A 72,089-nucleotide genomic window follows, 5' to 3' on the forward strand; every position below is an offset into this window, starting at 1 on the left:
CAAATAGGGAAAGAGGAAGTGAAACTATCCCTCCTTGCAGATGACATGATTCTGTATTTAAAGAATCCTATAGACTCTACTCCCAAGCTCCTTGAGCTGATTCAAAATTTTGGCAAGGTAGCAGGCTATAAAATTAAGCCTCAAAAATCAACTGCCTTCCTCTATGCAAACAGTGAGAGGAATGAGGCAACAAACAGGAAAGCAACTCCTTTTGCAATAGCCTCAAAGAAAATAAAGTACCTAGGAATTAGCTTAACTAAGAATGTAAAGGACTTTTTTGATGAAAACTTTAAAACCCTGAAAAAGGAAATTAAGGCAGAACTGAGAAAATGCAAAAAACTCCCATGCTCCTGGATTGGAAGAATCAATATCGTGAAAATGACAATCTTACCAAGGGCTATCTACAAATTCAACGCAATACCCATCAATATCCCAATGTCATTCTTTAAAGAAATAGAAGAGGCAATCCAAAATTTCATATGGAATAATAAAAGACCCCATATAGCAAAAACACTTCTTAGCAGAAAGAACAGCACAGGAGGAATTTCAATACCAAACTTTAGACTCTATTACTAGAGCTATAATAATCAAAACAGGTTGGTACTGGCACAAGAACAGGCCTGAGGACCAATGAATAGAACTGAGGACCCAGATATTAAACCACGGACCTATGGCCACCTAATCTTTGACAAAGTAGCCGAAAATAGAATGGATGCAAGACAGCCTCTTCAACAAGTGGTGCTGGCAGAACTGTTTAAGCACCTGCAGAAAACTAAAGTTGGATCCTTCTTTGTCACCCTGCACTAGAATTAACTCCAAATGGATCAAAGACCTGGAGGTAAAAGCTGACACAGTGAAAACTTTACAAGAAGGAATAGGAGACACACTAGGCCTCCTTGGCATAGGTCAAAACTTTCTCAATACGGACCAAGAAACACAACAAATCAGGGAAAGGCTGGATAAATGGGACTGCATTAAACTGCAGAGCTTCTGTATGGCAAAGGACATGGCTAGCAAATTAACTGGAAAGCTTATTAGAGTGGGAGAAGATCTTCACTAACCATTCAACAAAGGCCTCATATCTAAAATTTATCAACAGTTCAAAAATTTAAATCACTCCAAAACTCATCTCCAAAGAAACAACCATCCCATCAAAAGATGGGCCAAAGACTTAAAGACAGTCTTCTCTGAAGAAGAAATAAGAATGGCCTATAGACACATGAAGAAATGCTCAACATCTCTGGTCATAAAAGAAATGCAAATCAAACCAACTCTAAGATTCCACCTCACTCCAGTTAGAATGGCCAGGATCAGGAAAACTAATAACAACAGATGCTGGAGGGGATGTGGCCAGGAGGGATCACTACTGCACTGTTGGTGGGAGTGCAAACTCATCCAACCACTATGGAAAGCAGTATGGCAGTTCCTCAAAAGACTAAACATAGAGCTCCCCTATGATCCAGCAATTCCACTCCTTACACAGATAAATAATTTGAAATTTCTGGCTAGCCAGGCTTCAAAAACAGATCAGAAAAGCTTGAAAAGTAAGTTGTTCCAGTAACATTGGGGTATCTATTCACTGGCAAATTATAAAATTTGGGGGAATAAAATAGATACCTCATATTAAGATGTGTTCATCACCATGTAATACAAATCAGTATAAGCAGTTTAACTGAGTTTGTATCATTCTTTGTTGCTGTAACCTTGTGATATAATTGGACCTTAAGCTTATCCACAATGGAGACCATATCTCCTTCAGTGTGCCTCTGACCTACTAAAGAGATCTATTTCCTGAACTTATAAATAGTACAAAACATACAGGAGGATTCACCATGGTCCTCATAAAATAAAGATTTTGTTTTGGGGCAACTGAAACACAGCATGCCCAGGGTAGCAGAGCTGTAACTTCAGAAGCATCCACTCTCAAAAATTCTCAGTGGCAAAGGCAAACTTTGACATCTTCCCTCTGTTTTTTTTCAGAATCATTTTTGTATCTCCAACACATACAGTGTAATTCTTTTCTAGTACTCAATAGTTACTGAATTCTAAATAAAACCCTTCGTGCAGTGGAATGGAATAAAAACAGTACCTCCCTTAGGCTACCATGCCGATTTGAGTTTCATTGCGATCATGATTAACTCACATAGACATTCTCGATTCAATTAAATACATGGCAATACTATTATCAGCCAACCCTGGAAACATGTAAGGAAGCTTTTATCAGTAATTCTATTCTTGATCCTGATAGACAGACAACAGACTTCAAGTCAGGATTTCCTCTTCACTTTTCCTATCGCTCCTCTCTGCTTCTTTTCAGTCACATGGATAGGACAGTGGGGACATGAGACACACAGTGATTTATAAATACAAGAAAATGATGACTGAGTTGCTCACTGTGGTTTTCAAATTTTTCTTGCCTATGTTACATCGTGCTTTCCAATTGTATTCCATGGCTGTGTTCATCCATGCTCGAGCCACACCTGATTCTTTCTGCTCCTCTTAAATACTCATCAACAGATTCATTTACTACCTGGTGTTCTATATCTCATGGAATCTGCTAACCTTTTCTCTGCTAGAACTTCCACTCTCTATTTATATCAGCTTGTAGGTGAGATATATATTCCTAAAAATATCCTTGGCTCCTGTTAACTCCATAGTTTCTTCATTTTATTTTGTATCTTATAAGGTATTGTTGTGTTGTGTGCACTACAGAATAAGCTAGGTGACAGAGTTGAGCAAAGATCAGAAAATATCTAGATATAGTCCCTGCCCTAGGTTCCATGAAAATCTCATTCTAACACTCCATCCTTGCTTCAAACCATACCACTCCACCCATCCTGGTGATCCAGCACAATCTAAGAAAACCACATACACGCGGCAAAGAAAGCCAGATATGTTCTGGTCATGTCCTGACTGTGAATGGACAGGATTTTCAGGACTAGTCAATGAGAGTAGCATCATATATTGAAACTTAAGAAGGGAGGAATAAATGGAGAGTTTGGGGAATAGATTGGAGAGGTCAGAGACACATGCAAAACAAAAAGCTATTATTTTGAACAAAAATCATAGTGGCTGGGCACTAGTGTCTTACGCCTATAATCCAGACTGCTCACGAGACTGAGATTTGAGGATGGCAGTTTGAAGCCAGCAAGAACATCTGTGAGACTCTTAGCTACCGTTAACCACCAAAACCTGGAAGTGGAGCTGTGGTTCAAAGTCATAGAGTGCTAGAAAAAAAAAAAAAACAACTAAGGGACAGCACCCAATTCCTGAGTTCGAGCCCACAACTGACCAAAAAAAAAATCATGGAAGATGTGACAGGGAAAATTGCTTGATACAAGGGTGAGCAAAAAAAAAAACTGGATAAAAAAATAAAAAATTTGGGTATCTCATATTGTTACAGTACCTCACTTTGTTATCTGATATATTGAATTTATTTGTATTTGATTATTTGAAATTTGATAGGGAAGGGGGGAAAACCAAGATGGGGGGGGCGGTGGGAGGGAGGGTAAAGGGTACCAAGACATGTGAAAGGGTATCAATGTATTTGAATTAATGCACCTTCTATATGGCAAATACCATGTAACCCTTTTATTAATTACAATAAAAAATATTAAAAATAAAAAATATTTTCTTCTAGTACATCTATAGTTTTGTTTCTCTATTCTCCATTCCTTACACTTCTTTTTTTTTAACCTCAGCCCCCAAAAGTGGCTGTAGTAAATAAGGGTGATAACAACCAAAAACAGTATCATCAATATCCAGACACTGTGATCAGCATCAATGCAAACTGACTGCACAAGACGAATGTATGTTACTCATATCCTAACCCCAAATAAAAGTGTGGTCGTTATTGAATACTACACCTCTGCACTTTCGTTGTGCCCATTTGTAGATGAGAATCAGGCCTGAGACATCAATGAAGGTAGAATATTGGCATCTTTGCATCATTGGGGAGGAATACAGAAGCACCTGGCAGTGAATGTCCCAAAATCCATTCCTACATTGGAAGGGGGAGAAAGGTAATAGTTTACTTGTGCTTAAAACTTACCTTCTGTCAGGACTGCTTACAGTTTTATTTTCTGTGTGAAGCAAGTAGGATGCCTCCTGGAAACTGAAGCCAAGCAGCCCTTTGTTGAAAAAAGGCTCTGGGAGACACATTGCATCGCTTGCAGCACAGATGTGAAGGACATGAGACTAAAAGTTGCAAACTCTATAAAGAAACTTTTGAAATAATGTACATGAAGAATGTGCCCTCTCCAAATCAAGGATCTTTTGGACCTGGCTATTCAAGTGTTTGAAAACTGACATCAGATTTCTTAATGTCTGTCAGAAGAAGACACTAATTTCCTTAAATGAACTATTGTTATTTTTTTTTAAATCAGAAACTTTTCATTTCAGATTTTAAAAAAGGGTAAACTTGTTTTTATTGCATTTGCTGTTGTTGTTTCTATAAATGACTATTGTAATGCCAATATGACACAGCTTGTGAATGTCTAGTGTGCTGCTGTTCTGTGTACATAAACAGTTATCAAAGTGGGGTACATAAAGAGGCTTCCAAGCATTACTTTTAACCTCCCTCTCAACAAGGTATACCTCAGTTCCACGGTTGCTAAATTATAAAATTGAAAACACTACAAATTTTGAATAAATTAATCCATGTTTTATAACAAAAAAAACTTACCTTCTGTCTTCTAAGTAAAGAGATGAAATCCATTAAAGAATTCATGGTTTTCCTTGTTTGAAAGTCCTTTGAAGATTTTTTGGGGGGATACTAGGGCTTGAACCCAGGGTTCAGATTTTGCTCACATCCAATTCTGGAAGATGAATTTTTAAGTAATCCTACAATCTATAAATATTAACCTAAGATTTCCACTCTTTCTTTCATGGAACTTCTGGAGAGAGGTGAAATATTCCATAGACTGACGGCCCCTCCTAGAAATAGTAAGTTAGACTCTAACCAAAGGTCTGAAATTCTGGCAGAAGGCTTCTTTCTTCTGTTTCTAGAATCTTCTGACAAGACAAAAATATATAGCCTCTTCTGTAGTGAGAAACATCTCCAAATTTATCACTATTTCTCCCCCAAATAATCTCTGACAGAACATATAGACTAAATACTCATGATTTTTCTTCTGTCATATATGTATAGGTCTTGCATATAATATCACAAATACTCCGAAGAAAAGGTCCAAGTCACTTCCTACTTCAACCTAAAGGATTTTCTGAGTGAGCTACTTAACACTGTGATTCCCAAACCACAGTAAACACAGCGGAATTAATCCCAGAGAAGGTGTGTACAGGAAGAATGATATGTGAAAATCACTGTAGAGATTGCAGCAATGCAAGTCAAGACTGTAAGTTAACCATAAAAGATGCAACAAGAGAGCTAAGTCCTGCCCCTCAGAGCCCAGTTTCCATCTGTCCTGGAGGACAGCTGCCTTTTGTGTTATAGGGTGTCCCATTCAAGCATGCTTCTTCAAAGTTACTTTGAGTTGTACATGGATAACTTACCCACAGCCAGGTAATTCATCCCAAATGGAAGAATTCAGTTCTGCTTTTATTAGTTGGGTTTCTGTAACTTTAGTTACCTTTCTTCCCTAGTTTCTACTTTCTGGAAAATTTCTAATTTCTGGGACAATAATTTAATAACTCATAATTGTTCATGTTTATGAGAGATCATAATCAAATATTAGTGGTATAAGATAATGTATAAAATTATGACATTTTCACATGGGTATAATATGTTTTGGGACATATTCACTCTCTACTATCCTTTTATTGCTCTGTTGTCCCTCCTCCTTCTCTCTCTCTCTCTTTCTCTCTCTCTCTCTCTCTCTCTCTCTCTCTCTCTCTCTCTCTCTCTCTCTCTCTCTCTCTCTCTCTTTCTCTCTCAAATGCCATGGAACTTGGCCTCAAGCCCTAGGTTTGGCCTCTGAGCTTTTTTTTTCCAATTGTATTTTATTGCAGAATTGATGTAAAGAGGGCTCACAGCTATATTCATCAAGTAGTGGGAACATTACTTCTTGAACAAGAATACCCCTTTCTATGTTTTTCTCTGTTTCCCTCCTCCACCTCTCCTTGTTTTTCCCCTTTCCTTCCCTATTTCAAATAAAATAATAAACATATATACAGTATACCAGGTACCAAAGTCAGATACAATAACCACTCGAACAAAAGCTTCAGTATCGAAATTTTGGAGTCTATGACCTTTCCTGCCCAGGGTAACTTCAAACTATGATCCTCAGATCTCGACCTCCTGAATAGCTAGGGTTATAAACATGAGCCACCAGCACCCAGCTAGCCTCTCTCTCCTATTTTCATGTGTTCTTTGTGTTATCTAGCTTCGTGTGAGAGAAAGTACAACAATTATCTGAGTCTGGTTTATTTTATTTAAACTGGCTATCTTTAGTTAGATCCATTATCCAGCAAATGACATAATTTCCTTATGTCTAATACTCCATTTTGTGTATTTGCAATATTTTCTTTATCCATTCATTTATGAGCCAAGGTTTACTCTTAGTATACATTATAGTATCACTAATTGCAATGCAAATTACTGATGAAAATGTTTTCACTACAGTAACAAGAAGCCAATCCAGTTTTGCCACACTAATCAAAATGGACCTACAATACTGAATGGGGGGAGAGGTAGAACAACCACTGTTGCTAGATGAATTTTGAAAAACTAAGTACATTAAATTTGTGGGAATGAAATATATTGAGGGGACCAACAGTGTGACCTAATGGTAGAATGTTTGCCCTGCATGCAAAAGGCCCCAGGTTCAATTTCTTTGTACCATATACACAGAAAAAGCTGTAAATGTTGCAATAGCTCAAGTGGTAGAGTTCTAGCATTGAGAAAGCTCAAGGACAGTGCCCAGGCCCTGAGTTCAAGCCCCATGATGGGAAAAAGAGGAAAAAAGAAAAGAAAGGGAATATATTGATTAAATATATTTCAGGAATTCTTTCATTCCTCTACTGAATAGTTTAACATTTTTTTCTCCCTACTTATTACAGAGTCTAGAGTGGACTTTGAATTTGAATGCATAACAGAAGAGGTATGTATCAGCATTCGACATTACAATTGGCTAGAGTTGTACTCTGTTATATTATTGCAAATATTAGATTCAAAGATTCACTTCATAAAGTATTTAAACCAATTACACTTTTTCTCAGATAGTTCTTAGGAAGAAATAATTACTTAATAAGAAAAATTCTCACAACAATGGAAAGTGTATCAAAAACCAACTCCTTATATAAGAGAGACAAGTGAAGAAGCAGAGAAAAGCAGTGGGGAACATTTCTTAGCCGATTTTTTGGTCTAATGAAATCTATATATTACGTCCAATAATGTTCTAGACTATAATCTTAATCACTGTGGTCTTCCCCAAAAAGATAAGGAAATTTATTTATCACTTTTCATGTCTACACTGAGGAACAAAACTAAGAACATGTTTTGTTTTATTTTGAGGTAGCATGCACTATTAATTAATGGATAAAATTATTATTTAGTATTTTTCCCATACTACATAATTCATTAGTATTTTATTCGTGTTCACATGATAAAAGGATTGAAGTGTTTATCTAAATAAATATATTGGAGCCATAGGGCTATCTGGAACAAACCTTAGACATCCACATTTGTACTTTATAAGTGGTATGACAAAGAAATTGAAAGATTTTTGTGCAAATAAATTTATTCTTGTTAATGACTAAGATCCAAAATTTATCATGTCCCAGTTTTGTTTATTTGTTTTGGTCAGTGTGTTTACTTGCAGATTTATAGGCACATTCTAGTTGCCACAAATGAGAAAAAAATATATCCTGTAACCCCTCTTTATGTCAACGGTGAAAAAGTAAATAAATTTAATCTTGGAGACATGAGACTGTCTAGAACTAACAGGCCTTAAATAATGATCAATATATTAATTATTATTTCAAGAGAAATAATTTACTAAGTCCAAGGCAAGAAAAATGAAAATAATCACCAAGGAAATTGCAGTGTACACTCCTTTTAAAATCTTGGCCTAAATGTCCAGTGTCTCTGGCTGTGATTTCTCTGTAAGGTGGGAATTCACATTCAGGTTGGTGTTGCTAAGGAAGTTGCATTTCTGGAGGTTCCTCTGATTGTGTTCAGATGACAAATATTCACTGCCACCTCCCTTATCAGATCTGCTCTACTTTTTTTTCCCTTAGCAAACTGGTATGAATAATGTGATTAACTCACATGACAGCCACACATTCATAGGCAAGACTGGGATGTGAGATTGTACTTCCTGAGGAATTCAAGTAGAGACTCTTGAGCTCCTTAGTTTCATTAGAAGAAACTCTGTACCCGATGATCCTAAACTCACATAGCATCATAGAGTCATGTGCTAAGGGATCACTCAAAGTTGAGCTTCTGTGAATGATTTCTTCCTGTTCTTATTCCTGGTGATTTTCCATCAGCACAGAGAATATTTTTGCATTCTACCCCAGGTTAAATGTTTGACATTTCTGATCCTAATATCAAAAATAGACTTGCTTCCCCTCACAAAGGCTTTGGAAATTATGAGGCGAATGGCAAGTAATTATATACCCTCTCTTTTCATTCTTTCTTGAGTCACAAGAGAAGATTTTTTTTTGGTCAGACATGAGTAATGTACTCTGAGCCTGGGTGCTGTCCTTGAGCTTTTTAGCTCAAGGATAGCACTCTACCACTTGAGCCACAGTGCCACTTTTAATTGGAGATAATAATCTCACAGATTTTCAGGCCCAGGCTGGCTTTGAACCATAATCTTCAGATCTCAGCCTCCTGAGTAGAGAGGATGATAGGCGTGAGCCACCAGTGACTGGCTAGAGAAGAAACTGAATTAAGTTGTCTTTAATTTACAAGAAGTGTACCTAGTTGGCTAAGAACCGAGACCTGATGTGAAAATGGACGCAACATTGCTAACCCTCGAATGAAGGTTGTTCTACAGATGCACAAGAGTGTATTCTGAAAACCCAGAATGGGGAACGGGAAAATATTTTGCCATCTTCAAATCTAGGTTTTGTCATTTAAAAATAATGACTATCTTTCATCATTCACTACTACCAATCTCATCCAAATTTTCCTCATGGCATTTTTCATTTCCTTATTTCTGAAAGTGTAAATCACAGGATTGAGCATGGGAGTCAAGATGGTGTAAAGAATGGCCACCATTTTGTCAAAGGAGAAAGCAGATGGAGGCCTTGCATATATAAATATGCATGGGACAAAGAACAAAACCACCACAGCAATGTGCGATCCACAGGTAGATAGAGCTTTCCGTCGCCCTTCAGTGCTGTGAGCTCTCAGAGAAAACAAGATAAAACCATAGGAGACGAGCAACAAGGAGAAGATAATAATACAGATAGATCCACTGTTGGCCACCACCAGAAGTCCAAAGATGTGAGTATCCGTACAGGCAAGATTCAGCAAGGGGTACAAGTCACACATAAAATGATCAATGACATTGGGGCCACAGAAGGGCAGCTGGAGAGTAAAGAGAATTTGTATGATGGAATGCAAGAAGCCCCCTGTCCAGGCTACCCCTACCAGAGTGCCACAGAGCCTCCAGCTCATGATTGCAGAGTAGTGCAAGGGCTTGCAAATGGCCACGTAACGGTCGTAGGCCATGGCAGTGAGGACAATCACTTCCGCTGCAGCGAGGAAGTGTTCAGCAAAGATTTGCACCATGCAGCCTTCGAAGGAGATGGTTTTCCTCTGGTACAGGGAGTCAGCAATCATCTTGGGCGTGATGACAGAGGAGAAGCAGGCATCCAGGAAGGACAGGAAGGTCAGGAAGAAGTACATGGGGGAGGCCAGCAGCGCCGGGCTGCAGAGGACCGTGCACACAATCAGCATGTTGCCCCCAACTGTTGCAACGTAGACAAATAAAAATGCAACAAATACTACTTTCTGAACTTGAGGATTCTGTGAAAGACCCAAAAGGATGAACTCAGTCACCATGCTCTGATTCTGCATATTCCCCAAGGACAAAGCAAAGATAAATCATTGATTGTGTGTCAATCTAAAAATGTGCCTGCTCAGTTTATAAGATTTTAGGCATTGTAAGTTGGTGCAGTCTCATCTGATTTATGTGGCCTTGAAAATATAAAAGTAGAAATATATTTAGGGTGGTACTTAGATATTAGGTAGAATGATTTGACTATTAATTGTCTAACACAACAAAGTAGCTATATTTTCAGTATGGAGCAGGACAGCATAAACGTGCAGTACAAGGGAAAATGTTGTCTTTTATTTCAAGCGTCTATTGTGGTCTTTGATTGTCAAAGTGGTTCCAGAGACCAACTGTTGAAAAGTGTTCTGAAGTTATGTCGAGACAAACACTATTGTCTCTTAGGGGATCTGATATCAGCATGGAATGGCAGAGGAATGATATCTGCTATGATACCAGGAGGCAGTCAGAGAGCGCCTCTTCAGCAGCAGTAGAAGAATTTAGGCATGGTTCAAACGGGATGTGACAATTCTGTCCTTTAAGTTCCATAAAAGTTTGTCACAAAATGGGCTATCAATGAACTCATTCTCTTTAAAGCAGAAGTGTCACCTGGGAAAGAGTTCCACCTTGTACTTATTGTGTAAGTACTTACCACATTTGATGAGTTCAGTTAATTCATTTGGTCCACTTGCTTTCCACACAGTGAGCTTACTTGTAGATTTATGGGCACATTCTAGCTACCACAAATAGGGGAAACCATGCAGCCTGTTTCTCTGGAAATGAATGTTTTTACCATGACAAATGTAGATACATGGTTGTGGTCTCCCTCATCCTGTCACTTATTTGCAAATGTAAATTAGTTTGCTTGATGGACTGCAGTGCATAAATGGCACATTTTAATGCTTAACACTTTTAAATGTCTTTAGCAATCCCTAAAGAATCTACTCTGTGTCTTGAATCATTTGTTTTTGCTTTCACATCTCCTCTCCAGTATTATGCATTAATGAGGTGTTGTGAAAAGAAAAATTTGTACATTCTTTATCAACATCTATGCTACAGTAGTTATAGTAGTAGTGGTACTTATTAAACTTAGTCTAAAATGTCAAGATGAGAAATTGAATATAAATGGCAAAGAAGAAATGAGGCTCTATTGGTGACTGCACAGAAAAGTCCTCACTTGCTGCATTTATATTTGGTTTCTCTTTGAAGGTAAAAAGTTCAGAATGGCTTTCATTTCATTACACTTGAAGAGACAGGTGACTTTAGAGTAAAAGAGCAAGAAAGAAGAAAGGGTGAGAAGGAGGAAAGAAGGAAGGGAGGGAGGGAGAAGAGGGGAGGGAGAAGAAGGGAGGAAGGGAGGGAGGGAGGGAGGGAGGGAGGGAGGAAGGAAGGAAGGAAGGAAGGAAGGAAGGAAGGAAGGAAGGGAGAAAAAAAGGAGATGGGAAGAGGGAGGGAGGAAAGAAAGAGAAGAGGAAGAGAGGAAAGAGAAAGGGAGCAAGAGAAAGAAAGAATAAGGAAGGAAGGAGGGAAGGAAGGAAGGAAGGAAGGAAGGAAGGAAGGAAGGAAGGAAGGAAAAAGGAAAGAAAAGGGAAAGGAAGGGAGGAGTGGGAGGGAGAGAGGGAGGGCAGAAGGAAAGAAGGAAGAAAAGAGGGAGAGAGGAAGGGATGGAGGGAGGGAGGGAGGGAGGAAGGAAAGGAAGGAAGGAAGGAGGGAGGGAGGGAGGGAGAAAAAAAGGAGATGGGAAGAGGGAGGGAGGAAAGAAAGAGAAAAGGAAGAGAGGAAAGAGAAAGAAAGGGAGCAAGAGAAAGAAAGAATAAGGAAGGAAGGAAGGAAGGAAGGAAGGAAGGAAGGAAGGAAGGAAGGAAGGAAGGAAGGAAGGAAAAAAGAAAGAAAGGGGAAAGGAAGGGAGGAGTGGGAGGGAGAAAGGGAGGGCAGAAGGAAAGAAGGAAGGAAAGAGGGAGAGAGGACGGGAGGGAGGGAGGGAGGAAGGAAAGGAAGGAAGGAAGGAAGGAAGGAAGGAAGGAAGGAAGGAAGGAAGAAGGAAGGAAGGAAGGGAGAGGAAAACAGACTTGTGAAATAACTTATTTTGCTATCTATTGAGGACAATTTGTCAGATACTATTTTTCTGAAACCCAAATATGTCATTTTATTCATTTCTATAGCCATTGATCTTAGTAATACAATGTTCAATGAAGATGAGAAACTCAAGGCCAGAATTTACGGAACTAACTCAAATATACCAAAATATTAAGTAAAAGAGCAAATATACTCAGAAATTAAGTAAAGACCCAAATGTTTCATTAAAACAGAAGCCTGGCCATAACACACACACACACACACACACACACACACACACACACACACACACACATTTAAATCACTTTATGACAACTTAAAATCATACCTGAAAATGCCAAAAAAGTTTGAAGTGTACATCTCACCATGTACCATTTCTGCAAACAATTTAAGAATGACCATCTTTTATGCTCTATGGAGAAAAGTACAATCAATGATGAACAAACTATGCTGTTCAATTTCAACTCTTCCTATTGTTTCTGAGAAGCAAAGAGCCTATTTGTCCATCAAATTGAAGAATATGTTCTCTGCTTCTCCAGTATTTGCATCGACAAGATAAAAGAAAAATGAAGAAACAAAATTTCCTCCTTGATTTCGAACTGCTATTAAAAGTTTTCCCACAGAGGTCATGAATCCGTTAAATTGATTCTCAAACTCCCCATAGAGTTTGGAAATTTTCCATCTGTATGACTTTTTAAGACACAATAATTGTCTCAGTGCTTTCATTTGTTGCAATGATTACAAAATATTGGCAATTGTGACAAATAAGTTATGTGTTTTTTTTCTTCTACCCTATCATGTTCAATATTAGAACATGGCATTGTGAAAGTACATGGCACTTTTAAATATCTTTGATAATCCTTAAGTGAATCATTCCATAGCTCAGGATCCACCTGCATTCACTCCACTTTCAGAGAGTCTCAGGGCCCAAAGGAAATCATGCTGAGTGGAGGATGATGGAAGATAAAAATCTTTTTACTGTAATAATTAAACTACTATTATATTTCCATTTTCTCTTAATGTTAAGAGAGTAATTATATTTTCTTAACACACTCCTTTCATCTGATACAAACAAATCAATAATTTCTTTTTTGTGTACAGAGATTCCCACTTTAGTGTTAAAACATGAACAATGGAGAGTATAGTATTCATGATTTATGATTATAGTTTATGATTTTAAATCTTCTAAAAATTAACTGTTCATAATGTGCTGTGTTGCTCTAGATTGAACCCTACTAAACTGAAAGAACAGTGGAAGAAGAAAGCATATATAAATATAAGTAAAACTTGGTGTTTCATTGATAATAACATATTTGTGTTTGTTTCATGGTCATAACAATTGAATCTGTGACAATGTAAGAGTGAAATTAAGGGAAAATTAAGCAAATTTTACTGGAGGTTGAACATATGCAAATAAGTGTATGCTCCCTTATTTCTGATAGTTTAATGGATGTTTCACTCTGTTGATTGCTTATTTTGCTGTGCTGAAGCTTTCTCATGCAGTGCAATCCCAGTTGCATAAGTAGTACAATGCTAATTGTATTCACAAATTACAATTTGTAAAACAGATCTCTAAGCTACTGTGGTTCTATTCAGAAAGTCTTTTTGTATGCCTCTATACAGATAGATATATAGATGGACAGACAGTCAGACAGACAAAAATATATTAATATATGCATGTTTAAAATATATAACTCATATATGTTTGATACATATCCATTATGTGTGTATTCCCTATATTTTAATTCAGTATTTTCAAATGTACAGATTTTCTGTGCACATCTTTATGCATTTTTAATATACTTTTATATCATTGAGGGCTTAGAATCTAGTTTTAATCTCCTACTTGTGAATATCTATAACATTAAATTAGTAACCATTTTCCTACTGATATCCTATGAAACACTTCAATATTTTACTGTAGAGGCCAAATGTCATTTTGAGTTTAAGAAACTTTATGAGAATAAGATATAAGCTACATTTAAATTTGAATGCTTTATTTAGTGATAATTTGTCCAAAGATAATTATTTTACTTGTGTACAAGAAACTAAAAACCTCCATTAAATTTAAACTATAATTCTCTTTTGAAACATGCTTTTACTTCTCTGATACCTCTAGTTTTTATTTCACCTGTCGGGATAAAAGAATTCAATTCACTACATCTGCAGTTGAACTTGATTTTGCTGATAGTGTGTATCTTGACAATCCATCATGGTAAGAGTTGAAACAAAATATACTCATTGATGAATCCTTTATACAATCCTCGATACCTCTGCTCCAAAAGATGATTGCAAGGAAGTGATCATCTGACATATGGTGACGTCTAGTACACTTTTATCTCTCAAGTAATATAAGTGATTCCAATTCTATACCAAGTGGCAATGGACCCACTTCAAGTGATGAAGACACAAGATATAGAAATACCTGTAGACGCTGAAGATTCTACATTCTTCTGGGGTTTGTCATCATTGAAGACACTGAGCTAACCATCATGAATCAAAATTTATTTCCCCTGGAAAACAACTTAAGCTTCTGCCTCAATGCCTTAAATATTTTGTCTTTTCTCCCCAAGGTTTTTCAAAGCACGAAGTTCATCATAAACAATTCAACAAGAAATATCTTTCCCACTCTTTTTGTTCCTTTGTTTGCCTGGTAGATGTTCAGTACATCTAAAAATTCAATTCCCTTCAATTGCAGACATCAAGTTACAGATACTTCTGTAAAAGTAATAGCATCATTTTCCCACCTCAAAAAATGATGCATGTCTCTAGAAGTGCATTCTTTCCTCTGATAACAACCATCTCATGAAGTTGTTATCTAAGACACTTAATTTTTTAGTCCTTTATTTCATAGTTGAAAGATTCTATCTTTTATCAGAGACAGCTATCAACCTCTTCCATACTTTCCTCATGGCATTTTTTACTTCCTTATTCCTAAAAGTATAAATCATTGGGTTGAGCAAAGGAGTCAGCATGGTATAGAATATTGCCACCATTTTGTCAGAGGAGAAGGCGGTTGGAGGCCTGGCATAGGTAAAGATACATGGGACAAAGAACAAAACCACCACAGCAATGTGTGATCCACAGGTAGATAGAGCTTTCCGCCGCCCTTCAACACTGTGAGCTTTCAGAGAAAACAAGATAAAACCATAGGAGACGAGCAACAAGGAGAAGATTAAAATGCAGATAAAACCGCTGTTGGCCACCACCAGAAGTCCAAAGATGTGAGTATCCGTACAGGCAAGATTCAGCAAGGGGTATAAGTCGCATATGAAATGATCAATGACATTGGGGCCACAGAAGGGCAGCTGGAGAGTAAAGAGAATTTGTATGATGGAATGCAAGAAGCCCCCTGTCCAGGCTACTCCTACCAGAGTGCCACAGAGCCTCCAGTTCATGATGGCAGAGTAGTGCAAGGGCTTGCAAATGGCCACGTAACGGTCGTAGGCCATGGCGGTGAGGACAATCACCTCTGCACCACCGAAGAAGTGTTCTGCAAAAAGCTGCATCATGCAGCCTTTGAAGGAGATGGTTCTCCTCTCCTGGAGCGAGTCTGCAATCATCTTTGGGGTCATGGCGGAAGAGAAGCAGGCATCCAGGAAGGACAGGAATGCCAAGAAGAAGTACATGGGGGAGCCCCGCAGGGCCGGGCTGCAGAGGACTGTCCACACAATCAGCATGTTACCCCCGAGGGTTGCAATGTAGACAGACAAAAACACCATGAAGAGTAGCTTTTGAACTTTGGGGTTCTGCGAAAGCCCAAGAAAGATGAATTCTGTGACAATGCTTTGGTTTTGCATGATTTCCAGGAAACGTGGTGTAAAAGGGTGATGGTGTAGTGTTTGCAACTCTGATAAAGATACACTTCCAGTTCATAATGGTATAATCGTCAGCCGTACAGGGCACTCTGGTGCAGAACTATGTGGAATGCTTTTCTTATCAGGAATTTAATGTGAAATATTAGATTAGGAATTATTAATAAGGTAGCTAAACTAAACACCTGGTTGGAATGGAGGTGAAAATGAATTAGTGAATGCTTTTGTGAGATGATTTATATTTGGGGGTCTGACAGAGATGATGAATAAAATTGATTTCAAATGTATACAAATTTACTTTTGACATTCTGAAGTGAATTGCTGAGAAGCATTCTGAAGCATCAGCCACATTATGAGAAACTGAAGGCTGCAATTATATAAGTTGTGTCTGCCATTATGAAGGAGCAGGCCCAGTGTCCTTAGCAAGCCAGCTTTGATCTGGAGTACATCATATCTACACACAAAAAAAGAAGTTAGACATGGTTTTATAAGGAAAAATTACACAAAATATTCTTTGAAAAGCTAAATTGATACTTTTCGGTAGTCAGTTCGTTCTTTATAAAGGAAAAAGACCTACATGCATAATTCTAGTTACAGGCTTAACACAGATATGAACTAAATATTAAGTTTATTTTGTAATTTACCAGTTCAAGATTAGGACCAGAGTACATCAAAGTACAAATGCCTACATCCACAAGTAGTCATAATAACTAACTGTAATAATGCATGGAAAGAATCAGAGCAAGTGATGAAGAATCAGAATGCTACAGGAAAATAATCACAAATGTAAATTGGAAACAACCATGTGTGTGGACTACTAAAAGAAAAAATTGATGCATATGAACCAGAATATTAGCTTTATCAATCTTTTACCCGTTATTTAGATGACTTAGTTTGGGTAAGTATAATTCCTCAAGGCATATACTGTTTACATTTGTATTACTTTCTTATAAAGCAGGTATGTTCATGGACAGCTTATCTCCCAAAATTATACTGAAGGTCAAAATATAAAAATATGGCTTATGATAATGTGCCACTGCCAATTTCAGTTATGATAGGCACATGTAAAAACCAGATTTTTCCATGGTAGACATGGCTCAAGTGGTCCTTCTATCCTCTTCTGTTCACCTTAGTGAAATATATCTACTAAGTAGTATGTGTGTGTGAGTGTGTGTGCATGTGTGTGCATGTGTGTAAAATCAATAGTGGTGTTACTGTGAGAAATAAACTCTTAGGAATTTCAGATTACAGTTAACTGAAAAAATAAAGTGATGATGAAACAAATAAATGGAATTTGTACATTCCTTTCTATCTTACTTCTTTGTATTCTTGTCGTTTCTAATCCAGGCTCTCTGATGGGCTAAAAAAGTGCTCTATCATCAATATATTCCCAGCCCTTTCCTCTGCTTACTTTAAATCAAGCATTGCCACTGTGTTCCATTTGTACATGGTAGTTGTAGTATAAACACCATAGTCATATGCCAACTATCACCATAATAACAATACTATAAGACAAATTCTATAACAATATGAGAATAACCAAGGGACAACAAAAAAGATGAGAAATAACATAGTACATTAAGAACAACATTCACTCATTATATAGCTCTTGTTTCCATATCCTGGAAGTCCTTTCATTTAGCATATCTTACCATGTAATCTGGTTACCTGTATTTGTTTGTTTGAAATAGGAAAGAGAATGGGGGAAAACAAGATGAGGGGAGGGGTGAGGGAGGAAAATGGGGACAAAAACATTACGTGGGCAAATCAATGTGTGTGAAGTAATGCTCCTTCTATCTGACGAATATAACTGTAACCCCTCTACTAAGTACATTTTAAAAAGGACAAATTCTAGCCTCCAGGAGAAAACAAAGAACTAAAGTCATCAAAGTAAAAGGAGGGCTACTAGCCATGAGTTCCCCATAAGAACGTCTCTATGTAGAGTTCTTAGGAGATGGCACTAATGCCATGGCGTAAAACATACGGCCGCTCTCAGAGGCACGGGAGATGAGTAGATGCATAGTTGCTACACTGACACAGACCAGTTCAAGTCCAGCCCAGGCATAAAACTCCACAAGACACATTTCCAAAAGAACCAGAAAAAAATTTGACTGGAAACATGTCACAGTGGTAAAGAATTAGGCAAGCAAGCCTGAGGTCCTCTTTTCAAATAGTGGCCTGGTTGAAAATAACAGTAGATAATGAAATATAACATCGTAATATGAGTATTTAGAAGATGAAGCACTTGTATAATAAGTAAAACAAATAACACCAAGGATAAACTCGAACAACCTTGATGCATTGAATTGATAATTAATACAATTTGCAAATTGATAATTAATACAATTTGATAGTGATTTAATTTGCAATACCTCTCTGGCTGGTATGGGAAGAATATTTAAAACTGAACAGATACTTAAACACACAACAAAATTCAGAGACAGAATGTGACGTCACAAGGCTAGAATCAGCAGGTAACATAAAAGTCTTAAATACTGAAATTATTCTAAGTTTTCATCAATGGTTATCTCATGCTCTGGGCTTCCCCTTCCTCTGTTAATTTTACTTTTTTTCTGGTAATCCTGGGGCTGGGACACAGGACCTGAGCACTTTCCTTGAGTGTTCTCAAGGCAGTACTCTACCACTTGAGCCAGGGCACCACTTTTTCTGTGTATGTGGAACTGAGGAATTGAACCAGGGTCTTCGTGCTTGCTAGCCAAGCACTCTACCACTAGGCCCAACTCCCAGCCCTGTGAATTTTACTTTGACATATATTTTAAGTTCACATTCTCATATAAGTGGCAGCATATTTTGTGCACATCTCACCCAGAACATCACATGAACTTTCTTCTTTTCTTAACCAGGCTCTCTCATATGCTGAAGCTGCACCGAGGCTACTCAGGTCCTCTCAATGGAATCTGTTGGCTACGGCCCATCACTTGGACCTGGGAAGGTTCCTTCCCTGGGCCCCAGGATCCACTTTTCTTACAATTTCCATCTCATTATTTCTAGTAGCAAAACTGATTATGGAAAAATGATAGTATTTGTTTCCATTGTTTTTTGAAATATACATCGATATGTATATATGTGTCTATATATCCATATATATAAACACATCAGACCAAAGCTGAAACAGTGATTCAATGCTTTAACAGTGCTTTTCAACTGTTTTCAAGCAAGTTAATTTCATCTCTTCATTTTTGCACCCATATTTAGACCTCAGTGTCACATTTGCCTGCATTTCATTAAATTATATTATGACCAATTAAAAGCTAAATTCATATCTTAATTTTAATTACCTGCTCTGGTAAGTTCTTTAAATACATCCACTCTACTTTTGGGTTGTTTTTCTTTTTATATTTTTGCACCAAAAATTATTTTATCGACTCTATTTTTGATACAGGATTATTATTTGTTAATAGAAGATTTATGCCAAACCCATCTAGATGGGCATATTCCTTTTGGTAACTATTTGAGAACTATGCATTTTTTGCATCTGGGTTCCATTTCCCTCCTTGAATGATGCTCCATTAGTTTCCATATGTTTTCTTTTTTGTTGTTGTTGTTTGTCTTTTATTGTTTTCGTGTCTTAGCTTGTCATAAGGGAAGGAGATTCAATACCACGATTGCAGCATTAAAATATTCCAGGGCTTCCCTTTTTGCCGATTGTGCTAAACAACAATGAGGCAAGTATGTAACGCTATTTATAACATCCATCAAAGCTAGTTAAGTTCAGCAAACAGCTATAGTTGAAGTCTCTGCTGCATGACTGCGGTCACTCTCTTACCTTTCACATGCTTCCCTGGGCCACTTGTTACTTTGTATTTGTAGAAATGGAAAATGCTACAGTGTGCCACTTGAATTTGCTTGTAACACTAACATTCTTTACACAGCCTATGAAAGTTCCACTGTTAGTCTAAACTGTCAAGAGGAAGATAGAAAATGAGGGCTGGGAGTTTGGCCTAGTGGTGGAGTGCTTGCCTAGCATGCACAAAGACCCAGGTTTGTTTCCTCAGTACCACATATGTAGAAAAAAGCCAGAAGTGGTGCTGAGGCTCAAGTGGTAGAGCTCTAGCTTTGAGAAAGTTCAAGGACAGGGCTCAGGCCCTGAGCTCAAGTCCAGGACTGACAAACAATAAAAAAAAGAAGAAGATAGAACATGAATATGAAAATGTTTACAACTGACATGGAAGAATAGTGGGACCACATTATTGACTTTCTAAGTCATTTACATTTAAGTTGCAGGTAACAGCCAGGAGTACATTTAACTTCATTAAACTTAAAGGAATTGAACTCCTACTTACCCGACCACCTCGCTGATTCATTATTTGAAATGGTATCTCTGGATTCTTTACACTTACTATATATCAGCTGTTGTGCTGTGCATTCCACTTATATAATTTTATTCATTTCTTTCCTTCCTTCGTAAAACAATCTCTACAAATCTTGATTCTGATGGAAAAATTCTAGGTCTTGCTAAAAACCTTGAACATTGGTAAAACAATTTCCATTAAATTCGAAGAGTCTGAAGGCTGGACGATTATACGATGAGCTCTAGTGCATGGAGTTTTTGAAAGGCTCATGTGTAATATTACACAGAGCAGTTTGCCTGCCATACCCACACTTTTCAGCACTGAGTCACATTTTATCAGTGTGTAGGAAAATGCACATTTATGGAACCCAGCATGTATCAGTTCCTTAAAATACATCATGAAGGTCATCACCTACTTTCTGTGGAGAAAGTCCATTCAGTGCTACCTGCATTGCTAATGATGTTCCCATGTCTTCCTCCTCACCTCAAATAAGAAGAACCAGCATCCCTACTAGCGTGTGCACTGGATCTCAGAAACGTAAACAGAAGAAGCCAGAAGTTTCTTTTCTTGACTTCCAACTAGAATTTAAAGAGGTTTCCCGGAGAGATCATAAACCAGTTAGCCACGCCCACTCCAGGACTTGAACATCAGTGTGATTTCTAAGACAAATTATGTGTGGATTTTCCCTTACTCAAGTATCTACAAACTTGGGTGTCCCTAAACAATTAAAGGTTTTATTCTTTTCCTTTTTAAACTTTTCTTACATTTTGATTTAGAGATTATCTCATTTTTTATCATGTTCAGGAATAGGGTGCTCTGGACACTAGATGGGACAATCGCTTCTCTTTGCAGGATTCAAAACAAAAGACTAAGTTTAAACAGGAGTTCTGGAATGAGGTGGCATCATTAAATAAGGAAAACTATATTGTTTGGGAGAAACATGGTGCCATACACATACATGTAGAAGCACTTACATATTGATCAGAACTGTAATGTGTCTTGTACTGTGTGAACAAACAGGTGGGATACAATGTTTAAAGATTTAACCAGTCTTTATACTGTCTAGTAATCTAGGGTCATCTTACAATACTCTCCTCATCACAGATGGCCAGAATAGCTCTTATCTATGTAAGCCCTGGACCTATATTTGACACTCAAATTCATCAAGCAAACTACAAATATTTAAAGCTAGGCATCTCATGGTCCTTCTACTTCTTTAGTTTTGTAATTTAATTAATATTTCTAATGATCTGCATCCAATTTTATACAGCCAGCCCTAAATTATCATACTGTGAAGATCATTTTCTTCATCTTTAACTGAGGCAGGATTTTTTTAAAAAAAATGAAATGAACCCACGTACTTGATTCTAGAATGGAGTATGACAAAGCAAAGATTGTATTCTCTTATTAATCCAGCCATGTGTCAACAGGTCTGATGGGGCTCCAGAAGGCTTTGAGAAGTCCATGTAGGATTCCATTTTTCATCCTGTTCTAATGGAATTAAGTAAGTGTCCATGCTCTTTGCAAACTTGGAACACGAATCATATTCTCTACCCAGGGCTTCATTCACCCTTTCTATCTTGTCTTGCCCTGTATCCTCTTTCACCAAGCCCATGTACTGACAGTGTGCACCTTGTTTACTTCAGATTTTCTGCACAGATCTGTCTCCACTTTCCTTGAGTCTTCTTCCTCTTGACTTGCTAATGGACGGTTCTGTCCCATCACTGAGACAGGTCAGTTTGCAAATTCTCCCAAAGAAACCCAGCCTTCTGCCTAACTTGAGTTTCCTAGTCTACCATGCACTACTCCACTGCAGCTTTCTAAGAACCAGCTACCACTGTATGAGTTTCTAGTTCTTATTTAGTAAGTTGTCTCCTGCAGAAAAATACGGAAACAAGAGCTTTATCTTGTGTGATTGTTGTTCTTAATGTACTGTGTGTTTCTCTTCTCTCCTCTCTCTCTCTCTGTCTCTCTCTGTGTGTCTCTGTCTCTGTCTGTCTCTGTCTCTCTCTCTGTCTCTCTGTCTCTGTCTGTCTCTCTGTCTCCCTCTGTCTGTCTCTCTGTCTCTGTCTCTCTCTGTCTGTCTGTCTCTGTCTCTGTCTGTCTCTCTGTCTCTGTCTCTCTGTCTCTCTCTCTCTCTCTGTCTCTCTCTCTCTCTCTCTCTCTCTCTCTCTCTCTCTCTCTCTCTCTCTCTCTCTCTCTCTCTCTCTCTCTCTCTCTCTCTTCTTTCTTTTTGCCAGCCCTGGGCTTGAGCTCAGGGCCTGAGCCTTGTCCTTGGACTTTCTCAGGGCTAGAGCTCCACCACTTGAGCCTCAGCACCACTTTCAGCTTTTTCTGTGTATGTGGTACCCAGGAATCAAACTCAGGGCTTTGTGAATGCTAGGCAAGCACTCTACCACTAGGCAAAACTCCCGGCCCCTTTTCTCTTTTACTTTTTGTCCTTTGGTTAATATATTATTACTGTATCTGACTTTGTTACCTGGTATATTATATATATATATGTTTATTTGAAATAGGAAAGGGAAGGGGGGGAACCAGATGATTGGGAGGGGGTAGGGGGAAGGAAATAAGGGAGAAAAACATGAGAAGGGGTATCAATGTGTAAGAAGTAATGCACCTACTACCTGGCGAATGTAACTATAACCCCTCTATACATTACCATGACAATAAAAAAGGAAAAAAGAAAAACATAAGCCCCAAAGCATAAGGAAGACATCATGTTTCATTCATCACTGTGAACCCAGCCCCCAGAGCGGCATTGGAGATGTCTTATAAAAACAGCAGACCTCTTCAACTGAATATGAACCTTGTTCTTATTAAACGTATCTTGATTCCAAAATACCCTGATTCTACCACAAGTGGTTCTTAGTTTGCATTTCTTTTTTATGAATTATTTATTGTAATTAATAGAAGGGTTACATTATATTCACCAGAGAGAGGGTGCATAACTTCACAAACATTGATACCCTTTTTCATTACATGGTCCCCATTTCCCACCCACCCTCCCCCCGCTTATCTTGATTTCCCCCCTTCCCTATCCAATTTCAAATAACCAATTAAGCACATATAAAATATATCAGATAACAAGGTGAAAAATTGTAACAATATGAGATAACCAGGGGATGGCAAAAAAGATGAACGGTAACATAGTACATTAAGGACAACAGTCACTCATTATATGGCTTTTGTTTCCTTCTCCTAGAGGTCCTTACATTTAGTATCATACTATTTGGTTTAATGTCTAGATTTTGTTCTATTGTAAATCTCTGCTAGGAGAGCCCAAGGTTTCTACTGATTATAACAAATGACTATTGGGCCTATGTTCCTTTGAGTCTGGCTTAGTACACTTAACATGATTTTTTCTAAGTCTTTCCATTTCCTTACAAATGGGGCCATGTCGTTCTTTCTGACAGCAGCATAGAATTCCATTGTGTATAAATACCACATCTTGTTGATCCACTCATCAACTGAGGGACATCTGGGTTGGTTCCATATCTTTGCTATGGTAAATAGCACTTAGTTTGCATTTCTAAAAATGAAAAGACGTCTTTGAGAATTCTGGTACAGAGGTAACCTCCCTGAACACCAAGAAATAGAAACAAGGTTTGTTTTTTTTAATTATACTGTTTGCAGTTCTACTCCCCTCCCCTTTTTGTGTATTCCCTTTTGTCTGTCCTGGATTTGTATTTCTGTACCCTTGTCTTGTATACATATTTATCTGATTTGGAGAGGGAAGGGGAAGCACGGAAATGACAGGCCAAAGGGTGAGCGCATTCCGTAGTGACACTCACTAGACACTATGCTGAAAGCCAGCCACACAACCTAGGGAGGGATGGGGTTCAAGAGGGGAAACTGGGAGAGAATGAGAAAGTGGTGACACTGTTCAAAAAAGAAATGTACTCAACACCTAATGATGTATGTAACTGTAACTCCTGTGTACATCACCTTTCCAATAAAATTTTACAATATCAATCAATCAATCAATAACAGTACAAAAGGAGATTACTTTCAAAAAGAACACTTGGGAATATTCTACCTGGGAAAATTCTAATTCCTGAAGTACATGTTTGTATGTATGCTCTCCACTTCTTCCTTTATGCTTATCTGAAAACATCCTAAGGCTCCAAATCTCTCTCAATGTTTCTTAAGATGATTAGGGGTTTTTTTTGTGTTTTGTTTTTGTTTTTGTTTTTTGACCACTGGAGAGGATGTAAATGAATGAGTACAATCCCTGCTTTAACAAGGACTACAATTTTGGGGAGTGATGAATAAAAAGTCAAGGAATATTTTACAGCATGATTCATGATATAAATCCTAAGGAAATAGCCTGAGTGGGTGTAGAAGTAGAGTATAACAAAAGGGAGTGACTAGAACCAAGTTTCTCTTACTCTGTCTCAGTCTCTCTCTGTCTCTCCATCTCTCTCTGTCTCTCTCTCCCCCTCTCTGTCTCTCTGTCTCTCTCTCATTTTCAATAAGAGGTTCATCTGCAAGTATAAAACAATGATAGGAACTTAGCCAGGAAAATTCTCTGAGAAAGAGCATTCCAGCAGAGAAAAGAGAAAATGAAGGAACAGCCATAAACTAGGCACAGCCATACACACACACACACACACACACACACACACATGCATATATGTACATATGTATATATAACACAGATATATGTATATATACACATATATAATACAGATATAGGTATATATACATAGTATACTCATATATGCAATATATATATATATTAAAGTATGCTAGAGCCTTGTGATTGAGGGTTGGTAGAAGGGAACCTATTGCCGTGATGTGCTGGAGACATAGGAAGTCCCTGGTTAGGCCCCGGTAATATGTTGGCCTGTTATTAGCCTCAGAAGTTGTCATGGACTGCTATGTATCCAGTGGGTTGAAGCCATTGGAAAAGGTGAGCCTCCCCTGGATTCACAGGAAAAGTATGGTTCACTGGCATGTAAGTTAGTGACAACTCACAATCCTTCGTTTCATCCAGAGCTTCCTCAGGGCCCTTTTCACATCTGCATTCCTCAAGGTATAGATCAAAGGGTTTAACATTGGTTCAACAACGGTAAAGGACACAGCCATTGCCTTGTCTATGGGGTAAGTGACCACAGGCCTCATGTACAAGAAAACACAAGGCACAAAGAACAAGACAACCACTGTGAAGTGGGAGCTGCAGGTGGAGAGGGCTCTGCGCCTCCCTTCAGAGCTGTAAGCCTTCAGGGAGCAGAGTATCCCCAGGTAGGAAGCAATGAGGATAAGAAAGATGGTTGCACACATCACCCCACTGTTCAGGATGACTAAGAGACCCAAGATGTGAGTGTCCCTGCAGGACAGTTTCAACAACGGAAATAAGTCACATATAAAATGATCGATGATATTGGGGCCGCAGAAAGGTATTTGATACATGAAAAGAATCTGGATTGTCGCATGTAGGAATCCCCCCAGCCAGGCCCCTGCCACCAGCAGATAGCACACTTGGGGACTCATGATGGTCATGTAGTGTAAGGGTCTGCAGATGGCCACGTAGCGGTCATAGGCCATCACAATGAGAAGAATGATTCCCACACCACCAAAGAAATGCTCTGTGAAGAGCTGGGCCATGCAACCTGCAAAGGAGATGGTTGTTCTCTCAGACAGGGAATCGACAATCAACTTGGGAGCAATCACCGAGGAGTAGGTGACATCCATGAGGGCTAAGTAAGTAAGGAAGATAAACATGGGTGATCGCAGACTTGGGCTTACAGTTATGGTGATGACAATGAGTAGATTTCCCAATACCGTGGCTGAGTACATGATGAGAAACAGGGCCGATAATGCTTTCCTCAGCTCTGGATCCTTGGTGATTCCAAGCAGAATGAATTCAGTCACATTGCGGGCATTTTCCATGTGTGGTTTGCTACCCAAATGCATGGCCCTCTGTCCTGGAAAATCTGCCAAAGAAATATTGTTTTTGTCTAGTTATGATTTGGTATGCTGGACTATTTTTTTGCATTCTTTCATATCTTTCAAATTTTCTTTCATCCAGCAATTGCTTACAGAAATCAACAATTAAAAGTCTTATGGCAGTACCAGACTCCCCCAACCCACTGACCCCACAACAATTTTGTCTGTCTCAATCTTGTCCTAGTCCCTACAGCAATTTTGCCCCTCATTATTTTTTCTTTTATTTTTCTCCCAGTGCTTGCAATTTGTGACATTTAAAATATGATGTGATCCATGCATTAGGGAAATTCTTGATCATTAGTGGATAGTCAATGGATTAAAAAATAGTCACCTTAATGATTATGCCTTTAACACTCACATTTACCCTCTAAAATGTCATTGTTAACTATATTATTTATTCTATTATGCAGTTCTGTTATTCCATGACTCACCACTTGTCTCATGTGGATGATGCTATGAGATATTTTCTTCATCTTAGAGATTAAATTCTGAAGCTTGCAGGGTGAAAGAATGACAGCCCAGGTAATAAACACGGAAGCCAAATTCAAATGCAGCCCATCCAGGTTCCAAAAATACTATAATCAATTCTGTTTGTCTATGCTGATATTATAGGTGCAATACTAATGACATATTTTCTTTCCTTGTATGATTTCATTGTCAAAACAATTTAGTAAGATCATTTTATCTTCTCTGTACCTATTTCTTTCCACCATTTGATATCCCATCACCTCAGCCTGAAATTGTAAACACTGTTCCATATTAATCAATTCTTTCATTTGTATGTCTTCTTTCCTGACAGGTAAATGCCCAGGAGTGGGATTGCTGGGTTGTAGGGAAGCTTTATGTTTAGTCTTTTGAGAAATCACCATACCATTTTCCAGAGTGGTTGAACGAGTTTACACTCGCACCAACAGTGTAGCAGTGATCCCTTCTGGTCACATCCCCTCCAGCATCTGTTGTTATTAGACTTTGTGATAATGGCCAGTCTAACTGGAGGGAGGGGGAACTTTGCATCAAATTCGCTGGATACATTCTACTCAGATATTTAAATCTACACTTTTGAACTCTTTGAAGATAAACGTTACAAAACTTTTCAACCCCACAATGCCAGGGTCAGAGCTTCTGCACCAGAAATAAGTATGGTATCATCAGAGCCTGGCTATTCCTCTGGTATTCTGGACCCAAATGTCCTTTTAGCCATCTTTACCATTTCCATTTTTTAAGCATACATTAGCGAAATGCAACAGTGAAACATACCTTGCGTTTTCAATTTAGTGTTGAGTTACTGCCATCAGATCCTCCTAATATTAATTTTGGATAACCTGCCAAAAGAAACTGAAGGAAATCAAACTACAAATCATTGTTGGTCTTAGAGTCTTCATCCTGAGACAATCATTTGTATACCCAAATGGGTCAAATAAGTAAATTCCTGATAACTTTAGAATATAATTAATTGTGAACATATTGGATGATTCAATTATTTTAACAGACTAAAAGTCAGTATTCAAGTAAAAACTTAAGGCCACTTCCAAACATCAGATAGTAACCTGATGATATTAGTAACAATAACAATACTGTGCAGATAAATTTTTCTAAGGCCATTACAAGGCCACCAGAGAGCTAATTCCAGCTGACAAGTGTATTCTCTTCCTTAGGAAATCATAACTTCTAAAATAACTCAAAATCTACACAGGAAACAATGCCATTATCCATGAAGGAGTCCTTTGATTGAAATAACATGTCTAGTGATTTTAAAATTAAAAACACATTGTCAGTGTTCAAAGGATTACTTAAGAAACAATACTGTGGTTGTCAGAAGAACTGAAATTCCCTCTAAATAGAAAAAATATTGCCTAAAGAGGTAACCAATAGTGGAACTTAATTGTAAAACAGAACTGTTGATAGTACTGTGCTGTATTTGGCTGCGGGGGAGTTTAATTTGTAAACATTTCCCAATCTGCATTTTAAGAAAAACAGCAATAAGAAGATACTGAGAAAGGGACCTGGGGAAAGAGAGGACACAGCACCATTTGTAAATGACACAGATTTCCAGCTGTGCATGCTTGCATCATTCTCATTGCATCCCTCTGCAGCACTGTCTCAACTCCTCTTTGTACCATTTGATTCCCATCCACCTCCAAAGTGATACAGTTTCCTCCAGGGACAGCAGAGTTCCACTGGAACTGGGCCAAGCTGATGACTCTTAAGCGATGAAGTATGCTTCCTTCAATCAGCTCCACATCTCATAGCCTATTCAATCCACTCCACAGCTAGCTAAGCTCTGCTCTTCAGTAACAGAAGGGTCATGCTACCATCCATCTGCCTGATCATATAGATGAAAGGAAGGAAAAGAGCACCTCTTTTGGCCTCTTAGAAAGTATACTACATCAAGGTGTTCCATCCTTCATGATTAAGTAAAAGATTAAATTTTGGGCTGAAAATTATTGTATTATTGAAGATTATTTTGGTATGATTAAAGATTATTATCATAAGATTAAATGCATGTTTGAAAAAAGACTTATGGAGAATTAGTAAACAGAGAAATATCTTTCCATTAAAAAATAAAAAGGAACTGTGAGGCAGAGAGTGTGGCCTAGTAGTAGAGTGCTTGACTAGCATGTGCAAAACCCTGAGTTCAATTCCTTGGTACCATATGCACAGAAAAACCTGGAAGTGGTGCTATGGCCCAAGTGGTAGAGCTCTAGCATTGAGAATGCCCAAGGACAGTGCTCAGGCCCTGTGTTCAAGCCCCAGGACTGGCAAAAAAAAAAGTGTGAGCCACAAAACATTCAAGAAAATGGGAATAAGCAGGGCATCGTAGATCACACATGTAATCCCTGACACTTAGAAGACAAAGAGAAGGAGATTCATGGCTCAGTGTCAGACAGAAAAAATGTTGGTGATACCCCAACTCAACAAATAAGCAAGTTACAGAAGTTCATGTCAATAACCCAGCTAAATGGGACCTGGGTCCCTGTATGAGAATAGCTCTGAAAAATAAACTATAAATAACCTCAAGCAAAAAAGGGCAAGAGGCATGGTTCAAGTGAGAAAGTTCTTGCCTAGCAAGTAAAGATAGTATCAAGTAATACTCCCTCCCTACCCTCCAAGAATTAAAAAATAAATAGGAGCAGATTTAGAATTTTGAAATGTCTGGTCTGGTTTTGTTCCAGGAAGAAAAATTAAAGATAGTTTATAGATTGCTTCTTATGTTGGCAACTATTTCTTTCTTCCTTTTGCCTGTCTCCCATTTCATTTTATGTACATTTGTGGTGCCCGAGCATACAAACTAAAGAAAACCAATAGGGATTCACTCCATGAGTGCCTACCCTCCATATATCCATCTGAGAATTTGTTGCCTCTTTTTTTTTTTATTAGGGCACATTAATTATCACAAAGTAAGTGGATTTATTGTGACATTTGAATGCATACATAAAAGTTCTTTGATCATATTCACCCCTGGTATTAACATTTCTTGTCCACCTTCCTTTTTTTCCCTGAGTATCACACTTTGATTTTCAAACTTTTTAAAAAAAAACTAACATTTCACAAATGAGAAAAAACATGTAACAACATGAGAGAAAACAATAAGAATTCACTTTATCTGTAGACTTTTCCACACATGGTTTTTGATCAATAATGGTCCAAAAATAATTTTTAAAATTTTTTTAAAGAAATTTAAAAAATAGGGGCAGGGAACATTGCCTAGTGGTAGAATGCTTGCCTAGCATGCATGAAGCCCTGGGTTCAATTCCTCAGTACCACATATACAGAAAAAGCCGGAAGTGGTGCTGGCTCAACTGGGAAAACACTAGCCTTGAGAAAACTCAAGAACAGTTCCCAGGCCCTGAATTCAAGCCCAGGACTAACAAAAAAAAGAAAAAGAAATTTTAAAAATAAAAATCTTAAATCCCCATTGCATAACTAAGTTGAATCAGACAAACCTTCAATCAGTTCTGTGTTAACCTCAGGGACTGTTTATCTTTGTGTGAAATGCTACATTATTTCCCTACTCTTTCTGTGAATCTTATAAATTATGCCTCTCATAGAGCAAATGGTAGCCCCCCTCCAAAGCAAAGCAAAACATGTCCTTACTTAAATGGTATAATAAGGCAACTTAGATTCTCTGAAGGGCAGTGTAGCTTTAGTGGAAATTTATCAGCATAGCATTACTGTGAAAATGAAATGCAGTAGTGAATTCTATGTATCTGAAGCAGTCACTGTTTTCCCTTCAAGGGACTGTCCTTGAAACCATTGAGCCAGAGGTAGCAAAGATAGTGCAGTTGCTTTTTGAAATCTTGGCTCATTTTATGTCTGTTCTTATGTCCAACTGTAACCATTCTGCAAATGGTATGATTTCTTACCCCCTTGTTATGACTGAATAATATTCCTTTCTGTGTGTGTGTGTGTGTGTGTGTGTGTGTGTGTGCATGCACACTGATCATATTTTCTTCATTCTTCCCTTGTTAAAATCCTGGGTTGATTCTTACCTAACTTGCCTAGTCTCTAATCATTTTGTTATAGGCCAATAAATATTTTTTAAAAATACACAAGAGATCAAAGTTCTGTGGAAAAGCTAATTTATCACATACCTGAAGAACTTAGTCAATTAATTGTGTGGCCCCTGAGGGAAAAAAAAAAAATCACCCTCTAGAATCCTCAAAGGACAATCTTTCCATTGAAAAAAGTGCATAATCTATGTATGTGAGCATTGAACACTTAATAAAGAGCACTAAAAAGCTATGCAGAGGTCTGTACACTGTGTCTAATAAATGTTAGTTTCCCGGATTTTCTTTCTGTGTCTCTTGACATTGTTCTGTACAGATGCATTCGTTCCCTTGCACACTTACCCACTGTCACAACCCTCCTAATTGACGTCCATGACCATATCCTCGCCTGTCTGAACCCGCTACCTTCCTCTCCTCTTCCACAGATCCCTCATGGCACTTTTCACTTCTGTGTTCCTCACTGTGTAAATGACAGGATTCAACATGGGGGTGAGAATAGCGAAGAACACTGTCACCAGCTTGTCCACGGGGTAAGTGGCCACAGGGCGCATGTAGGTGAAGATGCAGGGCACAAAAAAGAGAACGACCACCGTAAAGTGGGAGGCGCACGTGGAGAGGGCTTTGCGCTGTCCCTCGGAGCTGTGGGATTTCAGGGATCTCAGCAGGACACCGTAGGACACAAGTAACATGGAAAAGATGAGCAAGCACATGGCCCCGCTATTGGCTGCCACCACCATCCCCAGCCAGCGAGTGTCCCTGCAGGCGAGTTTCAACAGAGGGAAGAGATCACACATGAAGTGATCGATGACATTGGGGCCACAGAAGGGCAAGTGAGTCATGAAGAGAATCTGCACAGTGGCATGCACAACCCCTCCTATCCAGGCGACCACCACCAGGAGACGACACAAGCCTGGTCGCATGATGGTCACGTAGTGGAGGGGTTTGCAGATGGCCACGTAGCGGTCATAGGCCATGACAATGAGAAGGATGATCTCTGAGCCACCCAGGAGGTGTTCCACAAAGAGCTGAGTCAGGCAGCCACCCAGAGAGATGGTTCTCCTCTGGTAGAGCAAGTCCACCAGCATTTTTGGGGTGGTGACAGAGGTGTAGGAGGCATCAATGAAGGACAGGTAAGTGAGAAAGAAGTACATGGGAGCTGAGAGGGTGGGGCTGAGAGAGATGGTGAGGACAATAAGTAGATTGGCCAGCACAGTGAATAAGAAGATGAATAAAAAGACAACGAAGAGTGTCTTCTGCCAGTGTGGGTTCTGTGTGAGACCCAAGAGGATAAATTCGGTCATGTTGTTTAGAGGCATGGAGTAATCCATTCAGGAACTGAAACCTTGCTGAAGGAAGAGTTGTCTGTATGGAAAGATGAAGAGACATGATAATTAGCCATGATTGGATGATGCCCTGGATTTTGACAGAAGCGAGTCTTTGTAGCGGTGGAACAAATTCGTGGCCTTCCTTACTCAAAATTGCTTCCAGTTATTCATTTTCAACCTCCCCCATGATGTTCTCTGCCCCTCTGTAGACTTTGCTGTATTTATCACCTATAAAATATCTATAGGGTAAGTAGTCGTTATGAAATTCACAGAGAAATCACTGGACTATTTTCCAACATAGGGATCTTCCATTGTTTCCATCTGACTTTACTAGTCACTCCAGTTGACTCTGCCTCTGAATCCTCTTCCACACCAGGAGAGTATTTTAGGAGCAGTAGGTGCTGCACACAGGTAAAAATGATTCTTCCAGAATTTACCTTTTGGAATACAGAGCTTTGGGAAAGAAAGACATGGTAAAGACATATCCATGATCAGGAATTATATATATGGATTATATATAACACAGAGGCTATTTATGTGTATTCCCTCCCTGTGCTGCCTCTGTGTCTCAGCCATGCTGTCATCCACAGCTGGCACTCTTCAAGTGGTGAATAAGCATCTGAAGAACTCACACAGGGCACATTTCTGTGTCCATCCGTATGTAAGACTACACCTGCTTCCCTCACCCACCAAGGAGTCCAAGTACTCACTTCCTCTGGTCCTTTATGCATACTATGTACTTCATGAGAAATATCAATGAACTTTTGACAGGGAGAGAAATTTCAGCTTTCATATTTTTGTCATTATTCATAAGGCATGTAAGTCTTCATAATTTCTAAGAAAGTATATGTTGTTGAGTACTTTGACTTTCAAAGTGGGAAAATTTTGGTTAATTTAGTGTTGTTTATTATCTCAGATTTATGTTCCAGAGTTATTTTTCATTATTCAATTCAGTAAACTTACCTCCTCAATAGGTTGGGTTCTTTTACACACATACACGCACACACACATGCACACACATATACTCACACCCTTATACAGGTTTTTCAACCCATGATCTATTCACAGCAAAAGAAGCCATTACTTTTTTAATGTTTAAATAAAAATTTCATATAGAGAAAAGAAATAAACTTCTATATAACTGCAGTATTAGAGTTGTATACATATGCCTGCAAACACACAAACACACACACATACACACGCACACACATTACTATCAGTATCTATTGTATGTTCATTCATGCAAAAATACAAGTATGGATTTACTGCGTATGTTCATGCATGTCTATTCATTTTATCTCACAAAAGAATCTTTATCAGATGCCATTATTAATCCCTCTTCTAACAGATTCCTCCTTTTCTCTATAAATGAGGTAAATGGTCAGCTCTGCTTCTTCAGATTTGTGCTATGCACATTCTTAGATCAGGATCTCCCCTAGCATTCCCCATTCTCTTAATGAGGTGTTATCTGTGCAAATAATTAGAAAAACTCATCTTCATTTGAGGACCTAAATTTCCCAAAGAAATGAAGAAAAAATGTGGTTATAATGATATTCATTCCGTAAAGAAATTTTCCTTTCAAAGTTAAATGGTAGAAATTGTTTATTTTTTGTCAGTAACCAAAGATTAAAATCTTTCCTTTGCACATCTGTGAAAGAAAGCATAGCAACATTATTGTATTCCTTCATTCTGAGTCACCTCCTAAACAGATTAAAAAGCTCAGTATACCAGTAAACCAATTAGGGCAATAGCTGCAAGTTAAAAATAACTATGAGGAAATGGAAATCATTTAGTCTTTCTTGTTTGACTTTATAAAACTGATTCTAGAAATAATCCCAAATGGAAAATGTTATTTTTTTAAGAAAAGACTTGCATAGCACTGTTGTCAGCAGTGTTAAGGGAATGAGAACTCTAGAAACTATATAATGTTTACAGTAGAGAAATGATTGAGTACAGTAAATCCTTTAGAAGCGTCTGTAGATTTTAACAGAAATGTTTTAGGATCTGTGTAATATAGGAAAAGCCTATATTGTGATAGTTCATGGAGAAATTATAATGCATATTGTGATACATGTGATTCTAGCTAATTTAAATATATATATATATATATATAAGTTAGAGGAATGAGTGCAAAATAAAATTTCTAAAGTGAGATTTATGATTGATTCCATTTCTCTTAGGGTTTTATTGGCTAGAAAAAAAAGACTTAAACTTAGATTGGTAAGGATGAGTTATGTTGTTTTTATTGCAATATAGGAATTGCCCACACTGCAGGGTTTCATCATGACATTTCCATCTATACCTACAATATATTTTACCCATATTCACTCCTTCATTATGTCCACTTATTCTCTTTCTCCCCTTTTATACCTCTCACATTCCTAATATATGATGATATAATATTTAAAGTCCATTTAATCCTGAGATTCCACAGTTATATGATTTGCTTTTTAAAAAATAATCTCACCTATCAACTCTCTGAACATAACTCCATGTGCAGGACTCCAAATGGCTCTTATTCCATAAAGAAAGAAGTAAAGTTGCAAACTCAAAAATGCCTGCACCTCAGCTACAATAAATATTTGTTGATTTATCAACAGTGCCTTTGAATAATGCCTTTCTCTGGAGTCTTCCACAATGATGCCGCCACACCCTGTGTGCAGGCAAACTTTCTTAGTGGTAGGTAATTAGACCTCAGGGGTATTTCAGTACCATAAGCACATCTCACAGCAACCCAATTACTGCAGCTTTCTTAACCAAATGGTGTAGGAGGACCTGGGCAGTACTTGTTGCTAATTGTGAACTTTTTTCTCTTGTACACAAGAAGATAAATCACTGGGCCAAGAGAAAGAATAAGTAAATAAATGAATAAAGAAAAGAAAAAAGAAAGAAAGAAAGAATAACACTGTTTGAAAATAAATATATTTTTACCTTACTTATGTAACTGTAATCCCACTGTAAATCACCATTACAATAAAAAAATAAAAGAATAGAACAGTCAGCTGCTAATGAATTTGGGTATTTGATAACAAATTAACTTGTTATGTTCATATGAAGACTGGATCGATGATATTGCATAGACTGTTTAGCTATCTGACTTTAAAATTTTTCCTTTAATATTTTGTTTTTGAATGACTCTTTCAGTGTCATACTCTTCAAACATTGCTTTAGGGTGAACATTATGTGACAGGGATAGGCTATGTTATTAAAGCACCACTTGCCCCAATGTAGCAATGTAGTTGCCATCACCATTCCAAAGCAGTTGTTTCTTGTGCCAAGTCTAGAGTGAGATTAGCATGATAACAGTAAAACTGATCTCCTTGAATTGTCATCTACAAAAATGTGTTTTCGATCAGTTTAATTCTAACACTGAACTGAATTCACTTTAAAAACATTAGTACAGAATGGAAGAAGTTCTCAAGGTTCCTACTTGACAATGTGGGAGATTGAGTTGGGAAAGCAGAGAATCATTCACAGGGGAGCATAATGGTTATGTCTTTGAATTCTTGGACCAGAATCCTTTGTCTTAAACTTAGTGGATTATGATTAATCTACTGTAACCCTTTCATGCTATCGTCATTTCTGAGGCATATCGGAATTGCCACTAAATAAAAGAAGTATATACCAATACTTGAAGTCATCCTTTTTTATTAAAAAAAAAACTTTATTGTAAATGTGACATACCAAGGGGTTACAGTCACAAAAGTCAGGTATTGAGTACATTTATTTTTGAACTATATTGCCCCCTCCCTCAATTTCCCCAGTTTTTCCCTCTCAATGTTCCTTCCTCCCCAAGTTATATAGTTCATTTCCAACATAGTATCTTGTAAAATTAATTCGAGAAGTCTATACAGACCCTCATTCATCCATCCGTATTCCAATATGCTTCCCAAAATAAGAAAAATAGAAATTACATTCAACTGAATTTAGGAATGCCCTGGTGGTGAGAAATATATACCACAGTCAAAAGAAAATTAAGAAAACTGAAGCCACATGACTGAACTTAATATGAACAGATGCTTGAATAGAGCATGGTCCTGATAATATTTGTGTTGTCAGGGGAAAAAAAGTTTCAAGATGTAATAAATGATTTTCCTGTTACCAGTCACCTCTCAAAACCTATCTGATTTGACTTCTAGTTTTAGTAGGATACAATATTTGGTATGAATATATGAACATGAGTAAAATTTCATAACATGTATATCTTCTAAATGATCTTGCTTATAGTAGTAAGGTGAACCAGTTATTTACTGGAATGAGATAGTGTCACAAGTAAAAAATAGATCCAGCAAATCTGAAGGTGGGGAAGAAAAGCAGAAGAAGAACATGTGAGAACAATGTCTCACAAGAAATGCACTCACTACCTTACATATGTAACTGTAACCCCTCTGTGCATCACCTTAACAAATTAAATTTTTAAAAAAAGGAGTGATCTTGGTAATATAGAAATAGGTTTTCAAATGGACTTCAGAATAACAATAAATAGAAGACATCTTTTATTTATCAATTAAGTCAATGCTAAATAGTTTGCAGAGAATAATAAAAGCATTCATTGTGTAAAATAATGAAATTTACACCCCAAACCCTCATCATTTATATGATGAATGTTTAACAAGTATATCCAGAGAGTTAACTTGAACATAGGGAAGATCAATGGCTCAACTTATAGTTAAGACACTTAAATATGAAGTCCATTATTGGAAGAAGTCATTTGTCATAGACGTTCAGAATAGCGCTGAAAGATATGTCTGCTTTAATGTCTATCAGAATATGTGATATTCCTGGACACCTTAATTCTATCACAGTGTGCCATAAACCAAAGTTATTTCTCATGAGTCTATACTCAGCTATAAATATATTCTATGAAACTTAAATCAAGCCATTTGTCCAAGACATGTTATTACTAACAAATTAAAAATATTTTAAAATGAATTATTAGGTATAAAATATAAGTCTTTTAGAATAAAAAGAACAAGTCGTATTTGGTGACATTTTTATCTGCAGGAAGGTATCACAGTACACAAACAAGGCTAGATTTTCAACACTAACCAAAAAAGGAAAAGTTAAGTTCTGAGTGTGAATTACTGTTATTGGCTTGTTTTGACCTTTCCATGGTGTGTACATATTAAAATATTATATTGCTTTATAAGTATTATATTAAAACCAGGCACGGTAGCTCACACTTATAATCCTAGCTTCTCAGGAGGCTGAGATCTGAGGATCAAAGTTCAAAGACAGCCAGGGCACAAAAGGACCTGAGACTCTTCTCTCCAATTAATCTCTAGAAAATGGAAAGTGGGGCTTGACTCAAAAATAGGGCAGTAGCATTGAGCTGAAGAGCTCAAGGACAGCACCCAGACCAAGTTCAAGCCCCATGACCCACAAAAAAGATAATAAAAATGAATAAATAAAAATAAATATTATATTAATATAAAAGAATTACAATTATTTTTACAAATATTTTTACCAGTTGTTAGTAATATATTAATGTATACATTATTTTATATTAATGTTTTGCATGTGTAACATGTTATCTATTTTATATACTCACTTCAATTTGTTTTGCATTATTATACATGTATTTATAGTACATGGATATAATACATACTTTATTAATATTATCAGTTATATCTTAATATGCTATATACATACATAGCCTTTCTGCAAACACAGGCAATTATTTTTTCAAGAAAATGAGTTCAAAAATGGGAAAGAGCAGAGACAATACGAAAGAGCTTGAAATAAATCCAATAGCAATTGTCCATCAAAGACCCTTCACATCGCCCATGTAAGCTATAAAACTCATACAATTCTTCCTCCCTGAAGGTTATAACTAACGTCTTTGACTTGATGAATTCATATGGCAGTTTCACAGCAAGAGGGCTAAATAATCCCAGAGGAAGTGTTCATATACGTATTCCCAGGCTCTGTAACAGAATGGAGCGCCGTGTTCTGCATGGGGATTACAGCCCTCTCCCATGTAAAACCGCGTTTTTCCTCCACAGTTTCCGCATGGCACTTTTCATTTCTGCATTCCTCATGGTGTAGATCAGAGGATTCAGCATCGGGGTTATGAACGTCAACACCACAGTCATGCACTTGTCGACGGGAAAGGTGGAACTGGGCCTTGCGTACAGGAAAATGCAGGGGACAAAGAATAAAACGACCACAGTGATGTGCGATGCACAGGTGTAGAAGGCTTTGCGTTTCCCTTCCAAGCTGTGAGACTTAAGAGAGTTCAATATGATTCCGTAGGACACCAGGAGAATCAAGAAAGTGACCGTACAAATAGCCCCTCCATTCGCTATCATAGAAAGCCCAATGAGATGAGTGTTGGTGCAAGCAAGTTTCAGTAAGGGATACATATCGCACACGAAGTTGTCGATGACATTGGGGCCACAGAAAGGGAGTCGATAAATAACCAGGAACTGAACCGAAGAGTGAAGAAAGCCCCCCATCCAGGCCACCAGTACCAAAAGGACACACGCGCGCCGATTCATGATGGACGTGTAGTGAAGAGGCTTGCAGATGGCCACGTATCTGTCGTAAGCCATCACCACCAGAAGGATGACTTCAGCGCCAGCGAATAAGTGATCTATAAACACTTGAGTCATACAAGCCTGGAAAGAAATGGTCCTTTTCTCAGACAGCAAGTCTACTATCATTTTGGGAGCAATGGTGGTGGAATAGACAGTATCAATAAACGATAAATAAGCCAGAAAAAAATACATTGGGGAGCCCAGGGATTGGCTGGCTATGACTGTCAACACGATGAACGTGTTGCCCAGTATTGTCACGATGTAAATCAGCAAGAAAATGACAAACAGAACCTTCTGCCCACCAGGATTCTGGGTAAGTCCCAAGAGGATAAATTCAGTCACATTGTTCCGATTTTCCATATGTTCTTCAGAAAGTGGTATTTCCCCCCCTGTTTGGTTCAATGAGATCAACCATGGAAAATAGAAGAAAAGAAACTTCATAGGTAATTAATTCACTAATTGTCATTATAAACCACCGAAGTGTTGATGTCTGCCTCTATGACGTCTTCCCCTGATTTCCTATATCTAAGAATAAAATTCATGGCCATTAAAAAACCAGAAATGTTGTGCATACTCATTAAATGCTCATTAACCTTATATTGAATTTCAACATTCATCAGAGGGCAACTGTCCACAGATAGCGCAACTGAAATAAAGACTACAGAAAATCATCTGAAAGTAAACACTAAAATGCAGGATGTCATGTACTACTATTTGTTTCTGAAAGATTCTCACTTCCGTGAGGTACTTAGAAGGGTCAGATGTATAGAGAAGAAAGTACAACTATGGTTATATGAAGTATACCTATTACATAATAGGTAGATATTTATTATCAGAAAATTATATAAAAAAACAAATACCTACAGAGACAAGGATGTCTTAAAATATCATATGTGAGACTGTTTATAAAACACAACAATTACTAGATCCCCAAATTATATAAATCACAGATATACATATATATATGTATATATAATGTTACCATACTACTGGTGACTCACACCTATAATCCTAGCTATTCAGGAAGCTGAAGTCTGAGGGCTGCAGTTCAAAGCCAGCCCAGAAAGGAAAGTTCATGTGACTCTAATCTCTAATTCACCACCAAACCGCTTGAAGTGTAGCTATGGCTCCTCTTCAAGTGCAAAAGCTTAGAACATCACCCAGGCCCTGAGTTCAGGCTTCAGGACCAACACACACACACACACACACACACACACACACACACACACACACACACACACACACACACATAGTTATCCTGCAGATAATATTCATATGTCCTATTGGGCTGTTTTCTCTTAGTACATGTTGAAATTAACCTAGTACAACTTATAGACAATTATTTGTCTAGTGATACTTATAAGATATAGAAAATAGCTGTTAATCACTTTATTATTGACTCTGTCTTCCCTATCTGATTTCAAATAACCAGATACGTATATATCCAATATATCAGATAACAAGGTGAAATATTGTAACAGTAGGAGAAAACCAAGGAACAGCAAAAGAGATGAGAGATAACATAGTACATTAAGGACTATGGTATAGGTTTCTTAAGAAATATACAGAATTCATTCAAAGTAAGACTGTTTTCCCCATTTAAATAACAATGAAGAGTGTGTATAAATAGATTACCTGCTTTTCTAATATTGTCTTTGATCACTTGTTCCAAAACCACTTTTGAAATTGTACCATTGATTTGAAAGCTTGATATCTCCACTTGATGAAGGTCCTTCAGAACTGCCAACCTGTCTAGGTGTGCCTGGAGAGAAAGGAGAAAGCAGAAACTATGCAGTAAATACTTGTCACATGGAAATGTATCCCCTTCAGTGAGTACAGAGCTTTGCTGTGTTCCTTCACTTTCAGAACACTGTATGGTTTAAATTGTGGACTTCTCCGGAGCTTTCTTTGACAATAAACACCAAAGTGTTGTCACCATATCTGACTACTGTCAGTGTTATTGATAAAATTTATTGTTGCTTATTTACCAAATTACTTGAATGAGCCTGATAGCACTTTCAGTCAATCATGCAATCATGCAATCATGCAACTTCATTGCAGATTCACACAAAATTGACATCTTTGAATCTAGATGGCTCCTGTCTTGTCTGCCAGTGGCTTTTATTTTACATTTTCACTGTAGCATTAATAATTTGGGAGAGTCTCACCGGTAAAAGAAGGGATGGCTGGGAACTTAATAAGTGAAACAAAATATTTACCTCATAGCATTTTTGCTGAGTTGTTCAAAATGTCCCCAAAGCTACTTGCTCCTATTAAAGTCACTAAGGAATCTTATCCCCCAGAGCACTGACATAGTCCCTGCAATAACTTCTATATAGGCAGAAGCTTTTCCTGGGAAATCATTTCAGGATATTTAAATGTAAAAAAAATAGTGATCTAAAAGCAATTCACTTACTAAAAACAGAGTCTAAAGATTATGTGCATAAGGACAATTTGTTTTCAATTAGCATACATCCAAGATTTTTCATATTCGAGAGGGAAAGAATTGCGGGAGTTGGGAAATGGGGACAAAAAACATGAGAGGGGGTATCAATGTGTGAGAAGTAATGCACCTACTACCTGGCGAATGCAACTGTAACCCCTCTATACATTACCTCAATAAAAAATGAATAAATAAATAATTTTTTAAAGAGGGAAAGCAAAGTGTAAGGTTTTTTTTAATTGTAATTTGCTTTTTTACTGGTGAGAGGTAACAATGGGTAAAATCAATAGTCACAGTGTCAAATTTGTTGGGGAGTCAGTGTTTGTTGGAAATAATTTTGCACCATGATGTATAAAGCAAGAAAACTAGTATCTGTTCTGAAATATCTTGGTAAACACATTTACATTCCAGAATACATTATTACTCACGTAATTTTATTTTTTTTGGACACAAGATCTCCCGATTGCCCAAAACATATTAGATATCCATTTTCACACATCCTGGAATGTTGCTACTCTGGAGCAACACGGGCATTGGAGGGACACCCAGGGCCAGTCTGAAGTCCCCCGGATCCGAGCTAGATAGTAAATATCCATGACCCAGCCCTCCCCCAATTACCGGGGAAGAAAAAAACCACACTGAGTCAGGAGCAGTGTCAACCATGAAAGCGCATCAGATCTCTCTGCTGATCTCTCTTTATTGTGTCAGGCAATTAGTTATATACTTTTAGGGAAAGAGAAGGTGGGAACTGGGAAGCTAGCCAATAGGAAGAGGGCTGCGCTATCACTGAGGGTCTGGGGCAAACTTTTAGGTACTGTGCGGGACAAGTGCAGGAAAGCCCTTGAGACCTGCACTGCTGCGAGACCTGCACTGCTGCGAGACCCGCGCTGCTGCGGTGGGCTCAATCGATTCACCTACACAGAGATGCCTTAAGAGAGGTATGCAAGGAGCGAATGTCTGGCCAAAGCCCTTTAATGGCCGCTGAGCGGGAATGATATAAACAAGCCTCAGAGATGAAGGTCAGGCCCCAACACTGGAATTGCAGGCATGTGTGGACACATTTGCCAATGTTAGCGCTTTCAGCACATACAATGTCATATACCATCAGAACTTCTTGAACTGAAAATACAGAGATTCAGCTAGACATGGAATAGCTACAGAAAATTGCCAGGCTGATAGAAAAATGAACATTAAAATTCTTCAATCACACTTGGGGGTCCCAAAACTTACCTAAGTATTTCATGAGTTGACTTCTCATTAATTTTGCTGATATTGAGATTTCAGATATATTATTTCTTTTAATTCTCATTTCAATATATATTAAAAGGACAAACTTCATGGGGATCTTAGTTTTGTTCTTTACTTTTTTCCATATATTTTTTATTGTGATTAATGGAAGGGTTACATTATATTCACCAGATAGAAGGTGCATTACTTCACATACATTGATAAACTTTCCAATGTCTTGGTCCCCATTTCCCTCTCCCCACCCTCGACCCTCATCTTGTTTTCCCCCTTTCCCTATCCAATTTCAAATAACCAAATACGCATACATCCAATATATCAGATAACAAGGTGTAATACTATAACAATAGGAAATAACCAAGGGACAGCAAAATAGATGAGAGATAACATAGTACATTAAAGACAACAATCACTCATTATATGGCTTTTGTTTCTAAAGAATAATTATCAGAATCTTTTATTTTTCTCTTCAATAATTATCTACAAGACTGACCCAAATCTCAAAGAATAATTTAATCTTTGATGGCTTTGTAAAAATGAAGGAAGTATTATTAGACAATGCATGGAATTTATATCATCTTTTGTTAGAAATAATGCTCTATCTGTGGCATTAAACTGTAGAATATAAATGCTCAGGAAGGGAGCTGTATTCTTATGGTATCTGTAATTAGTTTTCTACCCCAGAGTTTTTTCATAGCATTTTTCATCTCTGAATTTCTCAAGGTGTATATTAAAGGATTGAGCATAGGAGTGATGACTGTAAAAACTACACTTATGGATTTATCAATGGGAAGGTTGGAAACTGGTCGAACATAGATGAAGATACAGGGAACGAAAAATAGGACCACCACCGTGATGTGGGAGCTGCAGGTGGACAGGGCCCTGTGCCTCCCCTCCTGACTGTGAGATTTTAGGGAGTTTAAGATGAAGCCATAGGAGAGGAGCAGAAGGACAAAAATGACCATGCAGATGGCACCACCATTGGCAACCACGGTGAGGCCTATCAGGTAGGTGTCAGTGCACGCGAGTTCCAACAGTGGATACATGTCACAGATGAAGTGGTCAATGACGTTGGGGCCACAGAAAGGAAGATTGTACACGAAGACGAGCTGAACCACAGAGTGAACAAACCCTCCAACCCAGGCCACCACCAACAGGAGGATGCAAACCCGTCCATTCATGATGGTCAAATAGTGCAGTGGCTTACAGATGGCCACGTAGCGATCATAGGCCATCACCACCAGAAGGAAGACCTCGGCACCCCCAAATAAGTGCTCTATAAACAGCTGACCCATGCAAGCTGGGAAAGAAATGGTTTTCTTATAGCATAGTAAGTCTGCAATCATCTTGGGTGAAGTAGCAGTGGAATACACAGCATCCATGAGTGACAGGTACGCAAGGAAGAAGTACATCGGGGAGCCCAAGGAGGGGCTGGAGGCAACAGTCACCACGATGAGCAGGTTACCCACCATTGTAGCCATGTAGATGAGTAAAAACAGGACAAATAATGCCTTTTGCCCATCTGGATCCTGGGTGAGGCCCAGGAGGACAAATTCTGTGACATTGTTCCTCTGTCCCATTTATTCTTCTATAAGGCTTGTGAGATGAAAGCTCAGAACCTACCATAAAATTGTGAACAAGACCATAAATCCATTTTGTCCTAGAGTATATACCCATCTTTCTCCTACAGAGATCTAATCACAGGAAACATTTAATTACGGAGTTCCTCTTCCAGGAAGCCCAATATTCTTTTCCTTGACAATTGTTTATCTCCTCAGATGATTGTGCTTGTGATTAAGATTTTAAAAAGCATCTCTGTGCCTTATAATTTGTATGAAATAGTCAAATACATGAAAACATCTGACTCCTCATTTAAACTAACAAACACATAGTGGCAAAAAATTCAGCAATGATGTCTATAAAAATGTTTTGTTTTGTTTTACTATCAACAAATCTACTCTCTCATGATGATATGTTAACTCTCATATAAAAGGACTCCATGTGTCTGTTGTTTGAGTTGTTACTAGTTGTGAGGCCTAATTTTGATCTGCAGAGCACCAAAAATAACACTTAAATATCTTCCTGAATGTTATTTTGAAATATTTCATGGAATCAGATTTCATTCCACTTTGCATTAGGTGGTCATTATTGGTACAAAGAATGCTCAGTCTTTCTCAAGTGCTCATTAAATCTTAAGTCATGGATTTAGATTATATGAAATAGCTAGATAAGTATTGAGGATGTTTCTTCTTACATAAATTTCTTGTTACAATTCTACCTGTCAGGTATTCCAGGAAAAATTATTCTATCCATGACATTCAGGCTTATAACACATTTGCCTTCATTACCCAAAGGCTTTAGCAAATTCTTTTAACAATCTGAACAAACTCATGGTTTTTCCTAACTAGTTCACTTGAACACAGTATATTTTCTTTCAGAATTCTTAGTATAAGATAGGTAATATGAATGGATAAAACAGAAACTGAAAAGAGATAGTAAATAGTATGCATGGTTTTATACATAAGACTCTAAGCCTTACTTCACAAATAGGAAACATTAAATCCAAATTCATTGTGAGAAGACAAAAAAGCTGAGATTTTTCTAATGGTAAATACTAATATGTGTCAGTTGGAGCACTAAAAAAATAATGATTGAAGACAGCAAAAGAGTCCTTTCCAATCCAACTATCTACATTTTACAGGCAGCCCTATCATTATTTATAGTGTTGACATTTTCTCAAATATTATTTAATAGTTCTTTCTAATCATTTATTTTCATTACTTAAAAATAGCAATCAATACTACATATGATATAAAAACTATAGTAACGAAATAATGCTATGTTTCACAGTCATTGTGTACTGAAATGGAGCCACGAGACCCTTGGAAGTAGAGAGAGTAACACAGTGTTGAATAATGAGGATTCTGGGGAAATACAGCTTGTGTTAAACTCCAAGGTAAAAATATAATCTATGCATCAATTTTGTGTTTATACATATACTTTCTTTTTTATGATTTTTGCTTTTATTACATTCAGGCTGTTCCTCAATTACTATCTGAAAAAAATCTAACTAAAAAAATCCATGTGCCAGTGATTGCATATAGCGATTCCCTTCTTAAATACTTGCTTGTTAAACATGACATTTGAAATGTGATGTAAAAATAAGTGTTAATAAAAAATCTTTCCAAAAATCTAACTAAAATATCTGCTATTACTGCTCTTGGACTGTGAATATCAATCAGAATAGCACATCAGCAGGCTTGTCAATTAACTAAGAGCACAACTTCACCAATCACGGATGCATACTTTTGGGGGCATGGTATGGAATGTATTCATTAGGAAATAAGATTGTTTTACATGAAAATAAGGGTCAAACTTACCTGTGAATGAATATATTTTGACTAGAATCTAGCAAAAGATTCTCTGCACAGAATTTGGTGGCAGACAACAACACTGCAGAGAAAGTCTGTAATTTCCTTAGACGCCATCTGTTAAGATTTTTCTGCATGTTTCACACCACTACAGCTTCCATTTGATTCAGAAAGTCTGTCATTTCTAAAGTCACAATGTGATAGAGGCACACACACCTGTGGGAGAACGTCAGCCTACAGAATTATCCATGGCAAATTTTCTTTGTGCTGTGTCTTACTTCCTGCCTTGTTTATTCTCTGTCACCAGTGATAAGCTACATCAGGATAACCATCCTGTTGGCTGGCTTACTCATTTACTCAGTAGAGTAAAATCTGTGTAAAAATTAGTGAATGATGAAGTATTCCATCTTAGTTTGCTAATACTTAATGGTAAGTTAACATCTAATAAAATTAAACCAGAGATTTTTCAAGCAAAAACAACTGCTATACATAATACTTTGTAACAATAATTTTGTAAGTATCTCTGAGTTTCAGAAGAAGAGGTACTTCTCTGAATATGGGTTCCAATGTGCACATATAATGAGAGATTTGCTAGGATTATCTTAAGATACACACCAACAAAAGATGGTATCATATACCCAGAACAGTTACATTAAAGTATGTTACATAAATTAAATTCCCAAATTCAAATTTTTCTAAAGCAACTATACATTATGAAACATATTTTAACCAATAAAATAAGGTAATAAAAACTCCATTTATTTGTTGCTTTTGCAACATTTCTTATTCAAGAATGGCAAAAGCACAAAATCAAAATCAAATAAAGCATAACACTAAAGCCAAAGTTATTTTATACATTCAAATTAATTTCTCTGTTTTGCTAACTTTGTTTATACAGCTCAGAGGTTTCCAATAAGAACATATGTCTTTAGGACATTAGTTATATTTGAATATATTACAGAAATTTTACTTGGTAGGCAATATCAGTTGTTTTATGAACTCAAAAGTCCTAACCTGACCTTAAAAATCAATGCATTTCCCATTTATTGTAGTTCAATATCTCTTTCATCTGTGTTTGAACATGGAACACATAATAAAATGGGACTCATTAAAAGAAATACAAATAGCTCAGTAATCCACTGTTACCATATTTCCATGCAGGTTTTAGGGTCTCTATCTGCCTTTTAAAAAGTGGACAGATGGGGCCGGGAGTTTGGCCTAGTGGTAGAGTGTTTGCCTACCATGCAGGAAGACCCGGGATCAATTCCTCGGCACCACATACAAAGGAAAAAAAGAAGCTGAAAATGGTGCTGCAGCTCAAGTGGTAGAGCTCCAGCCTTGAGAAAGTCCAAGGACATTACTCAAGCCCCGAGCTCAAGTCCAGAACTGACAAAAAAAAAGTGTAATGATAAAGATGTCACAATTCTTTATATCACAATAGCATTCCACTGATAATAAAAATTTCCAATGGAAAATTTAGATGTTGTGGTGGTATGACTGCAAAAAAAATTACATGCTAGGTGGAAATTATTCCAGTCCAGTATTCATAGATCACATGATAAACAATATACCAACATGAAATGAGCTACATAATTTTCATCTTCTCTATCAGTATGTTGAAGCAATCTAAAAAGCTGTTATTCTGAAATGTTACATTTAAGTGCCTACCTATCAAGCTCTCTGTATTAAAGAATGAAATCCCTTGGAAAAACAGTTAATAAGGGTTTTTCACAAGTGGAAGCAAAAACATCTCCAATCTTTCAGTTATTCAAATAGCATTTTCGTAAGTAAAGTCTCCTTGTTTCACCATTCCCAATGAAATACATATGCCTTCATCCTTCCTTTTCCCCAAGAAACTGAGGCCTTCTACAAACTCCTGGAAGAATCAATGGATATAAAACTAAAGCTAGACAACTAGTGGTGCATTCACCAGCTGATAGGTACTCCAGATACGGGATGAACTGGAGATTTCAAGAAACTTATTGATTATACCACAAAAATTGTTCTTCTAATTATGTGAGCAAGTATAGACTATAAAGCCTTTAAGAGCATCCATAATTTATATGGAAGAGGCAAAAGTTATTAGAGATTATTAGAATATTTGGAACACATTCAAATAAAGTAATCTCTCATGAATATATTTCTTCCCTTATACAAAGCCTAAAGGGAAAAGACTTGAAGCTTGCCAAGAAAAAAGAATGGACAAATCAGGAAAAATATCAAGTGGCACGGAAATTTCTAAATTTAAGTTTCTTGATTTAAAACATATGAGTTTTATGATATGGACATATGTATGGAAATATTATTAAATCCAACTTGAAAGAATATTCCAAGAATATACTAGTAGACTAAAAAAAGATATACCCAAAATTCCAATAACACAATCAATAAATGGGAAATTGAGCTAAATAGAGATGTCTCAGAATGAGAAGAAATTTGAATGATCAAAAAATTCATGAAGAACTGCTGAACATCTCTGGTCAAACAGGAAATGAAAATTACTATAACGCCAGTGGTTCATTCCTGTAATCCTAGCTGATTAGGAGGCTGAGATCTAAGAGCCACAGTTAAAAGAGTGTGCAGAGAAGTCTAAGACACACTTATCTCCAATTCACCAGCAAAAAGCCAAAAAATTAAGTTATAACTCAAGTGGTAGAGTGTCAGCCATGAGCCAAAAATTATTGGCCAGCATCCAGTCCCTGAGTTCAATTCCCAGTACCAGCACACAGCAAACAAACAAACAAACAACACCATATATATATACCTATATATAGGTATATATATATATATATATATATATATGTTGAGATGCCATCTAACCTCCAGTTAGAAAAGCCATCATGAAGAGTACTTATGAAAAAGGATGGTGAAACACAGCTGAGGAAATCGTGCAACTATGGGAAATAATATGGAAATTGCTCACAAGACCAAAATCAAATGATCCTCAGGTCCATGTGGGCATTCATCTAAAAGTTTGTAAAATAGGATATAGCAAAGGCATCTACACACCCATGATAAATAGCCAAGTTAAAGAAGTACTCCAGATGTCCCATAATGGATGGATGAACTTTAAAATGTAGATTGCATGTGTCTAGGTCTGTGTGTGTACATGTGTGGAATTTTATTGAGCTAGCAAAAATTCATCTCAATAAATAATAATATAGTCATGATGGTTCATGTCTGTAATCCAAGTAATTAAGGAATATGGTTCAAAAGTCTGAGAAAAGCATTAAATTTATATACTACAATTTAACATTACAAAGTTCTGTAAGGGTAACCTAAGTGGCACAGTGCTTGGCTACAAGTGCAAGACCCTGAAATCAATACCACAGTAGCAGCAGTAAAATAACAACAAAATAAAATAGGATAATTAAAAATTACTGAAAATGAGAAATTAGAAAAGACCAATAACTAAATTTCATCTAAATATATGAAAAAATATACTGAGTCTCAGTAGCAAGAATTTCAAATTAAAATCATAAAGAAAAGTCACATGCTGTCATAATCATAAATATCTCAAATATCTCATAAGATCAGGAGTTGGCAAGTCGAGGAGAATACTAGCTGGGATGATTGAAATTACAACAAAGATTAACAAAAAGTAGGATATTAATTTTATTTTTATCTTTCAGTAGTTGCACAAAATAATTGCCATTCAACAAAATAGCATACAAACAATGAAACTTGATCAACAATACCCATTTCATCATTCTCCCCATCGTCCACAAAACTACACTTTTCCCTTAACTTTGTACAATATACATTAAATACTATAACAGCATCTTCCCCCTCCTCCTCTCTTCTTTTATCCCATCAATCCCCTTTCCAGTACATTTCTTGATGTTGCTGGATTGTAAGTAAGTTTTTCTAATGAATTACATCACTCTTCTGAATCTGCCACATTCTTAAGAATCACCCCCAATGTTTATAATTGATAAATTAATTCTAGTTTCCACATATTGCATTTCTGGGCTTGACTTACCTTGCACAACACGTATTTTTTCCAAGTCTTTCCATTTCTTTGCAAATGATTTAGTACCATTCTTTATAAAGGCTAAGTAAAATTCCATTGTGTATATACATTGCATATTCTTGATCCGATTAGTATCTGCAATGATTCCCTACCTTGGCCATGGTGATTAATGTTGCAGTGAACATGGTTGTACTGATGGCTTTACTGTACTCTGGTTTAGAATCTTTAGAATAAATGTCAAAAAGTAGAATACCGGGTCATGGGGTACTTCTAGGTTTAGTTTGTTCTTTTTTAAGGACTTCCATGATGCTTTCAAGAATGACTGACTAAGTTTACATTTCCACCAAAAGTGTATGGAAGCTTATTTTTGTCCACATCAGCACAACCAATAAAATCATCATTGAAGACTATGTATTGCAATACAGGCCTCAGTACTTATGAAATTCATATTTTTCAACAACTAATTTCCAAAAAATTATATAAAACAAAATGATGCAAAATACATTGGAAATTTATGAATTAATAGAACCAAACATACAACAAACACTGACAAGCATGTGGAGCACAAGAAACTCTATTATATATGTTCTTGGACAATAAGCAAGTTCAACAACTATGGAAGACAATTTGGAGATCCCTCAAAAAAAAAACTATGATCTAGTGATTACCACACTTGGGTATTTATCCAAAAGTTTATATATCAGGATATAGTAGAAAATTATTACACTTTGGGACGTTTTAAATCTATTCAGTCAACTGTTATATAATGAAGTGGAAAATGGCTACAAAAACTAGGGAAAATCAAAACAATATGTTTACAGCTCAGATTAGTTTCCTGCAAGTTAGCTTGCCCACAGAAACAAAAATTACAACTAATTTACATCATCAACTGCACTACACTCTACAAAATTTTCCAGGGCTAATATCTCAATTTATTTGGCTTGGTGAGAGAGAGAAAGAGAGAGAGAGAGAGAGAGAGACAGAGAGAGAGAGAGAGAGAGAGAGAGAGAGAGAGAGAGAGAGAGAGAGAGAGACAGAGAGACAGAGAGAGACAGAGAGACAGAGAGACAAAGAGAGAGACAGAGACAGACAGAGAGAGAGAGAGAGAGAGAGAGAGAGAGACAGAGAGAGACAGAGACAGAGAGACAAAGAGAGAGAGAGACAGAGAGACAGAGACAGAGACAGAGAGAGAGAGAGAGAGAGAGAGAGAGAGAGAGAGACTCCGACTTCAGTCCAGCTATCCTTGAATGTACAATAAACCCAGCACCATATCCAAGTATGTGGAAAAGAGCCTAAGTCACTAAGCTCTCCAACAAATATTATCTACAATCTGAGTTCAGACACTAAAAATACATATGCATTCTTATAACAATGAAAGGGCACAATGCAACTACAAAAGGTAATTATGCAAGTACAATAAGAAATATTAAAATCTAACAGCACACTTTTTTAGTTTTCCTTTCATAATAACTTTCCTACTAATGTCAATTTTCTAATAAATGACTACTACAAAACTGAAGAAAAATATTTTCCACTTGATCAATTCTTTCTTTTTATTCTTTTATTCCAAACATTTATCTAAAGGTCATCCAAAATCAAAAGATTGACTTTTCAAAAAGCTTGTATTCAGCATTAATAAAAAAGTGCATCTGAAGTCACATGTTCATTAAAATTAAGGAAACAGCATGAGATTGAGCTTAGTTACATATTCTGCATTTCACTTTTTATAACTACCTATTCATTTTATTCATCTTCCCTAGTTTTCTGTAAGAAACATCTTAATCTCAAAGAAGAGGATCCTTTAATGATTTTGCAAAAATACAATGGTTTTCTATAGGATGCACTGAGATGACTACCACAGCTCTTGAAAGATCTAGCTAGACTTTCTGCTTCTGATTTGATACCAGCTGTATTCAGTGTGGGAGGTGCCTTCTCATTCTATCTGTAGCTGAATTTCTACACCAGAGCTTTCTCATCGCATTTTTCATCTCCAGATTTCTCAAGGTGTATATTAAAGGATTCAACATGGGTGTGATGACCATGAAAATGACACTGATGGACTTGTCAATGGGGAAGGTGGAGACTGGTCGAACATACATGAAGATACAGGGAACAAAAAGCAGAACCACCACGGTGATGTGGGAGCTGCAGGTGGACAGGGCTTTGCGCCTCCCCTCCTGACTGTGATTCTTGAGATGATTCAGGATGACACCATAGGACATTAAGAGAAGAATGAAAATGACCATACAGATGACGCCACCATTGGCAACCACAGTGAGACCTATGATATAGGTGTCAGTGCATGCAAGTTCCAGCAGTGGGTACATATCACAGATGAAGTGGTCAATGACATTGGGACCACAGAAAGGGAGATTGTACACAAAGGCAAGCTGAACCACAGAGTGTCCAAACCCTCCAACCCATGACACCACCAACAGGACGATGCAAACCCGTCGATTCATGATGGTCAAATAGTGCAGTGGCTTACAGATGGCCACGTAGCGATCATAGGCCATTATCACCAGAAGGAAGACCTCGGCACCAGCAAAGAAGTGCTCTGTAAAGAGTTGGCCCATGCAAGCTGGTAAAGAAATAGTCTTGATATCAGAGAGTAGGTCAATGATTAACTTGGGTGAGACAGCTGTGGAATAGCCAGCATCCATGAGAGAGAGGTAAGTCAGGAAGAAGTACATCGGGGACCCTAAGGAAGGGCTAGAGATAACAGTCACCACGATGAGCAGGTTACCCACCATTGTCACTGTGTAGATGAGTAGAAACAGGACAAAGAGTGCTTTCTGCCCACCAGGATTCTGAGTGAGGCCCAGCAGGACAAATTCTGTGACATTGTTCCTCTCTGTCATCATGAACTCTTCTATCAGGCTTGCCTCAGAGATGAGACAACACGAGATCATCACCTGCCAGGACATTGGAAAGAGGCACATAAGTTAAATTTGTCACACTTCCTGTTTTTGCCTATATCTTCTCCATGGATGAACCCACCTACCACAGTGTATGTTTTTGTCTAATGCATCCAATAACTATTCCCTCGTGTTCACAACTCTTCATATTATTTCATTTGGCTCCCATGTGTTTCATGTGGCTTCTACCTGTAGTGCTTAGTATTATCTCATGCTGAAGAAAAGCTTCAAAGCCCAACAATTATTCATCCATGCAAAGTCTCATTTCAAATAGGTTGTAGCTCATACACAGCCTGGTAGTAAAGGATGTACTACTATCAAAAAGCCAGCTCTCTTCTTGTGCCACAGTTAGTGTTAAATACATGAATGGGCATGCCACCACCTCTCTCTTTGAGTTTGTAGTATTCATAACTCATGGTATTCAGTATGACCTGTGCAGCATCAAAAACAATGGTCTGATACCCAGTCACACTGTATAAAATTGCATCCACTCTTCACAGTATTTGGTCTGTTGTGTCTCAAACAATCCTTGTGTGAATTGCTTATTAAATCTCAATACATTGGCCTGTAATCTCAGTTACTTGGGAGAACTGGAGGTAAAGAAATGATGTTTCAAGTCCATTACTGGCAGAAAAGTGTGAGGCATCCCCCTTCACACCGTCGCTGGCCTTGGTGGGACACACTTGCCATCCCAAGCTGAGAAAGAAGCCTGGCACTAGGATGACTATAGTAGGTCTACCAAGGCTGAAAGTTCTGAGAGACTCTTCTATGAACACGGAACCTGATGCAGTGGTTCATGCCTGTGATCCCAGTGAAGACAGAAAGCCTAAACTGTAGGAAGCTCATGGCTCAGAATCATTTCAGTGCAGGAAGCACGATCTATTCCAAAAGTAACCTATAAAAACTTGAGTTTCATGTTTTACTCCTTAATACTGTAATAGCCTGGCAAGCATGAAGCCCTGAGTTCAAACTCCACTACTTCCCCCCCAAAAATTTCAAGATAGTGGTATTTGTTTTCTACCAGCAAATAAGTGCATGAGTATTTAGCATGTGGATACCTGCAGCACATATTTCTTGGTCCTGTGACACTTTTCAGGAACTGTAATTCTGTCAACTGCCAAGTTTCTTTTATTCATTTCATAACACATTTTATGTTCACTATCCTGATTCTCTGTGCTTGATAAAATTGAACTGAACTCCTGAATATTAACAACTATTGAATTATGATCTACTTTGTAAGGAAATGGTCTTCTTCAGATCTCTTTGGGAAAGTTAGATAAAGAGAAGGGACTAAACTAAGCTGAAAAGGGAAACAGTGGGTAGTGGGAAATGGTTTATATATTAAGTTTTCTAAGTCCTAGTGATCAGAAATAGAATGGCAGATTACAGATTTAATAAGGAAAAGCACAGTCAAGGAAAAAACCACTAGTTTGACTACCTTTGTATGGAGAATTATGATTATGCATGAAAAAAATCAGTTGGATAATTGCAACATCCTTTCCATTCGACAACAATTCAGCCATGCCTTTTCCAGTCTGCCAATAGTTTCCATGCTTTATAATCAAACAGAATTTCCTACTTCTTGCAAAAAGTCACCTGCTAGCTCAGTAATCTGTTACAACTCAATGAAATTCCATGTACATCTATTTCATAGTTTGTTCCTTTGGAACACATAATATCTAATGTTTTTTCTTTAGTTTTTAGGGTATATAAGTAGTTGCTAGAGGACCACAAATATACAACAGATTCGTTTCTACTAGAATAGTTCTATCTTCTTATATTCACATTGGCAGAATATTTACCTGTGAAGAAATACATTTTGGCTAGACGTCAGCTAGAGGATTCCACGCGCAGAGATTTAGGAGTAGAGGAGGAAACTGGTAGGAAGGAGTTGACACTTCTGGAGAAGCCAGGTCTTCTTGCCATCACAGCCTCCATTAAGATAGCATTTTCTTCAATCCTTTCTTGTTAAATCAAAAGCATTTCTAAAACTCTCTACTTCCATTCTATCACATTGAGTCTTTCTGTAGCCTTCTGCACACACTGATATGACAGGACACCTAGGAAGAGTAGATAGTAACTGAAGATCTATTCCAGAACAGGTGAAATAGGAGTTTGAAAAATCCCTCTTCATTATTCTTCCAGGGAAATATTTCTTCCACTTATATGTTCAGAAACAGCCCAGAGCTTCTTAAAGATTGTCATTATTTTATATAAAGGCAGGTATAAGGTCCATTATCAATTGGCTTACTAGATTAAATGTAACACATTCAAATAAAGCAATTCCTCATTAACAGGAAGTTATTCCCTAATTGTTTCATCTAGAAAAAGTCCCGAAAGGATAAAGACTTAAGTCTTGCCAAGATAAAGCCGCTAATTGGCATTAGAAAAAAATGTTTAATGACAATAGATTATTTCTGATCTACAGAGTTTAACCACAAATGATTTCCCATTATAAGATTGATTGCAGTTAGAAGTGTATATATAAATGCATATATCAATACGTACACATATATTTATTTAAATTATCATTAAACCAGTCCACTTGCTTCCTCCTTTCACTGCCATACCACACCCAGCACAGGACAGGTTATGTCATCATGATGAAGCAGCAATCACAAAGTAAGACTTCAACACAGCTCTCAATAAATAATGATTTGAATGTAGAAATCAGGAGTCATTGGCTTCACAATGGCGATTTTGCTGGCAGTTTTGGAAATAAAATTAGTCTTTCACACACATGTCTCACATACATGAAAATTCAAGGGACAAAGAAGAGGACTACCACCGTGATGTGGGAGCCACAGGTTGATAAGGCTTCCCTCCTGGCTAAGATTCTTCAGGGAATGCACAATGACCCCATATGAGATCAGCAAGAGCATAAAGATGACTACACAAATGGCTCCATCTTTGGCAACCACCGTGAGCCCAATAGCATAGGTGCCCGTGCAGGCCAGTTTTAACAGAGGATATATGTCACAGATGAAGTGGTCGATCACACTGGGGCCACAGAAAAGAAGATTGTAAGCAAAGAGAAGTTGGAGGACTGCAGGAACAAAGCCCCCAATCCAGGCTAATAACAGCAGCAGAACACACACCCGTTGATTCATTATCATCAGATAATGCAAGGGCTTGCAGATGGCCACATAGCGGTCGTAAGCCATGGCAACCAGCAGCAAAATCTCAGCACCACCGAACAAATGTCCGATAAAGAGCTGGCTCATACAAGCTCGGAAAGAAATCGTCTTCTTCTCATATAGTAAGTCGATAATCATATTTGGAGTACCCGTGGTTGAATAAATAGCATCCATGAAAGACAAATAGCCCAGAAAAAGTACATCGAGATGGAAGAAAGACAGCCTCTTCAACAAATGTTGCTTGCAGAACTGGTTAAGCACCTGAAGTAAACTCAAATTGGAACCTTCTTTGTCACCCTGCACCAAGAATAATTCCAAATGCAACAAAGACATTGAAGTAAAAGCCGATTCACTGAAAATTTTACAAGAAGGAATTGGAGATACTCTAGGTCTCCTTGGCACAGGCCGAAACTTTCTTAATTAGACCAAGAAACACAACAAATCAGAGAAAGGCTGGATAAGTGGGACTGCATTAAACTGCAGAGCTTCTGTATGGCAAAGGACATAATTACCAAATTAACTAGAAAGCTTACAGAGTGGGAAAAAATCTTCACTAACTATACAACAGACAAAGGCCTCATATCTAAAATATATCAACAGCTCAAAAAATTGAATCACTCCAAAACTAATCTCCAAAGAAACAACAATCCCATTAAAAGATGGGCCAAAGACTAAAAAAGTGTCTTCTCTGAAGAAGAAATAAAAATGGCCTATAGATGCATGAAGAAATGCTCCACATCTCTGGTCATTAAAGAAATGCAAATCAAAACAACTCTAAGATTCTACCTCACTCTAGTTAGAGTGACCAGGATTAAGAAATCTAATAACAACAGATGCTGGAGGGAATGTGGCCAGGAGGGATCACTACTACACTGTTGGTGAGAGTGCAAACTCGTACCACCACTATAGAAAGCAGTATGGCAGTTCCTCAAAAGACTAAATATAGAACTCCCCTATGACCCAGCAATTCCACTACTTGGCATTTACCCAATCGTCCAAAAACAAAGACATACTAAATCCACTAGCACAACAATGTTCATTGCAGCAGTATTTACCATACCAAAGATATGCAACCAACCCAGATGTCCCTCAGTTGATGAGTGGATCAACAAGATGTGGTATTTATACACAGTGGAATTCTATGCTGCTGTCAGAAAGAATGACATGGCCCCATTTGTAAGGAAATGGAAAGATTTAGAAAAAAATCATATTAAGGGAAGTAAGCCAGAATCAAAGGAACATAGGCTCAATGGTTTCTCTCATTTGTCATTTGTCATAATCAGTAGAAACCTTGGGCTCTCCTGGCATAGATTCACAATAGAACCAAATCTAGATACATAAGGCCATATAGTATTACGCTAAATGTAAGGACCTCCAGGATATAGAAACAAAAGCCATATAATGAGTGAATGTTGTCCTTAATGTACTATGTTATCTCTCATCTCTTTTGCTGTCCATTGGTTATTTCATATTGTTACAATATTTCACCTTGTTATCTAATATATTTTTATATATGCTTAATTGGTTATTTGAAATAGGAGAGGGAAGGGGGGAAATCAAGTTGTATGGGGGAAGGGGAGGAGGGAAATGGGGACCATGACATGAGAAAGGGTATCAATATTTGTGAAGTAATGTACCTTCTATCTGGTGAATATAATGTAACCCTTCAATTAATTACAATAAAAAAATATATATGAAAAAAGAAGTACATCAATCAGACCATCCAAGCTTGGACTCACCACCACAGTCACGACAATGAGTAAGTTGCCTGCCATTGTCACAGTGTAGATGAGCAAGAAAACAACGAATAATATTTTCTGACCTGCAAGGCTCTGAGTGAGCCCCAACAGCACAAACTCAGTCAAGTTGCTCCTTTTTTCCATGCGTCCTTCTGCTGGTCCTCATGTCAAACGTCATAGATGATTATGCACAAGTCCTATTACTTAGTGATGCTTGAGGTTCAGGATCATTTATTTGTCCATTTCACCCACAGGCAAAAAGGCATTAGGACTTATTATGTCCCCAAACCGTCAGAGATATTAAGAATGCATTATGTTAAATTGTCGTTCCAACTTCATTTTTGCAGATTGAAAAATAAAGTTTGAGAAAGTTATGTGTGGCAAGAACAGAGTATAGAGAAGTGAGTCTGACACAACAAGCTTTTGATCTTGTGGCCAACAAAATCTAGGTATCAGTAGCTCTCTCCTGTTATCCTAGCTACTCAGAAGGCTGAGATTTGAATATCACCATTCAAAAACAGGCCAAAACAGAAAGTCTACAAGACCCTTGTCTCTAATTAACCTCCAAAAGTCCAAAGTGGACCTGTGGTTCAGTCTTTATTAAAGGATACCAGAAAATATATAAACAAAATTGGATTGAATAACACACTGTACAGACTGTGTGCAGAATTAATTAGTAAAATACAAAAAGACCTAGAAAGAAGTAATAAAGGACAAACCTATAGCAAAGTGAATAATGTTATATATTATCAATTTTAAAAGAAATCTAACTGTTCAATATACAAATTATAGGAGGCTTAATTTAACCTGAAAATAAAAAAAAGTACAAAATTAAAAACAAGTGATATCGGCTTCTGGTCTGCACTTGACTATCAGTGCTCAGAGACCCGTGCTCGAGCTCATCAATAAATGACTCATTGCAATTTGCATTGATCTTTGGTCTCTGGTGATCCTTCCAGGGGCCTTAAGTTTCTGGGCATTACATTTAGTGCATGGGCCGGGAAGCCCTCCCTGGGACCTCCAGATACCTGGTCACTGAGTCGTCAAGGAACAGCCGGTAAGTTGAAATGCATTGCCAATCAGTTTTGGTTATAACCACTCTGTATGATTTTGGGTTGCTTGCAAGCTCTGTATCAGTGCTGGCAAAAATCTTGGCGGATGCGCTATAAGACAGCCGGCGGGGCCAGTGGGAGACATCCCCTGTGACCCCGCTGTAACTGTGAGGTTTGCCCGGGGATGGAAGAGACCCTCTGACTGAGGCCTCTGTTTCTGTTTGGTGAGGTTCGCTGGGGGATGGTAGGGCCCCTCTGATTGCTGCCTCTGTCTGTGTTTGTTGTTTAGTTAGGGCAGGTCCCTGACTCGGCCTAGGACTGCTCCTTGTGGGTGGCAGCCTCATGAAGTAGTCTTTTAGACTGATGGTTGTGTCAGTTTCTGTTACAGACTCTCCCGGTCTTATCATTAGATATCTGTTTCTCAACTTTTCAGAATAATTGACCCCCCCTTCTGGGTTTCTTGTTGGTAACAGGACTTGTCTGAGAGCCCCACCAGCAAGATACATCTGAATCTAAATAAGCTGTTTGGTGAGAACATTCTTCTGAGTTCATGTTTTTGTTAAGTGCATCTGATTGAGTCCAATTTTCTTGTTTTAAGTCAATGTCTGGTTTTGTTTGAAAGCCTTTTGTAGGTGGGTTAGGATGGCCTCTGCCTGCCGGGCACCAGGGAATGGAAAGCTCCACGGGGAGGCTGCCCCTGACAGTTTTCAGGGCCCCAGGTGCCTTTCTCACGGTGACTGCTGCCATGCATGCCATCAAAATTTGGGGGTACTTAAAGGTCTCTGCTTCTGTCTTGTTTTGTGAGGTGGTTTTTTTGTGTTGTCTGGTGTTGTTTTCAAAATTGGTACCAATCCTAAATGTGGATCCTTGTGATTTTTGTGTGTATATGTCTTTATTACTTATTTGAATGTTTCTGGGCCTGGTATGGCCGCTCCCGCGTGTCTCAAGTTGTAACAAGCCCTGAAAAAATAAATTCCAGCTAAGTTGCCTTGTAAAAAGTTTTGTTTTGAATCTGGTTCTCACCTGCAAGAATAAAATTGGCAAAGCTCTCTTGACACAATCTTCCAGAAAATGAACGGCCGATATTAATTTTACACACTTTAAGATCTTTAAGTATAAATGTATGTGTAAATGGGTATGAGTAAACACATTCAAGGTTAAATTGTCAGCATGCTGTATAAAACAATGGAGGAGCTTATATTTGAAACGCAAAGGCAATTGGGTGAATCTAAGTCTAAACTTCAAGAAGATTATTAGGTTCAAATGTTTTACAATGTCTCAAAGGATTATTGCATTGTTTTAAAGAGAAACTGGTAAAAAGTATTTTTCTAAAGTAAAAAAATTATTTTCTAAATGAAATTTGCATTTAAAAAATTTTTGGTATTATAATGCATAAAGCTGTTTACATTGTAAACATTGTATCCTATTTAGCCCAGAAAAATTAAGAAATTTGAAATTTATTTCCTTGAGTTATAGTTTGGAGACATGTATTAAAATTTTAAATGTAGGGCTGGGAGTTTGGCCTAGTGGTTAAAGTGCTTGCCTAGCATGCATGAAGACCCGGGTTTGATTCCTCGGTACTACATATAGAAAAAAAAAAGATGGAAGTGGTGCTGAGGCTCAAGTGGTAGAGTTCTAGCCTTGAGAAAGTCCAAGGACAGTGCTCAGGCCCTGAGCTCAAACCCAGGACTGCAAAAAAAAAAATTAAATGTAAATTGTTTATCAATGTCAGAAACTTTGCCTGTCTTTTAAAACTGTTTAGGTAATCAAATGCCAAGAGAAAGGACGGGAAAACTTAGAATCATCTTCGTCCTTTTTCCTTGCAGACTGACACTGAAAATCTGATGGTAAAATCTGGGTAATGTGATTAGTATTTTAAAGAAATGTTTAAAAGTTTATCTCTGTATGATTTGGTTTCATGCTACTGGATTGCAATTGGACGTATTTTAGAAAAAGAAGGAAACTAAGTCCAGATTTAGACTTTTGGTGCACTGATGATGTTTGTAGTTCTTGCATTAAGGAAAAACTTATTTCAGTTTAAGCTGTTAGAGTTCTAGGCAGTAATCTAAACTGCAGAAAAAAAAAAAGTCCTCTTCTAAAAGGCAAAGGGAGTGCCTTGAGCCCTAGGGGGCCTGGAGGCAAAGGGAGTTCCTTGAGCCCTTAAAAGGTTTTCTAAATGCAAATAAATACTAAAGTGTTAAGTGTTTAAGCAAATATCAGTAAAAGTTTTAAAGAACATTAGAAATGGGTTTCTGAACAAAATTTGAAAGTAAAGTTGTCCTAAATGTTTGTTTCAAGAAAGAGATAAAGGAAAATTAGGACTACGAAAATGATTGCTTAATTGCTATTTCAGCTTGCTCTTGTAAGTTACTTTATAGCAATTTCCCACAGGCCCATGGAGAAGGACAACAGATCCTCATTCAGATGTAATTTTGGCCCTCACCAAGTTCCAGGTAAGATCATGCTTGGAGACTATTTCTGAGTTGACCACCTTGTTGCTTCTAATTGGAGTAAAGTGGCCTTTTGTAGGACTCATTGATCTGAAAGCCACAGTTTTGAACCAGTCTGGGCAAAGCAGAGTCCCTGTGAGACTGTGGTGTCTAATCTGGCAGCAGTGCTATTGCTATTGAGGCAGAGTAGCTTTGGAGCTCAAAGTGGCAGAGTGATAGCCTTGAGCTGGAGAGCTAAGAGACAGCACCCAGACCCTGAGTTCAAGTCCAGCAACCAACAAAGTGAAATGCCAATGGGATGTGTATCCCTCTGTGGAGAGACACTACTGGGACGAAAGCAATGAAGCATCCAAGTGCAGTAAGGCACTGCTTGGATGGCAGAGATGGTGTCAGATCCTAGAGTCACTTGTGCTTGGCCATTCAATATTAATCTGAGCCGGGAAGTCATAAAATAGTTTGTAAGCATGCCTTACTAATGCCCTTGCCTTTCATAACTGGGAAGGAACTTGTCAATCATCTGTGATAGTGGGTAGTTTAAAGTCCTACTGAGCGAAGTTTGATTTGACACCAGCCACAAATTCAGGAAAGTTTGTGGACCTGAGGCTTGTGTCCCCATTGATCTGTATATAGGCCTACATACGTGACTGAAGCATTGTTAAGGTTGCAAGGATTAAGTTCCCCAGACAATCAAGAAAATGCCTTTGCAAATGGGTGCTAAGTAAGCTACACTATTGTAGCCAAAGAAGGTTTGTGCAGTTGTTAAATGTTTTATATGATCTCCAGTTTGGAGTAAAATATTGCTTCTGAAATGTAATCCTGGCAACCCCTTGGTAAAATAGGCTAAGCTTTTTAGGGTCCCAGGTCAAGGATAGAGACAACGCCCCTGAGTCAGCTTGAAGAAGTTACAGAAGCTGAATCTCCTCGCCCATCAACCCCTTTTAGATGAAGGGACCAGAGTCATTTTTGGAAAGTGAGACAGGATAAATTAGAGGTATGGGAAAGAGTAGTAACAGATGTGCAAGAGTGGAGACTGCACTTGTGGGGAATGGCAATGGCTACGGGTTCAAGTCTTCTGTGCCTGTCTAAAGAATCCTAGCCTTATTTAATCTGGTTACTAAAAGTTGTCACCCTGGTATTACTTTGGATTCTCAACCCTATACTGTCTTAAAATCATTGGGAGACTTCACCAAAGTCAGGCCTTAGGGTAAGCTTCTCTAACCAGTCCATGCAGAAATTTGCAGGCGACCCAGCAGGAGGCGTGACATTCCATTGGTCCTGCTGAGAGACAAGGTTGATGCCACACATCCTGTCTTACCCGATTCCACCACTCCAAAGCTGCTTCCTGAGAGGACTGGAACTAAACCCTTGGTGGTGTGTCGCTTCCGCCTCGACCAGCAAGGAAGACTGGACACAGGATTCTTCTCCAAGTGATTTATTCAGGAACCCTTAACAAGCTTCTTCCTTTCTCCTTCTTTCTTCTTCTTCTTCTTCTTCTTCTTCTTCTTCTTCTTCTTCTTCTTCTTCTTCTTCTTCTTCTTCTTCTTCTTCTTCTACTTCTTCTCTTCCGGGACTATCCCTGGTCTTATATGACCTCCGCCTGGCCAATCCTGAAAAGCCACGTGGGAGATGCCGATAGGGCCAACAACGCGGAAGCAAGCCAGAAGCCAAAACTTAGCCATATAAGGAGTTGTTTTCACAGAGAGCACTCGCCGTCGGGATGGCGGAAGGCGGAAACCGGCGCCATCTTTAAGGTGCAGCCCTCGCAGCTCCCCACAGCTCCCCCTTTTTTATTTATTAAGCAGCAGGCAAGAGTAGAGGTCAGGGCTCTGCTAAAAATTGTTGTTCAGGACCGTGCACTGGTCTTCACCTGGGCGGTACCTTTCCCAAGGACTACCAGACCTGTCCGATGCCTTTTTACAGAGGTGGGATTTTGGGCATCAACCCACATGCACCCTGACATGCTCTTCTTGGGGCTCGCGCCGGGAAGTGATTCCCAAGTGCAGTGCGCTTGCCTCGCATCCTGTGCTTACTCTTTAAGTGTGGCAAGCCACACATAGGGGGACTGTCCTGCTTCTATGGCAGTGGAGGCCTGAACCAGCATAGCCAAGGACTCAGCCAAGGACTTAACCACTTTAAACTCAAGTGGCTCATGATATCTCTGTTGGTTTTGGTCCTGAAAAACTGGACAAGCCAATTCTGTGTGAACTGTCCTCCACATCTCGGGGCAAAATGTGTGACCAACTGCCCCCTGCTGATAAGGAGGTGGATTAAAGGGTGCTGAGGCAGCGGCTGGAGGATCCTTCTCAGGAGCCTCCTCCCCTACATTCTTCTCAGGAGCCTCCTCCCCTATATTCCACTTACTGCTCTGCTTCCCCTTTTCTCGTTTTAAACGAGTCTTCCGCATTTGTTGTATCAAGGCCTGTACTTCCTCATCGTCTTCTGAGCTGCTTAGATCAGACCCTCCTTCCTCTTTATACTCAGACAGGTCGCAGTAAAGTCTTCTGGACGCTTTCCCTTTCTCGCTAAGTGAACTTTCACTGTACGCCTTTTCAGATCTTTCCTCCTGCAGCTGTTCTAGCGCCGACCTACCATTTTCCACAGCGTCACAACAGCGCTGGTCTTGAAGACACCCCCTAATCATTTTCCAAATGGTTCTAACTCCAGCTTTTAACGTGCCTTGCTCATAAGCAAAGTCCAAATCCTTCCCTAATTTATCCCAAGAAGCTACTGTAAGGTTCCCTGATACAATAAACCAAGGAGCCACCGTTTCACACTCATTAAGAAATCCTTGCAGTGTACCCTTTCTTAGTTTTAGCCCCTTAGAACGCAATAGTTCATCGAGGGCCAAAAAAATTGGATGTGACGTCGTGGCGCCCATCTTCAGTTAAGAAAATTGTCACTTTGTTACGCTTTCACTTTTCCTTTATTTTAGTTTCTCCCTGGGTTGCCGCTCTCTCTCTTATCTACAGAGTAGAGCCCCGAACTATGCCCGCTTTGACCGCGGATTCCCACTTACCTGGGAACTTTCCGGTGCACCGCCCTGACCACAAGGAGTTCTGAATCCTCCGTATAAGTGTTTCCCCATAGGGGCCACCACTTGTCGCTTCCGCCTCGACCAGCAAGGAAGACACGACACAGGATTCTTCTCCAAGTGGTTTATTCAGGAACCCTTAACAAGCTTCTTCCTTTCTCCTTCTTTCTTCTTCTTCTTCTCTTCCGGGACTATCCCTGGTCTTATATGACCTCCTCCTGGCCAATCCTGAAAAGCCACGTGGGAGATGCCGATAGGGCCAACTACGCGGAAGCAAGCCAGAAGCCAAAACTTAGCCATATAAAGAGTTGTTTTCACAGAGAGCACTCGCCGTCGGGATGGTGGAAGGCAGAAACCGGTGCCATCTTTAAGGCGCAGCCCTCGCAGCTCCCCACAGTAGTGGGACATTCTGTGCTAAGTTCAAAGTCCTCTAGGTTTTTGCAGCCCTTATAGTGACTCTGGATGGGTGAAGGGAATTTTCCATCCAGTGCTGAACAGCCTAGAGGTGAGAGGTGCAAATTTAAATGAGGGCTCAAATGAAAAAGAGAGAAAGGTTAGTAAAAGTTTTGGGAGAGGATAGAAGGTTTGAGTATGTAGCCAATGGTATTAGTATGTCTTGACTAAAGTTGATATGCAGTTAATGCAATAATCTAAATAGAGTGCACTGAGGTGAAGGGTTACTATGCTTGGATGTATAGTACCTAGTTGTGAGGGTTTTCTTGGGTACAGAACTGGGAGGGCATGTTCTATGCCCCTCTAAACCAGAGAATGCTGTTTGCCCGAGTCTGATAACAATTGTTAGCACCCCCAGCCATGTATTATCTCAGCTGGCACTGTTAACCATGATTCAATCCAGTCCTTACAGGCCTTACAAGTTGATCTGGGGACATGTTCATCGTCTGGTTTCCAGTACCCTGGCACTCAAGTGACTCTGTACTGTGATTCCCAGCACTCCAACCACTGTGAAGGTAACAGGAAAGAGCTACTGGGTTCATCACTCCTGCGTGGGTGAAGATGGCTGGTAAGAATCCTGGACTGTCAGACTCCCAGAGAAATGGACTTTGACATTCTTGGTTCCCAAACAAATGCTGACCTGAGACGTATGCATAAGTCAGTTGACATGTTCATTGACTCACTGAGGTCCCTAGCTAAAGTTGTCCTCCAGAACAGAAGAGGACTAGATATTGTTCCTAGAGATTGAGTGTCACCCTGGGAGAAAAATGTTGCTTTTGAGCAAACCATGCCGGGGTAATAAAGATAGCCTGGCAGCTGTAAAGAGGTGATTAGATGAACAAGAACGGGAGAGACAGGGGTCCCAAGGATGGTATGAGAGATTGTACAACTGGTCCCCCTGGGCAACTTCTATAATCTCAGCCATTATTGGCCCACTGGTGATTATTTTAATGTTACTGTTGATTGGACCATGTGTAATTAATGAAATGATGTCCTTAGTAAAAAAAAAAAAAAAAAGGATCAGAGTTATAAAACTGATGATCCTACACCCCGTTTGTACTGAGCTAAATAGTCAAAGATTTGACTAGGCTAAAAAAAAGGGAGGGGTAATGAGGAGTGTAGAAAATATCTATATATTTTCTATAATCCTATGTTAGCCATTTATATTTTTACACTTGTACAAGGTCAGACTTTTGAGGGCCAGCGAACTAGGCACAAGCCTGTTAGCCTGTCCGCGTCTGGCCCCTTGTCGGGTTTTCTCTACTGATCACATATTGGGTCTGTCCCTCCACCCATTAGCCAATCAGTTCAAAGCACGACAGCTCGATAAACTGACCAATGACTAGTCACGACTCTCCTCCCACTTTGTATTGCGCCAATCACTTAATGGAATCGTGGTATGAATTTCCCATGTGGTGTATTGATTTGCTGCCAATGCTTGCTGGGACTGCCCCCTACCAAAGAATGTATTAAAGGTGCTGTAATTTTGTGCTCGTGGCCTCTGGTTTGCACTCAACTATCAGTGCGCAGAGACCCGTGCTCGAGCTCGTCAATAAACGACTCATTGCAATTTGCATTGAAAAAAAACAAATGATATCTAATATCCCTCAGACAGACAAATAAAAAGTGATGTTTTGGCTGGGAGTTTGGCCTAGTGGTAGAGTGCTTGCCTAGCATGCACAAAGACCCAGGTTCGATTCCTCAGTACTACATACATTGAAAAAAAAGCTGGAAGCGGTGCTGAGGCTCAAGTGGTAGAGTGCTAAGCCTTGAGAAAGTCCAAGGACAGTGCTCAGGCCCTGAGCCCAAGCCCAGGACTGGCAAAAAAAAAATTGATGTTTAAAAAATGACTGCCACTATCTTAAAAAGTGAAAGATATAAATGGGAACCATATTTTCCTACATTACTAGTGAAAATATAAGCTTTACTTTTTGTAAATAATTTGACAATCCACAATGAAAAAAAATTTGTAGTACATGCAGCTCTTACCTCAAATTTATTATAAATTTTAAAATTAAAAGTCCTTAATACTTAAAGAGAGTTGAATGGGGAAATTGAGACCATGATATGAGAAAGGGTATCAATGTATGTGGAGTAATATAATGCACCTACTATCTGGTGAATATAATGTAACCCTTCTATTAATTATAATTGCATTTCTGTAATCCTACCTGCTCAGGAGGCTGAGATATAAGAGCCATAGTTAAAAGAGTATGCAGAGAAGTCTGAGACACTCTTATCTCCAATTCACCAGCAAAAAGCCAAAAATTGAGTTATAGCTCAGGTAGAAGAGTGTCAGTCATGAGCCAGAAAGCTATGGGCCAACATCCAGTCACGGAGTTTAAGTCCCAGTTCCAGCACTTAGCAAACTATAGATAGACAGACAGACAGACAGATAGATAGATAGATAGATAGATAGATAGATAGATAGAGATAGAGATGTCGAGATGCCCTCTAAAGTTCAGTTAGAAAAGCCACCGTGAAGAGTACTGATGAAAATTGATGGTGGAACACTACTGAGGAAATTGTAATTAGTGCAACAACTATGGTAAATAATATGGAAATTTCTCACAAGACCAAAATCAAATGATCCTCAAGTCCATGTGGGTATTCATCTGAAAGTTTGTAAAATAGGATACACCCATGATCAATAGCCAAGTTATAGAAGTACTCCAGTAGTCCCATAATCGATGAATGAACTTTAAAATGTAGTTTGCATGTGTCTAGGCTTGTGTGTGTACATGTGTGGAATTTTGTTGAGCTAGCAAAAATTCATCTCAATAAATAATAATATAATCATGATGGTTCATGTCTGTAATTCAAGTTATTAAGTAGTATGGTTCAAAAGTCTGAGAAAAGCAGTTAATTTATACACTACAACTTAACATTACAAAGTTCTGTAAGGGTAACCTAAGTGGCACAGTGCTTAGCCTCAAGTGCAAGACCCTGAAATCAATACCACAGTAGCAGCAGTAAAATAACAACAAAATAAAATAGGATAATTAAAAATTACTGAAAATGAGAAATTAGAAAAGACCAATAACTAAATTTCATCTAAATATATCAGAAAATATACTGAGTCTCAGTAGCAAGAATTTCAAATTAAAATCATAAAGAAAAGTCACATGCTGTCATAATCATAAATATCTCAAATATCTCATAAGATCAGGAGTTGGCAAGTTGAGGAGAATACTAGCTGGGATGATTGAAATTACAACAAAGATTAACAAAAAGTAGGATATTAATTTTATTTTTATCTTTCAGTAGTTGCACAAAATAATTGCCATTCAACAAAATAGCATACAAACAATGAAACTTGATCAACAATACCCATTTCATCATTCTCCCCATCATCCACAAAACTACACTTTTCCCTTAACTTTGTACAATATACATTAAATACTATAACAGCATCTTCCCCCTCCTCCTCTCTTCTTTTATCCCATCAATCCCCTTTCCAGTGTATTTCTTGATGTTGCTGGATTGTAAGTAAGTTTTTCTAATGAATTACATCACTCCTCTGAATCTGCCACATTCTTAGGAATCACCCCCAATGTTTATAATTGATAAATTAATTCTAGTTTCCACATATTACATTTCTGGGCTTGACTTACTTTGCACAACATGTATTTCCATTTCTTTGCAAATGATGTAGTACCATTCTTTATAAAGGCTAAGTAGTAAAATTCCATTGTGTATGTACATTGCATCTTCTTGATCCAATTAGTCATAGAGTAGTATCTGCAATGATTCCCAACCTTGGCCATGGTGTTTAATGTTGCAATGAACATGGTTGTACTGGTGGCTTTACTGTACCCTGGTTTATAATCTTTAGAATAAATGTCAAAAAGTAGAATACCAGGTCATGGGGTAATTCTAGGTTTAGTTTGTTCTTTTTTATGGACTTCTATGATGCTTTCAAGAATGATTGATCAACTTTACACTTCCACCAAAGTGCATGAAAGTTTATTTTTGTCCACATCTGCACAACCAATAAAATCATCATTGAAGAAAATGTATTGCAATACAGGCCTCAGTATTTATAAAATTCATATTTTTGAACTACTAATTTCCAAAAAATTATATAAAATAATGCAAAATACATTGGGAATTTATTAATTAATAAAACCAAACATACAACAAACACTGATAGGCATGTGGAGCACAAGAAACTCTATTATATATGTTGATTGGACAATAAACAATTTCAACTACTATCAAAGAAAATTTGGAGATTCCTCAAAAAAAATTATGATCTAGTGTTTACCACCCTTGCGTATTTATCCAAAAGTTTATAAATCAGGATATAGTAGAAAACTATTACATTTAATGACATTTTAAATCTATTCAGTCACCTGTAATGTAATGAAATGCAGGATGGCTACAAAAAACTAGGGAAAATCAAAACAATATGTTTACAGCTCAGATTAGTTTTCTGCAAGTTACCTTGCCCACAGAAACAAAAATTAGAACTAATTTACATCATCAAATTCTCTACATTCTAAAAAAAAATTGTACAGGGCTAATATTTTAATGTACTTGGTTTGGTGAGAGACAGAGACAGAGACAGAGACAGAGAGAGAGAGAGAGAAAGCCCGTCTGCAAGTCCAGCTATCCTTGAATGTGCAATAAACCCACCACTGTATCCAAGTATGTGGAAAAGAGCCTAAGTCTACTAAGTTCTCTAATAAATATTATCTGCCATCTGAGTTCAGATACTAAAAATACATATGCAATCATATAACAATGAAAGTGCACAATGCAACTACAAAAGGTAATCATGCAAGTACAGTAAGAAATATTAAAATCTAACAGCACCCTTGTTTAGTTTTCCTTTCATAATAACTTCCCTACTAATGTGACTTTTTAATAAATGACTACTACAAAACTGAAGGAAAATATTTTCCACTTGATCAATTCTTTCTTTTTATTCTTTTATTCCAAACATTTATCTAAAGGTTATCCAAACTCAAAAGATTGACTTTTCAAAACGCTTGTATTCACCTTTAATAGAAAAATACATCTGAAGTCACATGTTCATTAAAATTAAGGAAACAGCATGAGATTGAGCTTAATTACATATTCTGCATTTTACTTTTTATAACTACCTATTCATTTTATTCATCTTCCCTAGTTTTCTGTAAGAACCATCTTAATCTCAAAGAAGAGTATCCTTTAATGATTTTGTAAAAAATACAATGGATGGGGGCCAGGAGTTTGGTCTAGTGGACTCTAGTGCTTGCCTGCCATACACGAAGACCCAGGTTTGCTTCCTGGGTACCACATACATAGGAAAAGCTGAAAATAGTGTTGTGGCTCAAGTGGTAGAGCTTTGAGAAAGCCCAAGGACAGTGCTAAGGCCCTAAGCTCAAGACCCAGCACTAGTAAAAAAAAAAGTATAAGAGAAATAATGAGTCTAGATTGTAGATCCATACATCAAGTGAGGACACAGGTGAAATTCATCATGAGAAAAGGATGTGGGGTACACACCTATGGTCCTAGCACTCAGAATGTGGAGGCAGGAAGACTTTGAATTCAGCGAGACCCTAGGCTACATGGTAAGACCCAAATAAAAAAATAAAAAATACAACGTTTTTCTATAGGATGCAATGAGATGACTACCACAACTCTTGAAAGATCTAGCTAGACTTTCTGCTTCTGATTTGATACCAGCTGTATTCAGTGTGGGAGGTGCCTTCTCATTCTATCTGTAGCTGAATTTCTACACCAGAGCTTTCTCATCGCATTTTTCATCTCCAGATTTCTCAAGGTGTATATTAAAGGATTCAACATGGGTGTGATGACCATGAAAATGACACTGATGGACTTGTCAATGGGGAAGGTGGAGACTGGTCGAACATACATGAAGATACAGGGAACAAAAAGCAGAACCACCACGGTGATGTGGGAGCTGCAGGTGGACAGGGCTTTGCGCCTCCCCTCCTGACTGTGATTCTTGAGATGATTCAGGATGACACCATAGGACATTAAGAGAAGAATGAAAATGACCATACAGATGACGCCACCATTGGCAACCACAGTGAGACCTATGATATAGGTGTCAGTGCATGCAAGTTCCAGCAGTGGGTACATATCACAGATGAAGTGGTCAATGACATTGGGACCACAGAAAGGGAGATTGTACACAAAGGCAAGCTGAACCACAGAGTGTCCAAACCCTCCAACCCATGACACCACCAACAGGACGATGCAAACCCGTCGATTCATGATGGTCAAATAGTGCAGTGGCTTACAGATGGCCACATAGCGATCATAGGCCATTATCACCAGAAGGAAGGCCTCGGCACCAGCAAAGAAGTGCTCTGTGAAGAGTTGGCCCATGCAAGCTGGTAAAGAAATAGTCTTGATATCAGAGAGTAGGTCAATGATTAACTTGGGTGAGACAGCTGTGGAATAGCCAGCATCCATGAGAGAGAGGTAAGTCAGGAAGAAGTACATCGGGGACCCTAAGGAAGGGCTGGAGATAACAGTCACCACGATGAGCAGGTTACCCACCATTGTCACCGTGTAGATGAGTAGAAACAGGACAAAGAGTGCTTTCTGCCCACCAGGATTCTGAGTGAGGCCCAGCAGGACAAATTCTGTGACATTGTTCCTCTCTGTCATCATGAACTCTTCTATCAGGCTTGCCTCAGAGATGAGACAACACGAGATCATCACCTGCCAGGACATTGGAAAGAGGCACATAAGTTAAATTTGTCACACTTCCTGTCTTTGCCTATATCTTCTCCATGGATGAACCCACCTACCACAGTGTATGTTTTTGTCTAATGCATCCAATAACTATTCCCTCGTGTTCACAACTCTTCATATTATTTCTTTTGGCTCCCATGTGTTTCATGTGGCTTCTACCTGTAGTGCTTAGTATTATCTCATGCTGAAGAAAAGCTTCAAAGCCCAACAATTATTCATCCATGCAAAGTCTCATTTCAAATAGGTTGTAGCTCATACACAGCCTGGTAGTAAAGTAAAGGATGTACTACTATCAAAAAGCCAGCTCTCTTCTTGTGCCACAGTTAGTGTTAAATACATGAATGGGCATGCCACCACCTCTCTCTTTGAGTTTGTAGTATTCATAACTCATGGTATTCAGTATGACCTGTGCAGCATCAAAAACAATGGTCTGATATCCAGTCACACTGTATAAAATTGCATCCACTCTTCACAGTATTTGGTCTGTTGTGTCTCAAACAATCCTTGTGTGAATTGCTTATTAAATCTCAATACATTGGCCTGTAATCTCAGTTACTTGGGAGAACTGGAGGTAGAGAAATGATTTTTCAAGTCCATTACTGGCAGAAAAGAGTGAGGCATCCCCCTTCACACCGTCGCTGGTCTTGGTGGGACACACTTGCCATCCCAAGCTGAGAAAGAAGCCTGGCACTAGGATGACTATAGTAGGTCTACCAAGGCTGAAAGGTCTGAGAGACTCTTCTATGAACACGGAACCTGATGCAGTGGTTCATGCCTGTGATCTCAGTGAAGACAGAAAGCCTAAACTGTAGGAAGCTCATGGCTCAGAATCATTTCAGTGCAGGAAGCACGATCTATTCCAAAAGTAACCTATAAAAACTTGAGTTTCATGTTTTACTCCTTAATACTGTAATAGCCTGGCAAGCATGAAGCCCTGAGTTCAAACTCCACTACTTCCCCCAACAAAAATTTCAAGAAAGTGGCATTTGATTTCTACCAGCAAATAAGTACATGAGTATTTAACATATAGATGCCTGCAGCACATATTTCTTGGTGCTGTGACACTTTCCAGGAAC

The 72,089-nt window shown here is 38.2% G+C and overlaps 8 protein-coding genes and 1 pseudogene across 8 annotated transcripts; all 9 read right to left on the reverse strand.

Moving 5' to 3' along the window:
• Positions 1-9,052: 9,052 nt before the first annotated feature.
• Positions 9,053-9,997, reverse strand: LOC150052830 (olfactory receptor 4C15-like). The gene has a single exon (XM_090347677.1). It carries the CDS (start codon positions 9,986-9,988, stop codon positions 9,053-9,055), a length of 936 nt encoding a protein of 311 aa, XP_090203803.1. The 5' UTR covers positions 9,989-9,997.
• Positions 9,998-14,902: 4,905 nt separating this feature from the next.
• LOC150052831 (olfactory receptor 4C15-like) lies at positions 14,903-15,838 on the reverse strand. Its single transcript, XM_090347678.1, has one exon. The coding sequence runs from the start codon at positions 15,836-15,838 to the stop codon at positions 14,903-14,905; it is 936 nt and encodes a 311-aa protein (XP_090203804.1).
• An 8,695-nt stretch (positions 15,839-24,533) lies between these two features.
• Positions 24,534-26,058, reverse strand: LOC150052832 (olfactory receptor 4C6-like). The gene is given in 2 exon segments (XM_090349234.1): positions 24,534-24,565; positions 25,140-26,058. Coding segments are annotated over 2 exon segments (951 nt in total).
• A 4,966-nt stretch (positions 26,059-31,024) lies between these two features.
• On the reverse strand, positions 31,025-31,951 carry LOC150052833 (olfactory receptor 4C3D-like). The gene has a single exon (XM_090348883.1). The coding sequence runs from the start codon at positions 31,949-31,951 to the stop codon at positions 31,025-31,027; it is 927 nt and encodes a 308-aa protein (XP_090205009.1).
• Positions 31,952-37,911: 5,960 nt separating this feature from the next.
• LOC150052834 (olfactory receptor 4A15-like) lies at positions 37,912-38,862 on the reverse strand. Its single transcript, XM_090347680.1, has one exon. The coding sequence runs from the start codon at positions 38,845-38,847 to the stop codon at positions 37,912-37,914; it is 936 nt and encodes a 311-aa protein (XP_090203806.1). The 5' UTR covers positions 38,848-38,862.
• A 3,945-nt stretch (positions 38,863-42,807) lies between these two features.
• LOC150052835 (olfactory receptor 4A16-like) lies at positions 42,808-43,755 on the reverse strand. Its single transcript, XM_090347681.1, has one exon. It carries the CDS (start codon positions 43,753-43,755, stop codon positions 42,808-42,810), a length of 948 nt encoding a protein of 315 aa, XP_090203807.1.
• Positions 43,756-51,432: 7,677 nt separating this feature from the next.
• LOC150052836 (olfactory receptor 4A16-like) lies at positions 51,433-52,383 on the reverse strand. Its single transcript, XM_090347682.1, has one exon. The coding sequence runs from the start codon at positions 52,381-52,383 to the stop codon at positions 51,433-51,435; it is 951 nt and encodes a 316-aa protein (XP_090203808.1).
• A 2,740-nt stretch (positions 52,384-55,123) lies between these two features.
• LOC150052837 (olfactory receptor 4A15-like) lies at positions 55,124-57,457 on the reverse strand (annotated as a pseudogene).
• Positions 57,458-69,978: 12,521 nt separating this feature from the next.
• On the reverse strand, positions 69,979-70,929 carry LOC150052838 (olfactory receptor 4A16-like). Its single transcript, XM_090347683.1, has one exon. It carries the CDS (start codon positions 70,927-70,929, stop codon positions 69,979-69,981), a length of 951 nt encoding a protein of 316 aa, XP_090203809.1.
• Between the last annotated feature and the right edge of the window lie 1,160 nt (positions 70,930-72,089).

Source organism: Megascapheus bottae, chromosome 16 (assembly GCF_031878675.1).
Source record: "Megascapheus bottae isolate mThoBot1 chromosome 16, mThoBot2.hap1, whole genome shotgun sequence".
NCBI classification, from domain to species: domain Eukaryota; kingdom Metazoa; phylum Chordata; class Mammalia; order Rodentia; family Geomyidae; genus Megascapheus; species Megascapheus bottae.

What these genes read in the sequence shown, in the direction of transcription:
- LOC150052838 (XM_090347683.1), bottom strand. Translation starts at nt 70,929, where the DNA reads ATGATGACAGAGAGGAACAATGTCACAGAATTTGTCCTGCTGGGCCTC.
- LOC150052830 (XM_090347677.1), bottom strand. Translation starts at nt 9,988, where the DNA reads ATGCAGAATCAGAGCATGGTGACTGAGTTCATCCTTTTGGGTCTTTCA.
- LOC150052835 (XM_090347681.1), bottom strand. Translation starts at nt 43,755, where the DNA reads ATGGGACAGAGGAACAATGTCACAGAATTTGTCCTCCTGGGCCTCACC.
- LOC150052831 (XM_090347678.1), bottom strand. Translation starts at nt 15,838, where the DNA reads ATGCAAAACCAAAGCATTGTCACAGAATTCATCTTTCTTGGGCTTTCG.
- LOC150052836 (XM_090347682.1), bottom strand. Translation starts at nt 52,383, where the DNA reads ATGATGACAGAGAGGAACAATGTCACAGAATTTGTCCTGCTGGGCCTC.
- LOC150052833 (XM_090348883.1), bottom strand. Translation starts at nt 31,951, where the DNA reads ATGGATTACTCCATGCCTCTAAACAACATGACCGAATTTATCCTCTTG.
- LOC150052834 (XM_090347680.1), bottom strand. Translation starts at nt 38,847, where the DNA reads ATGGAAAATCGGAACAATGTGACTGAATTTATCCTCTTGGGACTTACC.